Raw genomic sequence first — 60,948 nt, forward strand, 5'->3', positions numbered from 1 at the left:
GCCAGGAATCAGCTCCATACATCAGCTGTGGAACAGCCAACATGACAGGGTTAGAGCTGGCTACCGTTAGCTGCTCACTATCACTGATCTCCCAACGCCAAATATGCTCGAAAACGACAAACTCACTTTAGTTCAGGTGCTGGATGTGGCGATCAAATACACTGAGATATACTAAGGACAGAGGCTGAAGGTTTTGAAGGAGCGAAAAATTCTCCCGAATTTCCCTCTGGAAAGATGTGACACGAATCATTTCTTATGTATGAAGTTCCAAACTAAACAGTAACAGGCATATCGTCTCAGGATTCAATGTGGAATTAGGTCATTATCTGCAGCAATATGCTTTATCCAGCATTTTGGTGTGAGACGAGGCATAAATGCATAACTGTCTCTCAGTGGGGATGGCACAGAATTGACAATTCGACCAAGTTTGTGGAGTCTGATTCAATTCCGTTCCCAATCAAAAGCGCTTGAGATTCCATTTATGTTTATTACATTTCCTGTTTCTCACTTCATCACGTCGGAATTGAAACTGACAGGGTAATTATCATTTCATCCTAAATTGATCCCAATCCATGTGGGCTGGCTCCAAACACAGAGACACGAGAGGGGGAAAAAGAGAGATGGGGGAGAAAAAAAAGAAGCATTTTGGGACCATTTGGCGATGGTTCAGTCATCTGTAAGACGTATCGCTTGAAGGGTGGGGAGAGATGGAGGGAGAGAAGCAGGGAGGGAGAAAGAGGAAGGGGAGACATTTGGAGATTGCGTTGCGGGTGTTCCCTTGATGTCCCCCTGACAGGAACCAGATTGGAAGCCGCGCGGCGTCGGCGCTTTGGCTTTTTATTCGTCTGGCTCCGCCGGGTTTTTCCTGGCCTGAGCGGGCCCGGTTCTGAGACGCTGTGGCCCACTCGTGGAGCCAGCCTGTAGTTTAAGTGAGAATAACAAATGCAAGAAAAAATAATAGGTCTACAAAAAGAAAAATAGAGGAGCAGCACAATCCTACTATTGTTCATGGTAGCTAGGCAGAAAGCACAGTCAAGCCATGTCTTTGGGACATTTTACTGGCTCTAATAAAGAGTGTGTGGTCCCTGTTTTGGAGAAGTCTGCCAGACTGACAGATATGCTCTACAGTAGTATTGGATGGTTCCGTATCATGTATTTTGAGTTGTGTTACTTGGCACAGCTCAGACGAGACCTGTCATTCATCACGCTTTTGCTAGCTGAAAGTAGAGGTCCGAGCTGCTTATGATGGCATGGTTTGCAATATGTTGAATAAGTAATTGTGAAGTCGCTTATGGATGGTGGCAGACAGATTTCACGTCTATCTCAAAGAACTCACATATAAAAGTATGAAAAACTACAATTTTACTGGCACGTTTTAACTCAAAGCAATGGTATGTGAACAGAAAAACATTTATACATATCAGTGACACTGCAAGTTATTCATAGTAGAATATATTCTGAATCAAAGGTTTTATTGATTATGTGTCATGTGTTGCTTAGCAGTAGGGGGTATCCAGATTAACATCAACATCTTTGTGTGGTTATAAGGTCATGAATTTATTTCAGGGAACATATAAGCAATAAACTTTGAGTCTGTGCAGAGACCAAGTGGAAAAATAGATGAACATCTTTGTATCTGAATCCCTTTTTATGGAATATGTGCGTTTGATTACTGTGTCAAATAAAATGCAAAAACAGGAAGAGTGAGACGAGCAAAGCAATGCATTTGAGATTATTCTCCTTTCTTTAGACTTTTCCTGTTTAATGTTATTCAGCGTTAATTCCTGGGCTTGTAGCACGCACACATTCATGTCCCTGGCTTCTACTGTGTGGGGTATAGAAACACAGTTTGGTCTGTGCTTAATCAGTTCTGTTTTTAAGTGTTCTCTGCTCGGTTTTCCAGCACAGCCCTGTGAAAGAAAAACGTCTGGTCGTGGGTGGCTTAGCTGGGTCACTGAGCCCACAGAGTAGAGCATTTCATAAGAAAGAACCCACTTAATTCTGAACCATACATCGCATTAGCTGATTTACATGTGGACAGCTATCATTTTGTAAGGAGTTTGACAGTGATAAATGAGGTGTTTTACCTAATAGGTAATAAAAACAAATTACAGGTCTTAAGAGAAAGGATGTTCTTCATTTGGCTCTGTTTTCTGTCTCTTCGAGGGCAAGGGCCAGATTGTTTCCATATGATTGTAGCCTTCATTTGTTAAGGCTATAGACAGAGATTAATAGCAGCATTTTCTGATGACTGATCCATACTTCACCTTGGGGTTATTTAAAGAAAAAATGGTAAGAACAACTGGAGGTTAAGGATAAATGACTTTTTATCTGCACACTCAGAGCTTTATAAAAGTTAACTATTAACACTATACTGTATTTTTATGTCATTAAATATTATTTATCTCTTCCTGTGATTCTCAGTCTCCTTTAAAAAGGCTTTTATTCTGTTTACTCAAATAAAATTTTACTAATTACAGGAAAGTAAAACTACTATAAAAACTTGAAATGAACACACTACTGATATTTATATCCTTTCAGCTGTATGTTGAGAGCAATAAACATTTCTCCGATTAGCAGGGCCAAATAATATTATGGTGAAATAAAAGTCGTGATGTTTTCACTATAAGACTGTTAATTATGGAGGGTATAAATGCCTGAATGCAGTGATTATGTGGCTACTGCCCTTGTCCCTGATCCATTAAATACCCTAAATTCAAATTAATGAAGCCATAAACAATCTACTTATGGTCAATGGGGATTCACAGCATTTTCAGAGAGGGTGTAATGCTGAATGTGAAATGACAAATGACAGTCCAGAGACGAGAACAAATCAGTGCTCTGACCAGAGGTTTTTTTTCCAAAGAGAAAATATTAGCCCAAACAGTACTTAGTAGGTGAGGGTGTGTTATTCTTAACCTGTTTGAATCACTACTGGACTCTGCGGGTCCCACAGAGCTCGTATATAAGCTCTCTCAAGTTTCTTCAGCTAGGCGTGAAAAGGCTTCCCTTCTGGTGTAATGCAAGCCTGACAGAGGACAAGTCTGCCTCTATTCCCCGTCTCAGTGTAGTCACACACAGCCCAAAGGGATGAGGCAGACACATCCCCAGCCACACAGGCCATAGTTTTCCACAACTGAAAGGATTCTGACATTTTGAGTGCTGTTCAGTCAGGTGTGATTCATTACCTGACTGCACATCTACAGGTGGCAATAAACTTGCATGATTCATGGTGGGAGTTGTATGATAATAAAATCAAAATATATCTAAGTCTTTCATCAGTACCTCCACTCATGTACAGGTATGATATGTAATGAATACATTATATGTCTGCCATACTGCAAAATGGAAAATCCATATGTGCATGTTCAGTTAGAGAGGCCGGAGACATCGCTTTTTAACCTTGAAATTAGAGAGTTATGTTTTGTCACAATCCTGCAATCATCATATAAAGAAACAAAGACGATACTTTCCCTGTGAATTGAATTTTCCCGTTCCGTCGTGCTTGTAAATGATGCAGGCGTATGTAATGACTGCGTAGTCAGACCGAGGTAATTTTAAGTGCCACATCCAATCAGCACTATCACCACAAAGCATCACAGCTTGGAGCGCAGTCATTCTCTCTGCAGGGCCCTCAGCTGAGGTGATACTCAACCGCTGAAACACAGTAAAAGTTACCGATACAGAGCAAAAAGAAAGAGTGAGGAAAGAGAAGGGGGCAAGAGGGATCGGGGTTGGAGGGGGTGAAAGAGTCTGGGATCTTGTGGTAAGTGCCAGAGGGACACTTTTTGTTGGAACACAGGGTGTGCTGAGTGATGGGAGAACGGCTACAGCAGTGTTTAGAAACACCAGTCGGCCAGTCTATTGCCTAGGAGCCTGGGTGTCTGCGCTGAGCTCCCCCCCCCCACCGCTCTAAGTAGGATGGTACATGCAGCCTCACTGCATACCGCTCTGCGCGCCGCTAAAATTAGCCCCCCTGGAACCAGATGGAATTCTAAACAGAATAAACTTTTCTTGACTTGATTATATTGAGCCTTTCCAAGCTCCGACATTAAAAAGAAAGAGAGAAGGCAAAGAACGAGGGGGAACCTTAGAAGCTAATTGCCGTGGGTCTGGCGTGCACATTGGGCATTGTGTTGAGTCGAGACGCTGCAGTAATGCCGGAGCCTTTCCCCGGGCCGTGTCTCTCAAAGGGGGAACTGTCACATCTTCCATGCGTTTGTGGTGGGCTTGCAGCTCCACGCGGACTGCATGTGAAGCCGCTAATTAAAAGCAAGTGATCCGTAACTGTCTGGCTCACCAGGCCGTGCTCATCCATGTGGCCCCCATTGGCTCTCGTAGACCCCCTGGCCCATGACGAAGGCTCTTAGGCTTCTGCATGGGAGTGATTTTAAGAAAAAAAATACACGACTCCCTTGTAAAGCAACAATGGCAATATTACAGTGTATTTATAGAATTTAATCACAAGGATTTCACAAGTCACCAACTTTACCTATGTCGGGGTACATAAAACATTTTAATAGATGATCAAGTTTTGGGACATGAAATCTGGTACTAGTATTCACACTATGACAGAAAAATAGTTACATGTATAAATTTTTTTTTTATTTTTTTGATCAGATTACAATATCATTTTGAAGTTGTTGCTTAAGATTTCAGTCCTGGTTTATGTGGCTGTGGTTACAGTCGTAGCAACAAATGTGGTTTAATACTACAGTAAACACCTGCTGGGCAGCTACCTTGTCACAAACAGCAGAGCAACTGGTGTGTCAGTGACATTACAGTGCAGCCAAACAAATTTGTGTTGCTTTTATAAAGACGTCAGTCAAAAGTAACTGCAACTGCAATCTGATTTCCTACTGCAAGAATTGTGAGAAGTTTTCAACACAACAGCAGCGCGCAGTAAAGTTGGTTACTTTGTTGACTATGGCAGCTCCTTATTGTTCAATTAATACTTTACAAAATTTTAAATGATGCAGAAATGCAGACTATTATCTTATTTTGTTTACATGAACATTTACAAGACTTTACATTTCCTGTAACTGCTCAAGCTGGCTCGATAGTTGAAGCAGCAGGTTTGTATTAGTATTAACTTAATACAGTTATGATATATCGTTAGAACAGTGACAGTGAGACTGTTACCAATGAGAAAAAAATTAAATGCTCCTTGTATGCAATGTTTCCTGTCAATCCCCCAAACTTGTGAAGGGAATTTAAATCGAGTGCGAGGATGGCAGACCAGAGCTTAAAGTCTCCTGTGTGGTAAAATTACAGTTACTCAACTAAATACAAAGACAGGTGGATTGGATGAAAGTTTTGTTCAACTACGATCAGGTATGCCGGTGGCAGTACAGTGAGCTTGCACACTTGTTTCTGATGGCATTACCCGAATGTGACCATCACTAGTACAAGGAAAAAACAGCGGAGTGCAAACCCAGCCCCTGATGGAATATAAGCAGCTTCTCACCAACAAGTCAGACTGAGTAAAAGCAAACCACACACGCATTTTCACAGCAACAGGTCTGCAATCAAACCCCAATGTAGAGATTTTAAACACACTGATAGTAATTGAGCCTGTTACAAAGTTCACTGTCATCCACATTTCAGCCAGCTAATCTTATTTAAGAGAATATTTATTACTTTTAAACTAATTTAACTTTTTTATTAGTAGGTAGCCATTGTTCAAACCTGTATAGTACAGTAAACCACAAAAATAGCTTTTTTTCTGTTTTGCTTCCTTTTGCCCCATTATACCGAAAACATACCGTACCGTGACCTCAAAACCTGAGGTACGTGCAGAACCGTGACTTTTCTGTGCCGTGAGAACACTAACAGGATGTAAATACATTAAATGTCTCGTACTAAAAAAAATAATACTTTTAAAACACAGGATGTGATTTGATTAACAATTATAACTTAAAAGGAAAGCAGTCTTTCAATGAAAAACACTAATTTTTACACAATGTACAATTTTCTGCCAAACAGTGAACGCCCCAACACTCACAAGGCCTTTAAAAAAAGATGAGAGAAGATGTAGGGCAGACAATAGCCGTAACATAACAGAGATGTGTAAACAGAGGAACCTAAAGAGCACTTCGAACACAATACAAATTCCTTTAATGAAACAACCCATGGTTGGTAGACAAGATGGAATGGGACTTTGACTCCCTCCAAACAGTGACTTTGATTTCCAAGATTTGTTTGTTTCCACAAAATGACAGCTAAAACCTCAAGTCCTTCTCTAAACCAAAGTCTCACTACACTCCAAACTCGGGCCAGTGGTTGGCCACCTACAGAACAGCACAGATGAAGATGAGGGAAAAACCCCTTTGTATCAAAGGCTATCTTCTAGTGACTCCCTGGCTCGTGTTTATCGAGCGCTGATTTTAATGCTCCATTTTTATCATGGCGATTAACATTGTTTAGTAATCAGTCAAACCGAGACTTCCCTTTGTCCGCGCGAGTGTAAACACTTGTCTTCTCAAAACAACTTCATTTGGATAAAGAAAGGACAGAAATGTCTCTGTGAATGTGATGGTATATTTTTTGTATTGTTTGCTAAAACAGAAGCACATGATGCAATGCTAGTGTTTACGGGGGGAAAAACACAGTAATCGTTGTACGTTCGTACATTCATATGTGAGCCATGACACATATGACCACTATGAATTGGCCTTTTCTTTCTCCGAAACCCGTTCTGTCCCATCACAGTTTTTCCACCACTTGCTGGCTCAGCTCTTTGCCACAAATGTTATGTAAATTCTTTTTTTTCAATAACCTACATTTGCTTTGATTACTTTAATCATCTTTGAATTTGACAAGTTTTCAGAGTTTGTGGCAGTTTGGCTCAGGCCTACTTGGTGGCATGTGTGTGACTGAGGTGAGACACTGAGCACTGTTGTAGTAGCTCATTTGAGTCGGAGCTGAAGAGTTTCCTCGACAGTAGGAAGGAAAACCTTTGGGGAGAGGAGGGGGGGCTGGATGGAGGTAATGTGAAGGGAAGAGGGAGAGAGCGACCCAGACGGTGACTTGGCTGGGGTCAGGTGTAAACATATGCACAGCTGGCAGGCAGATGTGCTCAGACCAGAGCCAGTGACCATATCTTTGGTTCCTTCCTCTCCGCTCACCTGATGTTCGTCTAATTCAGCAAAGAGAAACAAAGGGTAAGCTGCAAAACAAAAAAAACCTCACATACATGTAAAACTGTGCGCAGACATTCTTAAAATACACACAAGGGGTCTTGCAGTGCAGACAGTAAGAAAAAACTTGAAGAGGGGGGTACAAAGAAATCAAAAGCTCTGGTTACTCCAGAAGTGGCCTCTGCTCCACTGTTGCTCAGCTAGTCAAGCAAGTGTGTGGTCGCTGAGCGAGAAAGTATAACATTTCCCATTTTCTACTTTACTGGAGTGGTCTGGGAGACTCATCGGATGAGATTTTAAAATGATCTTTCGGTGCACTGACATCTATGAACACACCGTGATTACATTCCTTTCACCCATTGCTTTCTTTTTTTTCTGCCTTTATTCAGGACGTGCCAGGCAAGAAAGGACGGACAATTTTGTGCATTTTTGTGGATTTTCTGAGACCCCTAATCAAACTTTCAAACAAATGATCTCATGGTGTAATGGACTGGAGAGATGCAAGCAACAACAAAACAAACTCTGCTCTACTGCTAGAGCAATAACCAAAAGTTTACACCCCGGCAAACAGTTTAAATATTTACCAACCTTAGTAAAACAGCCGGGGATTATCCTGTATTGTTATAACACTGAGAAAAGACTCTCATACTTTCCATATTTTCTGCTGATTCCATGAGGCTGAAAACAAGGAGAGGGATCAGATTAAAATCTCTTTGTACATAAACTACCCATTGACTCACTGTCTTCCTGTCGGAAGAAGCAATTAGCTCTACGAGACAAAGATCTCAGACATGTTAAATGGCTGAAAATAAATAAATGTGGGTATTGCCGTTAGACTTTAGGCCCTGTTTCAATTAGAGCAGAGGCCGTGGTCTGTGTCTCTCACTGAGCTGCTGGCTCCTTCAAGCTCTGCTTCTATGGGGACTTTTTAATTGCTATGTTTTAGCTGAGAGGGGAAATGTACTGTATTCATCTTGGCCTCCCACTATGCTTCACTCATGAAGGCCTGGGGTGATTTGTCTCTTTAACGCGGAACGCCGTGCAGTGAAGTACAGTGCTGCTCAGACAATGCATTCATTCTTCCCATCATGAATGGAGATTTTCTTCCACGGGTGTTTTTTTTTTTCCATCTTTTCAGTGGATTGATTTATGTGACATAATTTATTATGACCAGCTACCCGAGCTCCTTCAATTTCAGGAGGTAAAATGATCTAGAGATTTGCTAAAATCACAACACCTTCACTATAAAAGCTTCTGACAAAGTCTGCACTTGATATTCATCATTAGATTAGTGGTTGGCATCTGTTAAACCTTATATAACTGATAAAAGTAGTCTGTGGCTCTTATTTTAAGGATTGCATTCCTTTTCAAACATTCCACACAATCTGCTGAAGTTGGTTATACTTTCGATGGAGCGTAAGATTTCAAACTCCTCAGTCTCTTTTGCTTTTTCCATATGCAGCTGATGGCAGCCATGTCAACTATCAAAAAGCGGAGTCTGCTTTCAGAGATGACTGATGAGCGATGGTAGCCAGATCTGTGTGTGTGCTCTTTTGCAGCATCCAGACATGTGGGTCACAGAGAGAGACCAGATACACACCTCCTGATCTCTCCGCTGTCAGAACAACACTTTCTGTCAGCATATCTCCGTGCTGCTCTGACACTCTCTATCTTACCAGTCTATTCATTGTCCTCAGGCATGCCACATCAATCATTCTTGTTCTGAGCTCCACAACCCCAGATCTCTTTTTGTGTCTGCATTGCGCTGGGACGAGAATGTTTAAAGGTCCCTTTGTCCCTTTGTGACTGAGAGCAACGTGAATTTCCTCTCAGATGCGATAATCTGATGACGGTTACGCTATTTTCGGGGACGCCGCAGTCTCTTTTTTGTGTCTCTCAACACCCATAATAAGCAGCGTGTGCCTTCCACGGCGACGGTTATACCTTTTCACCCTTCCCTCTTTCTGTGCATTGCGTGATTACACGCAGACAGATGGTTTAAGTTTGAGCCCTGCCGCCGCACGCTAATATCAGACATGCTTTGAATTTATCTCACATCTTAATGGACGACAGGGTAGACAAGCAGTTTGCAAACTGCCGAGCCATTCCTCTCGCCCTCAGTTTATTACCGTATTTATTTGACTGGATTCAAGGAATGAGGCAAATCGCCCCCTGTGAGAAAGAGACAGTGAAAGTGAGAGGCCTAAGAGCTCCACCATGAATAGTTATGCATTTAACTGTTAAGACTGCGGTTATGAGAGCTGTCAAATGCTTGTCTGTCTGATAATAAACCACATTACAATTGATTTCAAACAACCAAACCATCCTATTTCCCCTTGGACAACTCAGGCCTCACCCTCAGGCACTGAAGCCTTCTGCCGCCTCTGGAAATATTGGATTAAAGCACTTCTTTCTCAAGGCTAATAAAGTCATTAATGATTTTCATCGCCCTGAGGCTTCTATTAAAGACCATCTTCACCCGTTGTCTTGACCCCAGCGGCCTCGGGAATACATTCAGACACTTGTGGTCATTTGTATTTTTATGTTAGGCCTCTGCAGTAGTAGTAGTATCACATTTCACTACAGTGGCCCACTCACTTACTGAAAGATAAACTCCTTTTGTTGATCTAAAGTGGTTTGCTTACGCTTCATCAATTGGTCGGTCGGTCAAGCAGCAGTGTTGGGAGGAGAGACGAGGGCGAACGGCTCAGCTGAAGTGGCAGCAGGAACAAAGACTGGTTTATGGCGTGTGGCCATCAGACAGGCTACATCAACACTGTTCGTCAGGACCCAAGAATAGTGCGGAGGGCTGAGTCAGCCTAGCAGCAGCTACCCACAGCAAGGGGAAGAGAGGGAGAAATGTGTGTGCTTGCGAGATGGCCAGATGCAAAGGGAACAGAGAGGAAAAACGGGGGAGAGAGAAAACAACCCAAGGATCTTGTTAAAACGAGATTGTTAAGGATCCCTGCAGTGGGATTTACTTTTTTGCCATTCACCATTTGACTCCATGACTCCACTCTTGACCTTGTAGCACACAAACACAAATGGGGAACTTGGCCTCCATAACCGCCCTGTTTACTGGAAATGTTGCTCACCAGGGACAATAAAGACTTATGATGCATACAAGACTCCTGCCGACCTTTGCTGTTGTGGCCTAATGTAACTCCCATACCCGCACATGCACGTGTACACCATATCATGAAAAAGAAAGAGAGAAAGCCGGTAAACAACATTCATATGCGCTTTATAACTAGACTGAAGGGGTGATTCATTTTAAGGTAAACCACAGACAAAGATGCAAACCTTTACTGTCCTTTAATGACGGTAGGAAAATTTGTCTTTGTCTCGGTTCAAGGGTTCAATAAAAACCCACATTAAGCATTCAGGGGAAGGGTTAGGGTTAGGTGTGTGCATATGGAAAGAGGTATACCTATTAAAGCATCCCCATGCAAACACATAATTTATGGAGCTACTGTTTATAGCAACAGGACCCGGCATTGTCATCGACCTCACACTTCGGGTGCTGTGCGGTGGAGGGACGAGCTGTTTATTTTGTTTATCACTTCTCTCTATCGATTGCATATGGAGTGTGTGTGTGTGCGCGCGCGTGCACGAGCATTTTCATTTGGAAGTGATCTCCTGTGTTTTTCCTGTTGCAGAGCACAGAAGCGTGTGGTGTGGAAGCTCAAAGCTCTCGCCCACATCAAGAGAAACCATCCGGCCTTACAGCCACAAGCCCTCCCTCTCCTCCCCCCCTCTCAGGCGTAATAACAGAGCCATCAAATAGCCATATTTATAATCTCCGAACGGGCCAATTTTAAAGTGGTCAACTCCAGAGGTATAAGAATTGTTGAGAGCAATTTGTGGTTTTCATTCTTAAAGAGGCACCATCCCAGTGGCAAATGAAATAAAGTCAGCATCCTTTTTTTTCCATTTGTCAATATGGAAGCTGGCTTCAATTACATCTTTGGCTTTATTCTGATATCACTTCAAAATGATTTATCTAAATTGGGTTGGGCAAAAATTATTTTATTATACTTCTGCTTTATGTTTGTGTAACACAGAAATTAGAACATTTATCATTTTCCAAAATGCAATGATGAGATTGTGCCAGCCTTGTACAGCTTGCTCTGATTAATAAGAAAGCAGTTACTGTACATTTTCAGAAGCAATTACTGTGTGCAGTATTTGTTATTCCTTATCGTGTAGGTTAAATTCATCAGTGTATTACTTCTTCTCAACACAGCGACGCATTTACAATGCTCATCCACATTGACCCACCAGTTTTCAGGGGTAGACGAGGGAAGCTGAATGCAAGTAAATAGCATCTGGTTTAGCAACATATTGTGAGCAGAACCAGCAGCAGAACAGCATACATGAATACATTTCATCTGGTTATTACTGTGCAGTTATGGAGCCAAGCGCTCCTGCCAGTTTCCAGCCTCCTGTCACTCGCCAGTATCTGACACTGATGAAAAATGCAGCGTGTTTCGATCACCACAACATTACCATTCTGTTTTCTCTATATGTTGAGATCAGATGGCTCCCAAGTGTTGATCTAGTATGATAAATGTAGTGCTGTGTAACATGTAATTCGCCCTTATGTTTTGAGTAGCCTGCATTTGCCTTTCTAACTCATTATAGTTGATTCATTTACAGCTCAAAGTTGTACTTATGGCTGTGTGTAGTGTAATAAACAGGGTTGGATTAACCCACTCAGAGGCCCCAGGAAAAAAATGACCAGTAGGTATTCAAGATATTTTCTGATTGGTGGTGATCATTTGATACACACAAACTTTAATATCATAAATATTAAAGATATAATTACAAATAAACGTGGAAGACACTCTAGGGCTCTCACTAATTCAGTTTAAAGTTTACAGTAGGTTTGTAGCAAAGCCCTGGGGCACTTTTACACTTTGCCTGGTTGGTAATCCTGGGCAACACACTCATAAACACACACATCTGCAGTTTCGAACTCCACTAAAATCCACATCTAAAAACCCAAATCCACTCAAGTGGAGAGTTACTTTTGACCCAATGGCCAATTATTCAATGATTTTCCCCTGACTTGAAAATGACGGAACTACTGAGTATTGTAACCATCCTCATCACGTTGTTTACTAATGCTGAATCCTTTCAGACCCCTGTGTGTTTTGACTGTGCGATATTCAATGCCAGACCCATAGCTATTAACTCCAGCTTCCTTTCATCTTTCTGTCCTTTCTTTTTGCTCTCTGCCCCTGAAGGGTTGTGCTCACGCATGACACCGTAATAATCAGCCATTCTGATATTCAAATGAGTACAGAAAAGCATTATTCGCACATGTGCAGTTGACGACCAGAATACATCAAGGGACAGCTGGCATGAAAATGGCCTCCAATTCTTTTTTAACTTTGTAAAAGTGGAGATTATAATGGATAGAAGGCATAAGGAAGAAATACTGGGGTACAAGAGGCCAAATAGAGGGAGCTTTGGAGCTGTTAAAACACAGCCAAATTACACTACTGTCTGAGCAGGAAGGAAACCAGGCTTTATACACTCCTCAATAACTTCCTGTTAAACATCCGCAAATCACAATCTCACAAAAGGATTACAAAAAGAGTATACCAGAGACCTAGTGTCATCTAAACACGAGTTGTGTATTTATGTGACTCCACTTGTAGGAAGCTGACCACCGCCAGGTTCCTTTGAGTGCGAGTGTGAGTACATGTGCTGGACGGGATGTGTGTGCCGTATAGAGGAGGATGTTATCAACATGGCAGTGATGAGAGATGAATGGCGTCCCATGGGGGCCGGCTCAAGCCCCTGCACATGTGCACAGCACTACCACCCACTAAAAATATGACTCCTGGATACTTTTCCGACTTCTAGCTCTGTCCATAAATCAGCAGCTGGACAGCGGGGCTTGGACTTGGCAGAGTATCAGACGTGCCTCCAGTGACTAGGCCTGTCCGTCATCCTGCCACTGCTGCCTCGAGTTGCTTAATTAATGTGGCAATTGAAGGCTGCATATCATAATGAACACACAGCCCCCTCTATCTGGGCCTTCCTGGGCTTGTTATTCTTGGTCCCCGTTAAGGATACGTCCCTGTGTATGTTCGGATATTTATAGGTAATGGATCTATTAAAATGCATGAGAACGAATTAAAAAACAAATAAATGCGAAGGTGCTCAAACGAGGCTGGAATGTTTGGAAAAGGGATTTTCGGTTTGATGTGTTTTCACAGCGTAGCTGTCGAATTTATCACTTTCACTTTTGTTGGTGTTACTCCGTCGCCTCATTTCATCATTAAGAACACACAGGCTGTTTTTGCTCCAGAGATTTTTCATTTTCATGAGCACTCTTACTCGCTACAGTGTAAAATATGCTGAGGAAGCTGCCTTAAAAGAGTTAAGTAAGCTGTCCAGCAGCCCCTTTCAAAGAGAAGAAATAAAAAGGTTCACCTTAACCTACCACGTGATGACAGAGAGCTACATGTAGTTCTTTTTCCACCATTGACCATGCAGAATTTCTAACCTTTATTGAGGGTTATAACTCCTGGAGCTCATTGCTCAGTGTTTCTCTAAGCAAAGGGAGAAACTGTATCATCATGACAGCCACAGGTAGAGGTTAATGCCTCGCCGTTTGTAACTCTTTGCTGTGCGTAATGCCACCTCCCTTGGTTATAAAGACTTCATAAATCACGTGCACCGATCCTCTGCGATTCTCAGACTGGAGACAAGCTGATTTACGGCTACAACTTCTAGCAGACTTCTCATCCTTTATCCTCCTTTATTGCCCCCCCTCTCTCTGTGCTGAAGTAACTACTCCCTTAACTCTCTTTTTCACTCTCTCCTCACCAGGTGTCTGGACTGTGACTTAGCGCCACAACTAGCCAACCAACACACCCACACACACACACACATATGCAGGAAAAGGATCTACTTCTAGGGAGGGCTAATAGGATGTGACATCATTTATGGCTGACTGGGGGTAATGTGTGACATGTCAACTCTCTTCGGTGGGATGTTTTTCAGTGATTTTTTCCCAAACCTGTCGCAGAGCGAGAGTGTAAAATAAAGCTGAATTACACAGCAATGCAGCTTCAATCTGCAGCAATACAATAAACTTAGAAGATCAGAGAGGGCGCGCTCTGTATGGGTTTTATCTCGCTGACAGTGGAGGATCTCCCTCGCCATAAATCATATATTTTGATCAGGTCGACTGTGGCCTGGGCTGGAAAAGTAGGCTTGTATATGCATTTGGCTTTCTTGTCTTTGAATTATGACCCAGGACTTTTGATGGCGAGGTAGCTGCATGCACATGATGCACTTTCCAGAGCAGCAGAAATAAATCAACATACTGTATAATAAGTCCCACACTTGAAGAGGTATTTAGGGGCTTTTAATCTGTAAATTTGAGGTACCTGCTGAGATTATATACCTCTCCAATACCAATACACCTAGTCCAGTAACCAGTCAAACACTTAGTATGTTTTCTTGTCCCCGACCATATGCTGTTCTCAAGCTTCATGGTTCTTGTTGTACTGGGAAGACCTTCAATGAGTTGACTTTGAACCCCAATCCAATTTCTCTATGCAACTCAAAACCATAAAGAGCAATTTTTAAAGAGGCTTTGTTTCGGTGATTGAAGAAAGGAAACAGTCTTTCTTGGATATGTTTGTACTCAAAATAGTGGATCCTTTGTTTTAAAAGGCTTTCATTTGTTATGGCTTCATGTCTCTATTTCTGCTGTGGAGTTGCGTAAAAATTCAGTCTTGCTTAGCCTTTGACTGTGCGTGCGAGTGTGCTTCTCTTTGTACGTTTGCGAGTCACTGAGGAAGCTAGGGTTTATGGTAGTCTTCAGTACTAGAGGAGAGAAAGGGGCAACCCCAATAATCTTGTTTGACAGCTGGGAGCAGGGGCAGCAAGGCAATGGTGTCCCACAATGCAACTGTAAAAACAAACAGCATGTGAGTGTGTGAAGCCGGGGTGGAAGGCGCTGTTCACCACATTGTGGAGCAACGTATGTATACACACTCACATACATACTCTATATTCACATGCAAAGTCCTAACAGGCCTTGCGTGTGTCAGACTTCCATTCAGTCCACTTCACACGTGTGTATTATGACAAGCACAACCTCCCTGTGGCCCGATTTCTCTCACTTTCTCTCTGTTGTATTTTCAGTGCAGACTGAGGGGTTCTAATCCTGTTAAGACCTGTCAGGAGTAATACAACGGCAGGTCAAACCACCACTGCTACCCTCTGCACCTCCACCCCAAGATCAGGGGTGTTGACACAGGAGAAAAGGGCGACTGTGTTTGCCTCTTTAGTGGTTACTGTCAAACCATTATGAACCATTCCTGACCGTACAGAGAGAGGAAGTATGAAGCACCAAGATGTCTATTTGTTCTGTATCACGAGGGCTTTATGTGGCATTGGAAACCACCGCTAATCCTGTAATGCAACATTTAAATCAACATTTGAATTAACGGATGACCTAGACATAATACAAACATGCAAGCAATCTATTTAGTTAAAAAATACATATCACATCACCAGTGGGATTTGTCTCAACCTGCTACCTCCTGCGTGTGCAATTAGAAGCTTAAGTATCACATACTGCAAAATGTTGCTCTTTTTTGTTTCTGTCTCAGGTGTGGCAGCAGGCTTTTCACCCGTGATATCCTCTGTGCAAACTTTGCAGAGCACACCAGCTCTGGGTTGCACCAGCTAAATAACTTCTAAGTTAGGTCAGAGTTTATCCGCTATTAACAATTTAAGGGGCTGCAGTGGCTGAAAAGGGTCCGATGTACTCAAGAGTTACAAATTAAATTTTACACCTAGCCCTTAGTCAGTGTGAAGTTCTCTGTAAAATAGTCAGTGTCAAATTGAAGAATGGGGAGAAGCTGTATTGCGTTGGCAACTTTATTCTACGAACAGAGGATTATTGACCTGCTGGCAGCAAACTTGCAACATGGTCATTTGTTTTCTGGTGATTAATGTTAGCTATTTTAACCTATTAGCCTCTTCACTATTGCCTAACAAAGTGTTCAAGGACAATTGGGCATAAGAGATGACATGGTAATAAATACTGGACTAAAAATAGTGCTTTTTATTGACTGGCCACAGGAAGTAAAAACGTCATTTCCTGCGACAAAATTGTAGTTAGTGTGGACTTAACACGAGAAAAGCCTAAATGAACCTTATGTCTTTGTGGTGCAGCCAAACATTGACACTTTAACTAGTTTTAGCATATCGTTTAGTGTGGACTTACTAACTTAAGAGAGAACTCACATATAGCTGATGCAACAGGCTGCAGTTTGCTTCATGTTGTATTATACTCGGGAGATATTATCAAACACCAAAACTATACTACTAACCCTAACCCTATACACATCAAACAACACCAACCACACACACACAGACACATCAGTTAATGAAACCAACTGTAAGCTGATATCGCTAACTTTCCTTTCACTGTCACCTTAAGTATGACACAACCTACTGTACATCCACTATACACTTGAGTGCGTTGTGTTTTATAATCACACATTGATTTCTTGATTTAAAAGGGCATTACAAATGACAAATTTCCATCTTTATTAAGCATAAGTATATGAAAATATCAAAAGCTGTAATCATTTTCCTTTACTTTTTCACAAAATCATTTCTGAATTCTGGTGGATTTTCAGACACATCCAACAACAAAGGGAATTTTGTAGGCTACATACCGAGTTTTATATTTTGGATTGTCTGTGTTTTTTTATGCATTTTCCATTGATCTCAAAGCTCTGTGGGCTCAAATTGATGAGTCTCTACTGCACAATGCATTAAAAATAAAGACTGTTTTCAACTTTGATTTCGCACTTGCCTCTCCAGCGCTTAGTTTAGTGGTCAAGCTTTACCGCAGTGTGCAGCAGTGGCCCTGTTTGGCCTAACTTAACAAACCTCATTATTAGACAAGGGAATCTCTTTATGACAGCTACTTCTGACTAATGGCTCACTCTTCAGAGTGGCTGGACACATAATGCTTTCAACAGCAGTGAGCCAGCACTGCCCAGTCTTGTGCTTGTGAGCTGTTGAACAGACACGAACACACAATGTGAGTGAATACATGCGTGCGTTCATGTATGAGGGTCTGCTCTGCCATTATTGGATCTGCAAGGCATAGTATTTTGACCCATGGGATGGGGGCTGACACCAACACGCGAGCTACGACGCACAAACGTACATTGTGGTTTCTCCTGCGGCCGCTCAGCTCATTTAGGCTCTGACCACCGCCAGCAGCCCCCTGCCTCGCTGGCTCTCCATCCCCAGGGATCGCACAGCGTCGCTGTGCACTCACATCCTCTGCTGTGGGCAGAGAGCCAGCAGCTGGGGCTGAGGCTGGGGGACATGTGAAGGGCAGAGGGAGAAATCTGAGAGGGGGGAAGAAAAAAGGTGGATGTGAAGAGCAAAGAGGAAAAGGTGGAGGGGAGGTTGGTGGGGGTCACCTATCACATAGTTTATCATATACAAAAGTTCCAAGTGTGCCTGTCATCCCGGAGGCTGAGGAAGGGCTGAGAGCTGAAGAGTAAACGTCTGTGTGCTGATGGAGATGAGGCGACGGTGACATAGGCTACACTACGACCATTGTAAGAAAGTTATGGAGCAGTTTGCCTATCTTTAGGGTGATCTCTCAGTGTAAACTAAACATATTAAACATGTATGCTATTAAAATGATATAATACAGTATAGTATAAAATAGAGATGTATTTTCCTGGTGAGTCTGTGGTGTGTTTATTTGCGCTGATCTATTTTAGCCACCATGAAATGTGCTTGTTTTCAAACTTCAGTCTGAAAACTATTATTCTAGCAAAAATGTCTGTGATTCAGCTTTGTCCACTATTGTTCTGGGCTCCCATCAAGGAAAAGAAAAAGCTGTGTCATCATGGGGGAGGTGGTGGAGTGGAGAGGGGGTAGTAAAGTGGGAAATCTGGCTGGTTCCCAGCCTTGCCCTCTAGGCCTGTTAATGCCTTCTTTTCCTGGACACACATCAGCACATTTAGGGTGTGAGAACAGAGTGAAAGGAGGAGGCAAAGAAGAGAGTGAGAAAGGGAGAGATTAAGAAAGGAAAGAGATTCAATGATAGAAATAAGGGCAGCCTGTGAGGAGATCAGAGAAAGAGGACTTTGCTCAGCAACAAGTCTGACTTCCCCAGCATCATTTTCTCAGTTTAGGCCCTGCCAGCTCCACATAAACACGGTGAACCTGTGGAAAGTTTCACTCCTCTCTGGAGGGTCCCCTTCTCTCCTCGCCCATTTTATTTCTGTCTATCTGGCCCTCGACTTTCTTGCCTTGTTTTAGGAAAATTCCGCTGGTGGTAATGGTGTGCGCCCCTGCAGCCCTAACGTCTTCCATGTGACCATCACTGAGGCAAATTTCCAGTTTGTGTTTGTTTTAGGCAAACAGATCAGTTGCCACTTCATCCATCTAGTTTACCTCTCTGTCCTGGAAGCTGACTTTCTACCAGACGCTCACGTGGGTGTACGGGCTCTGAAAGTTTGCCACACCTCAGCCCAAAAAACCCCCACCCCCACCCGAACCCGTCACCTCCCGCCCAGAGCAGCACTTTATTTTCAACATCTTGTGACAAAGTCTTTGATATCAGGCTTGAGGCCAAGTGGGAATGGGAGATGGAGACATGGAGACACATTTGCATAGGCTTGTTAAAAGTCCCCAATTAGGAAAAAGGCCTCACACATAGTGGCTTGGGCTTTGCCAGGGTGTAATCTCACATCAGAACAACACCGCCATCTGCAGGAGATCAGCAGTATTGAAGCCAATAATGAAATCTGCCACATCCGAGTGACACGAAAACAATAGAATCACTACAAAATGAGGAGTAATGTTATACTTTTTGATATGAGCAGACTCTAGGTCACTCATGACACCGCAGCGTAGGGAAAGCATAAATGTCTTGCTTTTTGGCCTCCTCAACTGCAGGTGGCGCTCTGATTCCATTCCCTGCTCATGACTGTGGTACGAGAGCTGGATGACCTTGTTTGTTTAGCCAACAGTGTTGACGCCCACCCACAGGTGCCAAAGGTATAGTGAGTACTGTGCCAGCTGTTTGCAAGCCACAGCAGCCCCCGCACTCCTTGGCTTCACCCTGCTTGACTGCCTGATCTCACAGGAAGAGAGGAAGTGGTTGAGTTACCCAGCAGCAAATTTGAGGTTTATAAAGGGAGAAAGCCGTAAAAAAAATCCAAGTGCAGTTTCCTTTAACTCAGCAGCTAGAAAATGTGAGGTACTCTGTCCTAATCAGTAATTTTTTTCTTTGTCATTAGTCAGTGTTAGGATTGCTCTCAACACTAAGTCAGAGATAATGGAGAAGAAACGTAAAACACTACCGTTTTAAGTGTTATGGTTCAGTGGCGAGCTTAAATAGAGCGACGAAAGGCAGGTGTTCCAATTTCATGGGAGCTTGATTGCCTTGTAAAGTTAGATTCATTACACTATTAATCTGTTGTTACCTGTGTCACACCGGGGAACCACCCACAGCGACCACAAGCAGTCAACACATGCTCATTGTGAGACCAATAACTGAAAAATGTTTCTCATGGATATCAGTCATCGCTCTGGCAAGCTGGCAAATAGTACACACATAGTCTAACTGCAGGGGGAAATACCTTTGCATTGCTCATGATAGCATAAAGCTGACTTTTACTTGAGATGTGAAATCAGGTAGGCATGTCTAGCATTTGGATTTCATGAAGGCTTACCTTAGCATGGTCCTGTCTTTGCCAAGAAGTAATGGGAAAGGGGGGGTAAGGTAGACAGAGCTGGCAGCTTTGCCTGGCTTGTTATTGGCATTACAACGAAGCTCAGTTCACACTCAGCTGTGGCATATTTGGAAAACTTCAAGCAAAGCGGCAAGAAGAGAGAAAAAAAAAAGAAGCTTTTAAATCAGTTCCACTCTCCAGTAAATTACAACCCTGCATTTTTAATTTCCTCTCTCCATACAATGTTATTCATTGGCATCCAAGCCAAACATGGGCCCCTGCAGCCTGCATAGCTCTGCAGGACAAACTGTCCTCTCATGCAGTCGCTACCTGTCAGGAGCACAGGGGCGTGACTGAAGAAATGCATTCCTTGATGTAGAGCTAAGAGGTGTGTGAGGTGGAAGAAAAAAATGAAAAAAGAACAAATAGAGACTAAACCACTGAGTGTAGATTTAACCTACAAAAACAGTTATGCACCCAGAACTTGTTTACATCATAAGTGGTTAGAGATTGTCTTAATCTGATCACTGATAGCAGTCACTGGCAATTATCTTAATATGTTTGTCCAAGTGAATACTGTGGTCAAGTGGTGTCTGCAGCTTCTAAGAAGATCCAGACGTGCAGCTGAATGAGACACCAAAGTCAAATGCAGGAGTCCAACAACTTACTGAAGATAAAAACTGCTGCTGTGTCGAATGCTGAATTCATAGACTTTGCATACCAATATTTCATGGCAATAATATCGCAATTACACGCTAAGAGGAGAATGTGCATACCCAAACATGCTTAGTCCATGCCTCAGGAAACTGTCTAAGCTCCCCTAACCACTAGAAAGAGACAGACTTGGCTGCTGAAATAACATTAAGAGCCTGTTACTATAATAGCAAAGCCTCATTTGTTAGCATTACATATCTAAATACCATCTGAAAACCATGGCTCATTCTGATTAAGCAAGGTCTTGTAACAGTGTAACATTTCAAACAGTTTTTATATCCACTGTAGTGTGTAGGGCCCCATTACCGTATATCTCTAACCAAGTGACCCTCCAGTCTGGACTTACATTTCATGTTGCAGTGAGCAGATGTGTTATCAAGTCTAAAAAGGATTTTGTTTAACTTTATCTGAGCCTGACCAGGCGTCAGAAGTTGTTGCATTAGCATTATGCAGGGACAATATCATTTCAAAAGCATTCTACCATTACAGTATATCTGCTTTTGTCATCAGGTCTGCATGCTGTTGGACTATTTGACAGAGATGTCGAACAGGTTTTAAACATGAAAGAGGATATGAGATCTCATTTAGTACGCCAAACTGCCAAGACTTGCCAAGGTTCTGCTAATTCAGCTGTTTTCTGTGCCACACAGGGCGATAGGATAAGGCACCTGGCTTTTGCTTAGACAGGCCAAGTATGTCTATGTAATCCAGAGAGACAGCGAGGGCAGGGCTCGAACTTCTCGTTAGATTTAGCCCAGAACACAACAACATAATCATGTCATTGCCCTTGGGCCATTCTGCCACATTGTTGTTGCGGGTGGGAGACACTGGATTTGATTTCAGCAGACTTAGCTGACCTCTGCTTCATGGCCCACCAGAACAGGGGAACTACAGCAGGCCGTCCTCCACGCTGGCACTCGGCCTAGCTAAACATTTTAACTTCCATAGACAAAAACAAAACCGTTTCGCCTTTCTTTCCCTCCATTTCTCCCAGTTCTAAAATATTTTTTTATAAAGCAATGAGAGGACATGTTTCTACTGACTTTTTGGTCTTGCAATTTTGTGCTGCTGTTGCAAAATTCTGCCAAAATTCCTCCACACACGCCCTCCATCTTTCTGCTCCAGTGTTGATTATTTTGCTTTTTGTCTTTTCTTTCCTCCTAAATGTGTTATTCATCCTGTTCCGTGTGTCTCCAGGCACACTTCAGAACTGGATATAAAATAAACAGACGTGTTTTCACCCCTGTCGCTAGGCCTTGACTGCATATACCTGTAACAATAAACAGCTGGGTTTCTGGGCTTGTTTATACTCATCTCTAGCCGTTTGAGGACAGAGGCACAACAGGAACAAGACTCCGTGTACGGATTTGCTAAGCAGACACCCACTACAAAGCATAGGGTTGGTGGACGCTACTAGACCATGATAGAGCGGAGGCTGCTGGCAGGTAGTGAACACTCTGTCTGGCATAGCCAGGGTTTACCTTGGAGTGACACCAACCATCTGCATGCTATAAGGACTAAATTGCCAGCTTGATGTCCAGCAAGCGAGACAAAACTGTTCCACATACATAACTGTGTGTGTGTGTGTGTGTGTGTACAAGAGACAGAGACAGGAATACAAAGACAGCCGTTGCTGTAAAGTAGCCATCTTATTCTGTACCCATAATTTTTTCTTTTTTCATTTGCTACCTTATTTTTATTTTTAAATGCTCTCTTCTTAGTGCTCCAAACAATATTTTTCAATTGATGAAATTACTATTTAGAATGAGAAAAGGATCGCTCATGGTGATGAACCAGCAGAGAATTATCTCTTCAACAAATTGATTGGTCAATGATTGGCTGAAGAGAACTCCAGCGTTACGTTCATTCATTATCTGCACTGTCAACACACGCGCACACATTTTCTTCTTCTGCTCTTCTTCTCATGCTTCTCCCATAAATTAATTAGCAAAGTGGTGGAATAATCCTCCACTGAACGAAGATGTAGCAGAAGGACAGATGGACTGATTCCACCACTACGCTAACGTAAAACGTAACGTAATGTGTTTTCTTCTTGTGCTCTCTGATATCAGTCACTCAGTCCACTGCCAGTCCTAAAACTAGTGGTGAATTACAGTATTGTGGCAAACTAGATACACTGAAATTATGGATTAAGAAGGCATTTTTCCTTGTGAGAGTGACATCTGTGATTGTCCAACCAATGGGAATTTGATTGGACAAGCAACCCACCAACTGACCACAGGATGTCAGCCCTACATGAGTCTAGCATTGCAGTGATGCTTTCAGTGGGTGATAGAAGCTGAACTAAAAAATCAGAACTTATGCTATAGGAAGCTACAGTGGGAGCTAAGTGGCACTAACCTGTTCCACATGATGTCTTGGTGTCTTGCACTTGGCTCAGGCTGCTCCACGTCCCCTCCTTTGTTCTGTTTCATCTGTATTGATAAAGCAGATATATCATTAAGTAAAACCGTATGCTAAAGACGGACATATGGCAAGGAAACATTAACGGAAGTGCAGCTACGAGCTGACAAAAGAGAGTTATAATAAGGTAACCTTGAGAATTGGCAATTTATGCTGTGTCTAGCTGTAGCAAATTCACCAAATCTAGTTGGGATTATAGGTTGGCCCACACACAACCATCATGGTTTAATCAGATATCCAGTGAAAGTTTCATAAATAATCTTCCCAGCGTCTCAAGGCACAACTCGCTGTACAGACGCCTTTAATTCAGCTGACAAGAAAATTAAAAGCCTTCATTACCCTAAAGTCATCTTGGGGGAACAAAATTTAACAACTCAGACAATCACTGTATGAATGTCGTTTGGCCAATCCCCAGTCAGCTCTGGGGTTCTGATTGGTTTTCCAGAAGGATGTGGGACCAAAGTGTAGCAGCTGCTTAAAATAAAGTGACAATTTTTAATGGGGTTTCAAACCTCAGTGAGTCACTGCATCCTGCCAAGCCCCTAGTGATGGCATACATCCAAACCCCGGTTTTATCGAACAGGACACGGAGGAGTGCGCTTGTTCCCTCAGCTCGGTGCCATTAGGAGGCCTGGATGCAGTCAACCATTTTCAAGAGTTGCGTTTCTCATCAGCAGGAGTTTTTTTTATATATGCCATACGTGTGCATATACCAATATACGTTTTTGAGGTAACTGCTCTCCTGACAAACGGCATCAGAAAAGGCTGTAAAGTCGGGTTAAACCAAATAGGGTCAAGTCAATTTGTGAGGTCTGAGCAAAGCTGTTTTCATGATTATAAAATCCTAATGAAAAACATGCTCTGAGGGTTTTTACTTGATTCCTGCCGAGAGTGCAATGTATGCAATATATCTTCATCTCTTTTGACTGTCTCTGTGCAGTCGGTTCAGTCTACACTCTATGATCAAGGGCAGCTGAAAGAGGTGTTCAGTCACACACACACACATACAGAGAGGAGGTGGGGGGACTCAGAGACTAACAGGAAATGCAATTACTGTCTGTCTGGGCACAGCATTCCTCAACAGTACGGCCAATTTCACAGCAATTTTAGCGAGTCAACAGGTCGTACGTAATCATAACGAGCACCTTAATGTTTTCACACGAAGCAGAGCACCCCTTTGTGGTTTTATCCACTGGCCATTTGATCCTTCTCATCATCTACAAGCTATTTAAACTGTACACAGGAGCTGCAGGCCTGTACAAGTCCCTAGAGGAGGCCCACCGCCTCCGTGTTTGTGGAATACTGTCATTTAAACACTGTGTCAACAGGGATCAGGTTCCTCACATGGTTTCTCCTTTGCTCAAAGGCTGGCAGCGTACAGTAGAAGTGGACAATGCGCTGACAGTATGCTGTCAGGGCCTCAGGTAGTGAGTAGATGTTTAACGCTGCAGGTCATTATGGCACCAAACTTTTCAAGCCGTGTCTGACAGGTAATGGTTAGACTTTCGTGGGGGATGGTGCTGCAAATAACATAAATAACAGCTTTAAAATGAATGGCTGCAGGGCAGATACTATACCTGGAAAGTGTTGTCTGCCACATCACTTGATCAAACAGACACCCAGAGCGAGTGAAATAAGATCTGGGATCAGTGGCTTAAAGGGTTTCTGAGACAAATGCAATAAAGCTCATGAAACTAGACTCATGAAAAAGACCTGTTGAAAGACACAGCCACACTTTTACTTCTTTTTTTTTTTTAACATCTATGCTATCTACAGCCGCGTGGAATGACGAGGAATGATAATGTAGGTTCACCACTTTGGTCCAGACCGAAGTACTTCATCAACTGTAGGAGGGACTGGGGGGGAGGGGTGATGTTGGTGGTATGTGTAAATTGATGTTTTCTTTATTGTACTTCTGTCCTGAAAATGCTTGATGTATTTATGTCTCTTCTACATCTCTTTTTATATGTTAAGCATATTGTGTTTCTGTCATGAAATCCATCCATCGTCAATCCTAGCTGTCATTGGGCCCAAGGTGGGGCACACCCTGGACTGACAATCACATGGCTGACACATAGAGACAGACAACCATTCACTAGGGGCCATTTAGAGTCACCAATTAACCTAACCTGCAGGAGCACCCAGTGGTAACCCACACAAGCACGGGGAGAACATGCAAACACCACACATAAAGGCCCCGGGTTCAAACTGCAAACCAGCCGGCCTACAGATGCAAACCTGCAACCTTCTTGCTGTGAGGCAACAACGCTAACCACCGCATATTAAAACTGCCCTGCCTCAACACACCTGATTCAAATGACCGGCTCATGCAGGGCACTGGTCTCCAGAACTATGAGTGGGAAACACGGATCTAACGCCACCTTCAGGTCAAACTTTCAGTCTGTGCAACACTTTAGTTTTGCAGGTATGTGTTCAAAAGCCAATGGTATTCCCATGATGGGTGTTACAATATACTGGTATTGACGATAACCATGATATTTAAAAAAAAATAAATACTGATGTCATGTTAAAGCACACACGAGTTTTCACTGTAAACACCTGAAATGATCACCTAGCTTGTAACTAGCTAGCTAGCTACAACCACCGTGTGGCTAATAACGTTAAATTAACGTTAAAAACATGTCAGAGGAGAAATAACAGACGAGGCGAGACACTATCATGACCTGAAAACAAGTTAGCTCGCTTGTGTTTGAGTGTTTTTGGATCCCATTAAACAGACGGTGTTGGTTAACTCCCCAGTTTGAAGGAAACGCTGACAGATGACACCAACCTGCTCACCGACCTTCTCCTCCGCCTCCTGACCTGGAGCCTCCACCACGGCACAGGGATTAGGGTGCAGTCAGTCTGTTAGCCCTGAAACGGCAAATGTTACATGAGGGTCGTAGTTGTGTTGTTGAAGCAAAGCTATCATGGCGTAGTGAAAGCAAAGCTGCCAACATTTCTCCAGTAAATAGGACGGGCCTTGGATACCACTTAGCAACTGGAGATATTTCTAGTCGCGCGCGGCTATTAGCCAGAAAGCTAACGCTATGCTAGCAAGATTCAAAGCCAATTGACAAACATTAAATGTAATGTGTCTCTATGTTGAGCAAGTCTAGCTAGCCAACCAGCCATGTCACTGGCCCCGAGTCAATCAAGATAATCAGAAAATCAAGATATTTACCAATAAATGAATGTTACAGCCTGAGGCAGCCAGTTGCATGTGGGACTTGAGATGTTTACTTATGTGTAGTTGATTTTCCCACTAGCAGTTGTAAGGATCGCCTCCAAAAGCCCAAGATCACCAGGTTATGTGAAAACTGTCCAAAGAAGTGATCAGAGAGAGTCAATGTGCTGCACAGGGTCAGGGCCTTCTACTTCCTCTGAACTGAAGGAGGCCACTCAGTGTTAAAGGTGCAAGCTAGCTGGTTATCATGTTGCAATAATTTGTGAATTGAGGCTTTGATTGCATCCCTGTTGCTATGGTGACTCATTCAATTCAAACTATGGTATAAGTCACAGTTTATCAGTGGTTAGGTGTCAGCCTGTGGTCTAACAAACCCTCTGTCCTCTGCTCCCTGCAATTGAGTTTGTTTCAGTTGACATTGTATCGATTGTATTGTATTGATTCACTATCCATCAATGTTTTTGTTCACTTTTATACAGTTATGGCTAAAGCGACAGGCTCTACCTCCCTACATTAGTATTTTGAGCACAATTCATTTGACAAAAACAGACAAAGTGCACAATAAATGAAGTAAAGATGGACTTGACTGATAGGAGCATTATTATTATTTCAAATTTTCTATAGATGTCATGCTAATATCATTAATATGAATTCGTTAGGCCACGATAACAGTGAGATTAAAATCTGAAATTGTGATGGCCTTAATTCCCATTATCCTAAGTGTTGAGGTTGGTGCCAAAAAGCAAATGTTAAACTAAGATGCTGAACAAGGTAAATATAGCAGCCCAAAATAAGCATTTGGCTGAAAGCACCACTTACTACAGCCTGACAGAGCTGCACGACTATAAATTGTCTTGCTGATTTAGCCGTCGTCGTAGACAAAAATTCCACAAATTCCACAAAAGAATCAATAATCTTATCAACCATATCAGATTTTCAGCCTCACTTTTTCTCCTGCTTTTAAAAATGTAGCTCTTTGGCCTTTTTTTTAATAAAAGCTGTTATGGCTTCACGCACACAGATGGAGTAAAAGCAGAAACATAACTGCACTGAGGGAGCACACACATGTTCGCAGACACACGCATGTTCACTGACACCACACAAGCAGTGGCTTTGAGTCCGGGTTGTCTATGCATACCTCTGTCAGTGCCAAAATGATTAAACAAATACCCCCTTTGTGCGCAGCAGTCTTGATTAAGCTGAGTTGTATGTACCTCTCTGAAAAAGAAATACAGGAAAGTGCTTTTGGTGGTGCCAAAATTCACTTGCCCTGTTAAAACATCGCTGCTGTCAAAGTTGTTTTTACTCTCTGACATGGAAACTAAATTTATCATGCCTCTCCTGAGCATTCAGGGTTTTTTTTTTTTTTTTAAACAGAATGAGTGTGATTATTTATGTAAAAAATAAACAGTGAAACTTTATCTGCATTAGTGGTCACAGAATGCTGACACCAATAAATTTCAGCAAGAGTTTTTTGTTACAGTGCCGCAATAGGAATGAAAATAGGATTGTTGTGGTTTACTTAATACACTGTAGGATCTTTAGCATGATACAAACCCAACATTAGTGTTTGGGGTCAGACAAATTGTACACCATTTAAGAAAATACAGAAAGGAAAGATTATCTTCGGTTTAGTATTATAATTTATCATTAATTATATAGTGCAATATGAAGATATGAGCATCTGATGTATCATCACTTGGTACACAGTGAGGTCCACAGCTCTAAACATCTTAATCATACAATCATGATCATACTACGTTTTAAACAGCTTTGCATGTGATTTCCTTCAATGTTTACCTTTTTGTCAGATTGATATGTCTGAATAAAAGAGCAGATTGAAGCAAAGTAGCATTTTATGATGCCTATAATCCATAGAAATCTGCAATATAAATAATTGTGCATAAGCATGTACCGTGTGTGAATGGAATAAATGAGATGAGCAACCCTGCTACCTAGTGGTGATATTCTGACTTGCAATATTTAAATGACATACATTTTGTTCTACTCTAATCTGTGGTGAAGTTTAGAACTGAAACAATTAGTCGATTAATCAATCAACAGAAAATTAAACAGCAACAATTTAGAGTATTTTTTTTAAAGCAAAAATCCAGAAATTCACTGGTTCCAGCTTCTCAAATCTGAAGATATGGTGGTTCCCTTTGTCTTCTGTGGTAGTAACCTGAATATCTTTGGCTTTTAGACTGTTGGTCAGACAAAACAAGATGTCACCCTGCTGTTTTTGGACATTTTTTTTTTTTGCTGAAGTTAGCTGAAAACTCTAACCAGGCTGAACCTTACAGGTCATACAGGCTCACACTTTGTATTGCTCAAAAGTGAGGGGGTGGGAGCTAGACCTCTGCATGTATGTATTTGTACTCTCACATTTTAAAGCTCCTACAAAACAGGAGCTGTCTGTTTGAAGCTTATTGCCCCACATCGCACTTGATCTACAGGCTTCAACATGTAGACATCCATATAAGCAGCATCTCCTCCTATTTATCACTGAAACATTCAGATAATGCTTTTCTCTAGCTTTCTGCCTCTGTTTGAGAAGGCAGGTCACTGAATAATGAATGATCTGCCTCAAGAATCCTTTTGATTTAATATTCATACAACTTTAACTCTCTATGCGGAGACATTGAATACATTATGCCCGGGCTCCTGGAGTACCTGCATTATTGAGATGAGGCTTCATTTAAAAACATTTTCTCTGCTGCTATTTAAATTTCAGCAGAGACAATTGGGCCTCATTGTACCTACCATGGCACTGTGACAGATGACACACTGTCTTAAATGTATCATTCATGAAAAATGATTGTAAGGAGAAGGTTTTACTGCTTTGCCTGTCCTCCTTGGGCTTCTTAATGGTTACATGGCAAGAGTGGGAAAAAAGTCCTTGCCTCATGGACATTGCCTTTCTTTTGAAGTGTGGCAGTTATTTTTTTACTTCTTCTTTTCAATAAGCAGATAGATACAAATTATTACAGAGTCCATCAAGGCCGAGCAGGGAGCACAACATACTGTAATGTGTGGGCGTGAGTCATGGGCTCTGCTGGAACACCAATGGACTTCTTGCACTCAAAAGATGAACAGAATAAAAATGAAATAGTGTTGGGTTGTAGATGTTTGCAAATCTCACTTTACTTGTTTGTCAGATTACAGACTGTTAGCACACGGTGTCCACCGTGTCGAGACAAAAACAAAAATTAACAATCACCATCATCCAAGCCATCAAAAAATAATAATTTACCAATTAATTTACATTCCATTAGGTCACTGAAATTTCCATCACTTATTATGTCTGAAGCTTGACCATCTTCCTAAAGTCTTCATCCTGTTATTTCCCTACAAGTCTGTCAGGAAACCCCACGTTTTTTTGGTTGCAGGAAACCAAAGTGATGGTCGTCCCTCATAGGGTCCCTATAGCTGCCAGTGCCTGTACTGCCATCCTGCAGTTTATATCACACCCTGTAACAAAAGCAAAAAGTCACACTATTCTCAGCCCTCCTACAAATCACACTGACTGCTACATTTTATTACACTCAGTGAATACACATCACCAACATTTGAAGTTGCCAGCGATCAAAAGGGCCACTACAGAATGTTATTTTGATTAAAGAGAGTGGTGTGAAATGAAATTACTACATGAAAAAAATAGAGTAAATTAAACAGCTAAAAAACAGTTTTAGTTGGATATTTCAGTCAGTGTCAGTCAGTGGATTTAGATGTTGCCAATGTAGAGCAGAGTTTGCATGCTATTGTCATTAATGCACCTTATGCAAAGCTTCCTTCCTTCATTGTAATGCGCAGCACTAGATGGCAATGTCACTGCATGAACTGCCTGAACTCTCTAGCAATGTGTAGAACTGTAAATCCATATGACGACACACGACTACAATCGACAGTGGACATTTGTCATATTTTTCATCTGTCACTAAGATCAATGTGGAGCTATTTATAGATCCACTGGTCTTTGAGATGGTCAAAATGATCAGCATAGAAGGGAGATATGTGGTAATGAGCACTCGTTCCCATTCCCATTCACGCCCTCTGTCATTCTTGTTATTGATTCCTCTTCTGAGAGCAAATGTGTGAAAAGAACAAACTCATCTGAGATTTAATTAGAGATTCTTCATACAACTGTCTGCTTTAGAATGACAGAACAGACTTTTACTTACAGCCTGCTCCTAATCCCATCCAATTTTCATTTTTATTTCCCTTTTCTACCATATGAGGACTCATTCATTGATCATTTTACAGCCCCGTATCCATCAAAAACTATACTCCATTGAGTTTTTCATTCTATATCACAACACAGGAGCAATAAAACAGACAATATGCAAAGGATACAAGGATATTGATATTAATACTATTATTATTGTGTCTCAAGAATATGAGTAGTCAGGTAAGTATAAACCAGCGCTGTATGTTTGGATGGAAGAACGATTCTCTTAATCCAGGTTTGGAGTTTAGGTTGCCATACCAACAGTGGTCACTAGTGCACAGTAGTTAAGATGATACCTGCTGGTCCTCCGCCAACATGATGCATCAGATGGTTTGTTGCACAGAGCAATCTGGTAAACCATCTGTAGAAACTGTTTGTTAAGCTTCAGACACGTTCAATAAAACCTGTCAGTTTAAGTGAGCGTTCAAGAGGGCAGGAAAACCACTGATAGGTAATGGGTTTGGGTCTTCGCAGTCTGTCCAGTGGATTCAACTTGGCTGCTTGCTGGGTGTATTTCTTCTGTGATACCATTTTACTTTAATATAACTGAAATCCTAGTACCAACATGTTACTTCTAAAAGTAATATATTATTGTAATAAAAGTAACACATTTCACCCAACACTGGGCATCATAGATGACAGATAAATGGGTCATTAGGTGCTCTGTTATTCAGCTGTAATGAATATAAACACGTTTCATTGAATCTTGGTATGAAAGTATGATTTTAGTGAGGACTAACACCCTCTATTCTTAACTTAATCCAACCGCTATGAACCGAGAGATAACAATGCAAACATCCGTGTGGAAGGATCAACCCCCCTGGTAATCTTCTAAAACGTTCAGTCTCTATATGGCTGAGTGTGTAATCTTATACATCAGACCACCAGTATGTCATCCAAATTGGCTCTCATCACCACAGCCCTTTTTCGGGGAAAACAATCCCTTGTCCCATGATGACGGCAACAGCATACACACATGCATACAACAAACTAATTAAAATCAATAATGAAAAGCTGAATAGGTGCTGTGTAATTGGATGCTGATTTCAGATTAGTTCCCCCACCATGTCCTGAAAAAGATCCTGATCAGACGGCTTTTATGGCTCCAAGCTACAAGCTGGCACCATACCCTCATGGACTGGCTGCTTGCACTGCTCATCTGCCAGTTTGTGAAACAAATCACTTGTGTTTATTGACACAGTATTGGTTTAAGATTATTTTAGGGTGCAAAGCCAAACCATCTTTACTTCCATGAAATTAACAGCTGTGGTATCACAGATGCTTATCAGCCATAGCACATAATGCAAAGGCAGAACAGTGGCAGTGAGCCGTGTGTGTGCTGATTGGCTTTGCAGAATCAAGGTAGCTATTAACTGAATAAATTAAAGGAATAGGTTGTAATGGGGCCCGGGCTCTTTGTAGGCTACTAATAGTTAGTTAGTTAGTTAGTTAGTTAGTGAACAATTAGTACTCAGGCCACACTGACCTGGCTGACATAAGTTAACTTAAGGTCAACTGCCAGATCACAGTGCTATTACTAGTTTGCATACTATTGGTAGAGGACCAAGAAGTAAAATATTTCATTGCTAATTTGTAGTAAAAGTAAAAACAGATGTCTGAACATCTCTGGCCACTGAGTGGGGTTATTAATGGATGGAAGTGCGCTGTTGTGATGTATAAGACGGGATCACAAGTATCGGTAGCTGTGAAGAATATGCATGGTCTAGTACTTCTAGCATAATTCTGATATCTCTCTTAATGATTATCAATTGTCGTAGTATATAAAGATATTAATTTGAGGCCATTACTGGGGCTGACCATAGTGCACCATGTTAACTTATTAAAAGTTGCTAATTGGCAGTGAATACTAAGTACATAAACCAAAATACTGGACACAAGTATTGGTTCTAAGTAGTCCGCAATGTACTCACTGCAGCCTCTGAGCCAAGATTCAAAATAGCTGCCCACAGATGCCATAACATTAGATATAATCAACACACGGTATTTGGTTAGTTACTCACTGTTTTATGCTCCAGATGGTTCAGGTAGTCCAAGGGTTGGTGTGTTACGCAAACAAACAGTCCCCAAAATAAACAGAAATCAAAATTAGTGGGGGAATAAACACATTCATCAAATAAAACTAACATCTAAATGGATAATTGAGGATCTAATGTGGTAATTAGAGACTGTTATACCCTGTCGTCTCCCACCATTTTCATTTCACCACACCTGCCTTGATTAAGAGGTTCCCAGGAGGAGGTTTGATGATGTGCTTGGTTTAGCACCACTAGGTGCCACCAAAACCTTTACATTCAAATAATTGAAAACAACAGGAAATAAATATGAGTGCTTGCCAGGTTTGGTTCTAACAGTGTCTGACTAGAACAAGCACTGAATGTGAAAGCGGGTGATTAATTAACTGCACTGCAGATACTTATTTGTATGGTCTGATGTAATATATGTTTGGAATATTTGTTTTTCACCAAGGTTAAATGTTGTGTTTTGTTATGTATGTGCTCAGTGTATGCATTGGCACTCAAGACTCAAAAGTCTCCAAAGTTGTTCTAACATATATATAAAATATACATATACACATGTTTGTATATACAAACAGGTACATACAAGGCACTCCCTCCTGTCACTCTGAACCTACGCCATTTGCAAGGCCTGATGAACAGTGTCTGCTTTTAACACATATATAAAAGTCGCACTTAACCATGTAGACGAACAGCCGTTCTTGGAAATGCGTATGAGCTTTGAACACTACCTGCTTTTGTACAGCTACTTAGATAAAGACTGTGAAAATGCCACACTCCTTTCTTTCACATTCTTCTGCACGCAGTTACGCCCTCAACCGTGCCTCTAAAGCATCACTTAAATTTGACAGCATTTTTATACGTCACAGGGACAGTCTGTGAACCCTGATGTTGTCACTGCCCTTTTCACACATCAAGAGGTGCAAAGATCATCCAGATAAATGTGGAAAAGGTGCCAGATAAAGACATGCTGCAGGCTATATTAAGTAGAGTTAAGGATACAGTCATCCCTGGAGTCAGTACAGCATACTTCAAAACTTCCTCAAAACATAACGTCAATTAATGTTTACGTGTGTACAGCTTTCCAATTTTGATGTTCCTACTTCTAAATTCAGAGGTCTGTATTAAATGTGACGCACATACAGACGCCTGTTTGGAGAATAAGAAACTAAACCTTCCTCATCTATGAAAAGTACATTGTAATCCGCCTCAACCCTTTTACGCTGAGGAGCATCCAAACATGAGAACACACACACATTATATTCAGGGACAGACAGTGGCCTGGTTTGCACCATAAATCCATCTGAGTAACATATTAATCCCAAATTATCTTCTCTTCAATTCAATCTTCAATCAAAAGCATAGTAGACAACAACGTCTCTGTCCTAAACAATGCTATCATGAGAACAACCTAATTTAATTTATAGCAACTTGGTGTCTTTTGCATCTTACTTTTACAAAGTAGTGATAACCGATGAATCACTTTTACAGTATTCTGCGAGAGCGTCAGGTAGCTCTGGCTTTTACAGATCCTGCCTCTGTGTGTGTGTGTATGTGTGTGTGTGTGTGTGTGTGTAAAAGCAGTGCTTTTTTTTTTTTTTTGAGGGATGAGCAAAATGTGTGATGAAATGATTGCTTGTAATCATAATGTGCATTAGCAGCCGTGTGTGTGCGCATGGTTGCAATAGTGTGTATGTAGAAGGGTGATTTGTTGATCATTTGAGCCATTATGCTAAACCCACCTTATTTTTCATACCTGTATATTAAATGTCAGATGTTGCGTCGCACAGAAACAGTACGGTAGCTGACAGAAGAGGTGAAAAACAATATGCTCAGTCTTTTAAACGTACATTTGGGACTAGAGTAGACCTGGTGTGTGAAAGGTGATTTTTTTTTTCCCTCTGGAAGTCATTTGTGCGTGCGTTTTTACCACTGACTGGACAAACATGGATGACAGATACATGTCCAAACTGTCACCCACTGTTGATTTTTGGGCAGGAATCTACCTGGTGATAATTGGTAAGTAAATTACTTGCTTATATTATAGCCACATCATGTTGACTGTCCTGGAAAGCTGAAATGTCTCCTAAGATTGTTATGTGAGCTTGCATAGATTCTGACTGCAAACATGAAGGGAAAAAAAACATAAATGACTAATGAGAAATAAGCACTTTATGAAGCCTCTTAGGGAAATTCTTGGCTTGTTTCCCCTCTATACTAGTGGTCAAAAGACACAGTCAGGGTGTCAAATCACCTGTTTCATTTTGTGCACAAAAGGCTTTCACATTTGACAGACACGAACTCAATGGTATGTGATGCTCTGAGAATGAGAATGGGTTCTTTGCACACAAGTCTCTGACTAAAAACATTTCCAAGCTAAAACATTCACAGCCCTGACATGTTCGTGTTGAAATGCAATCTGAGGAAACTCTATCAGCTAACGATGATGCTGACGACTTATGAATATTTAGTACATTAAAATTGCTGCTGCAACCTATCCTGATGCTAACTTCACTTGCCAGCTGCGGTGCAAACTACACTGCAAATCACAAGGTCATAATCTGTATTAACCCCCCCCCCCAACCCTCACTGTCACTGCAGTTCAAGATAACGTATCATTTGCCTACACTGGAGGAAACAAGTCACAAATGTTATATCATTACCTTTACTTACAGTTATTCTAATTGCAATTAGCCCTCAGGCAAATTTTCAATTGGTTGATGCCCACTGGCATAAATACTTTACATTCGTGTAAAGCTGCATGCATGTGTGGGTTGTGAATTTCAATGTAGATTTAATTTCATGTACAGTAGTCATACTAAGACATGTTATCCAGTATAAAAGACACATGCTGTGCAGATGCTGATTTAGAGAACTGAGTTATGCCACTTTTCATACAAGATACACAGGCAAGTGTAAATCTCACAATGCATGTACAGTTCCTTTTTTTAAAAATGTCAACTATGCTTGAAAATGACAAAACATGAATAAAAAAACTCTTATGTTATCAGTCAATGAACACTAGACCTTTCGTTGCTCTTTTGTGTGATCACTCTCAGATAACAGTGATGTTACATTCAATAAAACATATAATGTATTATCACAGTAGTTATTGTGATACACTTCACTAACAGTAGTCTCTCAGTACAGTAAATATAGACATAATAAAATCATGCTAGTTATTGTTCATCGTATTTTACCTTCAAGGTGACTTAACACTTCTACGTTAGTTTCTCCTGGCTGTGTGTCTGTTAGCATGAAGTGGTCATGTTTGTCCCTTTACTGTCCCAAAGGATTAGACTCAGATCAATTAAATCAATTGATGTAATTTCAAGGGTTTAAGGATCTAAAGAAGCAGACTCAAAATCCAATGAGAAGGGTTTGTTTTAAGTGCTTTGCAGTTTTTGGGTCACGTGTCCTCCACATGTCTATAAATTGTGTAAAATCATGTCTAAAACTTTGCTCAGCCACTTGTGAATAAAGACAGTTGTTGATGTTGATACATCATAGAACATGTATTCAATAGAGACAGCTCTTCCAGTTCAGTGCTAACAAAAGGGTCAATTCAGTTGTTAAGTCTTTTAAAAGTACTGCCTCCATCCCTGTTCTATAATGCTGTTCAATACTAGATAATGCTGCTTTAGCAAAGTGCGTGTGTGTGTGTGATTCAGGTGCACTTAGTACCTACTCCAAAGTAGGTATCAGTTGTTCTCGGCTGGTGATATCTGCTCATAGTCCTGCATTTACAGATGTGACATTACACATTATGACGTTATTGACTGACTTTACGTCTTGAAGTGTACGGAAGCCATTTCAATTCTGTATTCAACTGGGAGTAATAGTAACAGTTATTAAAAGAAATGTCAATGTTTCGTTGTAGACATTGTCCATTATTACTGCTGCAGATCATCTGCTGCCGCCACTTTTTACTAATGTTAGTCGTGTATTTTTGGAATTGAACTGAATCGTAAGGTCTCTTAATTAAACAGTTTGGTGTCGACCTGCTCTTTATGGAAAGCGTCTTGAGATAACACTGTTGAATGACATGGCACTATATGAATAAAGACTGATTGATTGATTGAGATTAACATTGTAACAAATGTTAATGTAAAATCACTTTATGTTAACACACTGTGAAAATGAATCATATTTCCATCGTCAGACTGATTAATTCTCCAGAGCAAGACACACACAGAGAAGTAAAGTCATGGCACAAAGCTTATGTAATTTAAGTACTGCAATTTGAAATTGTTACATTATATTCGCTGTAAATTTCTTTTTCTACTAACAATATTAGCTCATTTGCACTCACAGCACTAGTACCGTTTCCAACATGCAGCCAAGTCATAATATGTAACATTGTCTGTAAATGCAGGACCCTGAGCAGCACATCTGGTACGGACAACATCCCCACTGCACGTCTTGCTGTCCATCTCTAATGCCTTGAGACAAGCTAATTGATCCCGACCCTTCCTGCACAGTGTGTCGCAGCCATAGAGCCATAGAGAATCAGTCAGAGTTTACATAAACTGACGATTCTGTGAGATTGTTCACTGCACAATTTGTTGCATCATCCTGACATAGTGGTAGAAGCCAAATAAAGGAGTGATTTTAAAATCTTACTCCTCTCAGGTTGCCAGTTATGTTAATGGTGTGTGTAAAATGCAGGACCGCCTAGTGGTGAGATTCAGATTGCAACCAACTGAATACCCCTCACCTCACCCCTGCCTTGAATTGCTTTTAAGAACAGCAGTAATTCCAGTATTTCACTGGAATACACACAGCACACCTGTAGTTTATGCCAGTGCTGTTTTTATGAGGGTTAATGTTTTGACCAAATGTAAAAGCTGAAAATGCACAATGCTTTTTATTTGCATTGAAAATGTTTAATATTTTCAAAGTTTGATTCTGAAGTAATCCAAAAGTAATCCACAAGTATTCATATTTGATTACTTCTTTTGGTAATTCAATGGATTATGTTACTTATTACATAGATTGCAGAGTAATTTGTATTCAACTGACTACATTTCAGCAACATTCAGTATATGTTGTATGTCAAGGTAAGTGCACAAAAGAAAAATATTTTGTGGAGAGGTGATAACGGCCAGCAATGCAAGTTGCAAAAAATATTCTGCAAAACCTGCAAAGCAGAATTTCTCCTGTCCAAAGAACTAGGGGTACATAAATAGCATTCAGGGTATCCATTCAAATCCCATCATGTCTTCCCACTGTCTTTGCAGATGAATGTTTCTAGCAGTCAATAGTCAAGCTTTTCATCAATTCGTATGTCAGTGTGTTGGCTTTGGCTCATAAGATGATACATTCAGTTATTCTTCTTGAGAAATGCAGCCAATCCAGGCAGCAAACAACAGTACTGTCCTGTAAATGGATGAATGTTTTCAGATTTGATGAAAAACACATTCCGTGAGCTGCAAGAATAAAAGATTCTGTCGTCAAGGTCAAAGCATTTTTTTCTTGAACAAATTCAATAAACATCTGCTAATAGAACCATGAGCACTGATATCTCATGATATTACAACGATGCCAGAAAGTTAATGAATAAGGTATGAATGCAGATGGCTTGTGTCAAGGTTGCTGTGGGTCATAATTCCATTAGTACTACGCAAGGGCAAAACCCTCATATGCTTTTTCCCAGATTAAAATGACTATTTAAAAAATGAACACATGTCAGCACAATGTTGCAAGTTGTGTCAATCAAATATCCATAAGCTTATGTAAGACAGAGATATTATGTAAAGCGGGTTGGATGCAGAACACATAACCCAATCTCTCTAATGGAGTTGACAATAGCAGTGTTTTTGTACTTAAATGTTCAATATTTTTATATTTATGATATTTTTTTCAAATATGTAATCTGTCACATATTATTGGCTACCTGCTTTTTGATTTTTGACGTTGGTTATCTGCTTTCTGTAAATTTGAGGAACCCAATAATCAAATCAGATCTTTGCATTACACATTATGACTACAACATTACAAATTCCCGTTTTGAGTTCATATGATCCCTTATTTATCTATCTATCGTGGCATTAGTAAAAAGCAGTCTAATCATATGAACTCAGCGTCCACCCTGGTCCATAGAGAAACTAGCATTGGCTAAATCTGTAAGGCAGTTTTACTCAACAGGTAACCATTAACTGGGTTTGGGATCTGTTTTCTATATAAATAAATATGAGGCTACAGCCAGTAGCCAGTTAGCTTCGGAAAATGGTAAAACAGCTAGCCAGACTCTTACAAAGGTCACTAAATACTTCCCAGCACTTTTAAAACTCACTAATGAACACATTACATTTTTCCCCCCAAATCATATCATCAATCATCAATAAAGCTGAGCTAAGTAGGTGCTGGCTGTAGTCCTGCAGATATGAAATGCTATCAGTCTTGTGATCTATCTCTGCAATAATGTATTCATTTAATGGTGTTGTTATAATGTCAGAATTAACACTATGATCAAGAGTAGACATTGAGAAAATTGAGTATTTTTTTGTTGGTAATTTTTTTGCCGGGGCTTGAAAATTGTAGAACTGAAGTAGCTGCATAATGTACCAGTTGTGGCATGGGCCTAGCAGCGGAAACGGTAAAGAGCAGAACACACATGATCACAGACAGCTTTGAATGTGATGTGAGAACCAATCAGACTGTATGCCTGAGGGAGGAGAACACCCCACAGTGATTGAGGTCAGAAGAATGGCAACGATTGTTCACTTTACTGGATGAATGTCACGTACTGAAACAGCTGCCTAGTGCAACAGCTCTGTGAAGAACTTCATATCAGAGTACACATCACATTACACCTCAAATAGGAGAATTACAGCAGCATAAAACCACATTTTTCGTCTGTCTGCCAAGAATTAACAAGTAAGCATGTGATGATCACTCATGCCCCAATGAATCTACATCTTTGTTGTGAGAGGATGAGCACAGTATCAGAATAAGCAAATCTCTCCAGAGGGATACTGTTAATGTTTTGTTTCTCTATCCTTTTCGTATTCTTGCCTGCAGCTGTCCTGTCTATCTTGGGGAATGCAGCAGTCCTGGTCAGTGCAGCACATCGCCTCACCCTGCTTAAAGCTCCCGAGCTGCTGACACTGAACTTGGCGGTAACCGACATCGGCATGGCGCTCAGCATGTATCCTCTGTCCATTGCTTCGGCTTTTAACCATGCCTGGATTGGAGGAGACACATCTTGCCTGTACTACGGCCTGATGGGCATGATCTTCAGCATAACCAGCATCATGACACTGGCTGTGATGGGAATGGTTAGGTACCTGGTAACAGGAAGTCCACCCAAGAAAGGTAGTATTACATTACCTGTCAGATGGGTAGTTTATCAGATGGGATTCATAGGAGGTCAGAGCACTTCAGCAGTTCCTAATGAATACCACTTTCCAAAATTAAATCAGTGTTTAAATTAAGCAGTCAATCTCTTCAAATGTCATTGGGATTACCAAAAGCTTAACATCAAATGACAAAGAAAGACTTTCAATTCAATCAGATTCAGGAATATTGCCATAAACCTTTCTCAGCATCCATCTTGAACCTTACTGGTGTATTGACAATTATTCATTACTAATCATGCCTGATTGATCTTTACACCCATGATTTATTGATCTGAATCAACTGACTGACTCACACTCGAATTTTTGTTGAAATCGTTGTTACCTCGCTTTTAAGGAAGGTGCAGTCTTCTTTCATCCCTCCACTCAAAGAGCGCTTCGTTCTTGTCAGGCAGTTGGTTTTAATATGATCCCTCGCAAGCAGCACACGCAGCATGGATGAATAAAACTGGTGTCAAAGATGTGCATAGATACAGTGTTTTTGACCCAGGAGAATCACCACACAAAAACTTGTTCAGATGAGTTCAGTCAAGTCACTTTGAAAGTCTTCAAGCTTCAGTCTGTTTGTGGGCATACAGACCTTGTTAAAATGCCAGTTATGCAGCAGCCTGGAGGAGCTGTATGTGAGAACACAAATGTCCCAATCAGTCGGAGCGGACATTAAACAAGCTTTACCCTGCCTGTTCCCTTGTGCAAAGTCCATGTAATGTCCAACTGAGCTCATGTGCGAATAGACGCAATAAGTCAAATGTTTCTATCATGTGACCGAGAGAAAACAGACAATTACAAACATTTGTACTCTTTTCCTCACTGTTTTTTTGATATTGCTGACACATGCAAGTACATGGAGTATTGATATAACAGTCATCAATACAGATGAATCCGTAGCCTCGTTCTCTGTCTTCGATGTGATGTAAACAAAACAGTTCTCTTTAAAGCGCTAAGCTACATGTTAGCAGCAACCAAAATCCAAACCACAATGACATGTACATAATTCATTCATAAATTGTTACAAGTGCGGTTAATACACAGATAGGAGTCTTGTTTTGGGTGTCATTAATAGGGTTTTACAAAATATTGAACTCAGTACCGTGAAGGAACTACATAAGCTGTATTGCAAAAAAAAAAGTGTCTATGTAAATTACAATAGTGCCATATAGCTGGCATACTGAACTGGATTTGCTGAATGTGTTTGTGTGCAGGTATCAAGTTCCAGAGGAGAACCATCAGTATCTTGATCAGTGGGATCTGGCTGTATGCCAGCCTGTGGGCCTTGTTTCCTCTGCTGGGCTGGGGCAGCTACGGGCCAGAGCCGTTTGGCCTTGCCTGCTCAATTGACTGGACCGGCTACGGGGAGTCCCTGAACCACTCCACCTTCATCATGACTCTGTCCGTACTCTGCACATTCCTCCCCTGCCTGGTCATCCTCTTTACTTACTTTGGTATTGCTTGGAAGCTGCACAGGGCCTATCAGTCTATCCAGAGCAATGATTTTCAATATGGCAATGTGGAGAAGAAAATCACTCTTGTAAGTATGATCAATGACGTATTGACTCCCTCCAGATGTCTTTCACTGATTGGAATATTAACTCGTATACACCAGGGGTTCTCAATGTTTTGATGACGGAGTTTAGTGAGCCAGCATGAGACTGAAGGCCGCACAGGACAAATGCACACATAAAACGAAAAACAATAATTTATTAATTAAAAACTAATATGTCAATGATCTTCCCCAGCAGCAACACACAGGATGTGATTCCCACACTCACAAGGCGCCACTAGTTGCCATGCAACCAGTAGCTTTCTACAAGTTGTCATCCTTGACCAGACACTGCTGGGGGGCAGTATGATGCAGTGGCTGAATGGCTGCTGAAAGTCAAAGTACTGAAATAGGCCGCATTTCATGTCACACTCAACACAAAAATTCTTTGAGAATCACTGTTATACGCACACTCTAAGCACCAAATAACAGAGGAATAAAAGGAAGTCTTTCAATTTTTTTTTTTTTTTAGATATACATGTATAAACTGTATATTTATTCTATAAACTAGAACTACACATTCCTACAGGCATGTAAATTCATTTCCTCTATCACTCAAAACTCAGCAGTAGCCGTTTATGCCGTGTTTATGTGGAGGCATATTTTAACAATAGTGTTTACAAACCTGAATCTGTACACATCACCTCACCCAAGGTGGAATCATTTGTCATTAACTGTGGCGACTTTCAGGTTATACATAACATCGATCTAGCTAGTGCACAGTGGACCATCATCTTGCCTCCTGATTCCCCCTCATCCACTCACTTGAAGCAGCTTTTGAAACACAACCAAAAAAATTAGTTTTAAATCAAAGCTGTGCATCGGAGGCCCCTTTGGAGAGGGCACTCAAAAGATGCTGCTGGCATTATATTTTGTTTTCCTCCATGCCACTTAAGACAAGAGCCGCTTAAAGAGCCCCTCGACTCTGTGTAGATTCGGGTGGAGGAATCGTGGATGGGAGGCCAGCACCTGTTTCTGTGCTGCTGTGCACCAACATGTGCTAGTCCATTACAAGCCAAGAATGAAGGGGATTTGATAAAGAGTGATCTCTGAGGATTGCAGACAACTTGCAGAATAACTTGTGCGTGCGTCTATGCATATTCATGACTGTGTCTCTGCAGTTCTTAAGTCTTATTTTCAAATTTTTTTTAAACTAACTACATGGACCTTTTTTGTAAACCGATTCTAAATGCAGGATTAAAGCCGCCTACTTATGAAATCAATAATAAACATCGATTTAAAAAATGTTCTGTTAACAAAAGAAGCCAAAGGTTGTAAGTCTTTTGGTATTGATTGTATGTAATGTATATTGATGGTCTATCTATAGCCAGGCAGCAGGAGATGTGATGTGTGAATTTTGAGGAGGGAAAAAAGGGGGAATGACAAAGATCTGAAGGGAACGTTTTTCCCTCATCTGTGCACAAGATTGTGTGCATGAGGTCAGCAAATGGTCACCACTTACAATTAAAACGGAAAAAATGGATTTCTGATTTGTTTGTGTAGCACCAAATGCTTGCAGACTTGTTTTTGTATGTATGCATGTTTTTACATGTAACATGCATTTTCACTTTGTTTTCCTACATGAATGCATTTTCCTACTTATCAAATAGGCTCCACTTCATTATGAATCCATCAGCTAGAGCTGGATGCAACATGTTCCATTGATCAGAGATATGGATTCATCAGTCCTGTCTGAAAGTCCGGAGGTCCACCGTTTAACTTACAGAAAATATTAATATAGAAATCTATTTCGCTCTATCGCCTTTTTCCCCCCCAGACCACTTAAGATTAATTGAATCTATTACATGTTCAGTGAATTTGCTGTTTCTCTCTTATCTTAGGACACAGCAGACAGTACTGTGTTTGTTTTTCTTAAGTGGCTAACCGCTTACACTGTTGTTGTTTTTGTTGTGATGATACAATGATCTCCTCTGATATGTCTGACCATCACTTGTGCTGTAAGGCTTAGTTGTTACCACCGATTAACATACTGTAGAGGTTTTGATTACCACTCACCATAAAACCCTTTCCAGCAGTCTGATATTGTGCTGATGCTGTTTTGTAACTTTAGTTCAATAGTTTAAAGGAATCATTTGGTGATAGGCCCTTCTGCTTTCTTGCCAATTCCCTTCTCTTTCTAATCTTCGTGCTAAGCTAAGTTAGCTGCTGCTGGTGGAAGCGTCATATTCAGCATACAGAGACGATGAGAGTGGTATTGGTCTTCTAATCCAAGTCTCAGCAAGAAAGTGAGAAAATGTACACCAAAATGTCAAAATTCTCAGTAATTTCTCAAAACAGCAGGTGGGTGGTCTGTCTTTTCACTCTTTCTCCCCTCCTCTCCCTCTCCTCTCTTACCAACCCCTCTCGATGAACTCAGATCTTCCATGCACCCCTCTATTTTATTCTCTTTTTTCTCATCCCCTGCTCTTTTCTATTTCAGATGGCTGTGATGATTAGTTCAGGTTTCCTCATTGCGTGGGCCCCCTACGTGGCTGTCAGCTTCTGGAGCATGCTTCACTCCCAGGAGCAGAGCTCCATCACTCCATTCCTCACTCTGTTACCATGCCTCTTCGCTAAGAGCTCCACCGTATACAACCCTTTCATATATTTCATCTTCCAGCGTACGTCCTGGCACGAGCTCCTGCGCCTCCGGAGACTGATGCTCTGTTGCTCTCATCAGGCCAGATCACCTGCTGAAGGAGGGAAACTCGGGGGCAAAATGGTCAAAAGGTCTGACTGCACAATTTTTGAGGATTGCACTGATGAAACCCACGTTGGTCTGAGGTGAGCTGCTGGCAGACAGTCCAGGAGTGAGATGATGTCTTTGGGCTAATACTGCATCTGATGAAGTGCACATTCTTAACTGACCCCTTTAACTGACCGGATTGAATGGATCAAATTCTAATGGTGACTTATTTCGCAGGGATTGTCACTCAAAAATGTATCTGCTGATTTACAGGCGTTTTTTCCACAATGTGAGTCTCTGGATAACAGTCTTTTTGGGCCCAATGGCATCACGTGATGATGCCAGATGCCACTGTTGTATTTCCACAGTTTTACCACTAAGGAAAATTGGCTTCAAAACCCAGCGCACTTCCTGGTGGCTTGGTTGAAACAGCTAACTTGTCCTGTCTAAACATGTCAAAAGACTGCATTGATTAAAACATTAGATCTTATTTGTTTACTCTGTATAAAAACTTAAGCTTAAAAACACAGTTGCAGTTTTTAAAGTGGTTTTTTAAGTCTTGGTGCTAAGCTAACTAGCTATATATTCAATGTCCGTTACTGTCTCAGTTTCACACTGGGTGCCCTGAGTCTCAACTAATATCTTTAAAACAATAGGAAGTCAGTGCAGGAGCTCCAGGAGGTTTACTCCTTCCTTCATAAAATACCCCACTGCGTTCATAATGTGCACTCAGTAAAATAATAGTCCCCCATCCATAAAAATGCCTGTTACACGCATTAGCGCATACACGTGCGTGTGCAGGAACATGCAGTACACTTAGTCGCCCTAATGTCACGCACAGATCTGACAGTAGTTCCAGTCCTCTCATCTAACTCTCACCAAAAAGTCAAAATCAATTTCTAAAAATCTGATGGATGAAATTGAAACAAAACTCAAGCAGTTTTCACCACAGGGAGAACAAGAAACAGAAGAAAGTTGAGAGATTGAACTACTGATCGACTACAGCAACTACTTGTCCAAACTGGCAGAAAAATACTAAAGTTCATGAAGTTACAACAGTTAACCTATTGTCTATCTGTTGTTTGTGCAAACCATACAACTGTTGAAAACCTGAACCACTGTAGCTCTTACATATACAGTTTTCCTATACGTTTAATGCTGGCATCACAGCATACAAACAATGCAGCACAGATGGCACATTATTCTGCAGGGATAATACCCACAGTTTTGCGCATATAAGGAAAGATTTTGTTTTTCTATTGGATTATGCTAATTAGAGTGTGCAGTTGGCAATGCGTATGATAACATGAAGATAGCCAGAAGGGAAGGAATGGTTTGAATAATGTGAACAGCATTGTCTGTCTGCTCCACAGAAAGAATCAGAGAGGAATTGAAGCTTAGATGAAGAATGATTGATTGGTATTTACTTTGTGTCGTGCACAAAAGTACATTATGGAATGAACTGAAAGGCTAGAACACACATCTGTTAAACAAGAGATGCACTTGTGTTTACTTGTGTGTGTGTGTGAATGACAGTGCTTTTTTATTCAATATTCCACAGCTTGTGTACAATAACTGAGATTATTATTGGTCATAATTTGATTGGAACCGCTGTTTTTTCCTCTTACTGTTAGATAGCTATGCATGTCATTAATGGGGGGTTTTATTATCTAAAGGAAAATAGTTTTTTGATTGAAGCTACTTACTGAAACAAAAAGGTAAGTCATGGCGACAAACACATGATTTAAAATAGACAGAAGTAGACGCACTGATGGGGCACATTTACAGACCTTTGCCTTAAAGTCAGAGTTGACGGTGTTGGAGAAAGTAGCAGGAGTAGCTGGATTTTAAAAGGACACTGACCACAGCCATTAAGATAACTAAATATTAACATTGACATACATCTAAAAACATGTAGAAAATACAACACTGAGCTTTGGCTTTGCTGCCTGATAATTTGTAGAGTCCTCACAATTGGCTTTAACTATACAAAGTAAACATAAACCAATGTATAAAAAAACCAACCACATATAAAAACATATACAATATTAAAAAACTGAGGCTGTGAGTGGATCAGCTGAGGCTGTGATTATATTGGCGGATTATCGAGCATCTTCTCTACTGACAAACTCGAGCTCCTGTAAACAGGAGATAACAATACTGTCATTAATTTTATCAGCTGCATCAAATTAGCTCCCCCAGGTTTCCTTTTATACATTTTCAAATTCACTATTCATACCGTGGCTTGGCTGAATACTTGATGGCTTAAATGTGTGTAAAATAAAATTATATCAACTAAAAAGTAAATATTGTGTTTTTCTCAGTTTGAGTGTGTAGATTTAGCCTTTTTCTATTGACATTATATGTGATCGTTTGTTGGAGAAGGCATCGGTGATGTCATTGTTGTGGTTGTTGCCTCTGTCCTAACTGTAGAGGGCAGCAACATTTGGTCTTAATGGAGAAGAAAACTGCAACATTGAAGTAAGTTTCCACATATTCATAAAAGGGTTTGAAATTTTAGCTAACAAGATAATAAATATGTCCAACACATGCCTTAAGGATCAACATGTGTTCCTGTGTAAACAAAACTGCTTTTGTTTACAGCGAAAACTGCACAGGGTATATAATGCCACTAGCTCACATTCTTTGAAGACTTCTGGGAAAATTGCTTGGTGTTCAGCTCATGGATTGTGTATTTCTGAATCATTCATCCTCCAGCTCAGTTGGTGTGTGCTTTGTGCTGGGTAGCCGGCTGTAAACCAACACCTCTCACTGTCTCTTCGGCTCGGTGGCGTGTGCAGAACGACCACAAATAAACATCTGGCTAAGACACTCTCTGAGTCTAAACTGGCTCTTACGCAGAGCTGAGTGTGCACTCGTTCTTCTTTAAAGGCCATTCAGAAAGAGAAGGACGGTGCAATGTGTTTTAAATTTGATGGATTTGCATTGAAGCGCGCGCTGATCTGCACTTTGGTAAAATCTGTCACCTTCTCACACTTACCAAAATAGTTGTGATGTTTTTCGATCACAAATAAGAAAAGTTATTCAGTTTCAGCAACTTTCAGTTATTTTACTCATTCAGCATACAGTGTCATGAGGTGGGTTTTTACAGTATTTGAAACCTGAAGCTTTTAGATGACAACTGTGGTCAGAAAATGCCAAAATGTCAGTGTTTTGTTTGGCTCATTTCTGTCAAAGTTGAATTCGAGAGGTACTGCACAATTTAATGTGTTTTTTTCACTGCAAACTAAATAATATGAATGTACTTTAATGAAACACACCAATCCTGACATTGAAAATCTGTATTTCATGGGCTGAAAATGGCTCAACATTGTCATCGAGTCGACCAGATGGGATCTACGACATCTTGAACTTTATTTTTTTATTTAAAAAAAAAAAAAAAAGTGTTCTTGCCCATCTCTGTGAAACTGTGCTCATTTTAAAATTTGTATTGATCAAGACTCACCATTTACAGGCGTTTCTTCTGTTTGGGCAGAATGCCTTGAAATCCTGTCCACATTGTAGAGAAAACAATTCATCAGTCTCCACTAACTTTGTGTTGCATGAAGGCGTCTCTTTGTCTCTTTCATCTGCTGGCAAACAACAGAAAAATGTCTGAAAGCTGCTTTGTGGTAGAAAGCACTACCAACAGTGTAGAAAAGAACCCTGAACATAGTTTTTATGAGCTGCTGAAATGAAAAACGTGGCTTTTAGGAGACAAAAGTGGATAACGTTACAGGCAATAACACACTGTGAGACATCACTGACCTCACTAATCTGAGACAGATCATCATAATCTAAAAATAATCAAAAATCTCACTATGAATATAAGGTGCGTATATTAATACAATGTGACAGACGTTTTGACTAATATCATGACATCTGTTGTGAGCGAGCGAGTTAAAGTTAGTTTTGTTTTTTTGGCTCTTCAGCAGACATGGACAATGATAACGTTCATCACTTCTGGCCATTCAGTGGGATCATTTTTGAAGAAGTGTAAAAACCTGAAGCCTAATGTTTTTAGCTAGCTACAGACATTTTCTTAGTGTTACACCATTGTGGCACTACATCAGCCTTTTGTCAGCCTTCTGCCTGACAAACTACACTCCAATAACAGAGAAAAAACATTTACTAACCCTTTTTCAAATCAATTCTCTAGCCACAGACCAGCCTTTTAAACTTTTACAGCCTTGTATTATCACGCTGTCCCTTTTCACACACTCACGTACACCTATCAGGAAAAATTTATTTTACACATGCTCTTTCCTGCTCCCGTCTGTTCATCACGAACATCATTTCTCAGTCAGTGAGTCTCCACTTCTGGCCAACATCTTGTCTTGCTCAACTGAATGCTGGGAAGCCAATGCTACTGATCATTATAGGCAACAAACAGGGCCGATCGCAGGATTTTAGAAATACTGAAGTTCAAGTCTCCTAATGATACTTCCTTTTATTCTGTTGACTGTCTCCACTAGGACCAAAAAAATCTGATGGAATGGACTTATCTATGTGGTTTAAAGGTAGTCAAATATGGATATATATCATCCTAAATATAGGAATTGACCTATGAACATTTTGTATTCCTAGACTGTAAAGCCCCCCCTCCTCCATCAGGCCCCTCAAATTCCTAGAAGAGTACAAAGAACGTGACGTGTCAAAATAAAATGAAATTGAGGGAGAGAAGTCAAAGAATTGCATGAATTAGTCATTTGCCCTGATACCTACTTTGCAAACCTGTAACTGAGCCTAGAGTATTAAATATTACATGTCCTAGACTTAGACACAGCCTTTACATACCCATGACGGAGCCTCTCTCTGGCAATTGCCCTCTGGCCCTATAGAAGATTAAACAGCATGTATGAAATATACAGTAAAACACGATTACCCACACAGCACTGGGATCATGCATATTGTGAGATAGCAGCAGTATAATCCATAAATATTGTTGAATGTATTAAATTATGTTCCATTGAAAGCCTATTTTTCATGTTTTTGACATAAAGTATAAGATGACTTTGGTGATTATACACTGACTGAATATACCCACAAGCCCTCACGATCCTCCTCTCCACTTTTTCACTCACTTGAGTGAGCTACTAAGTCTTGCGTGCAGCCACAAAGGAGCAGTGGAGACTCCGGATGGAAGCCCTGCCCTTATAGGAGATCTCCCTGGCGACGCACCTTAAGAACAGGCAACACGCTCCAGGAGAAGCAGAAGAGGACACAGGCGCGCTGTGATGCGACCTGATGACCTCTTGCGCCTCTGCTCTCTACTTGAGGACAGGTGGATCTGACACCAGGACGCATCAACAGCGGCGTATTTTGTCTTTTCTTTAACCTCTTCTCCGTGATCTTTTCTATCTTTCTTCTCTGTTACTGATCACGGTCCCAATGGATGTCTACACGTCCACGTTGTCACCGGCGCTGGACATCGGCACGGGGTGTTATTTGCTGGTTGTAGGTAAGTTTACAGTAAATGACATAAGGTCTCGTAGCTCTCAGGAGCCTTTCATCCTCGCTTGGTTTAGTTTTGTAGGAGTGAAAAACACAGCTATGCTTGACTAATTTCATCGCCAGGATTTGGAGACTTAAAACAGAAGAAGCGCCAAAATAAAACAAACTAATTTTAACCCCATTTTTACGCACGGACTCATTTTTACGCACGGACTAAGATAAAATAGGCTGATGGGTAAGACCTGGGTTAAACTGTCAGGTGTTTTCTTTTATGGTTTCTCCCCCATCCAAGTGTTTCAGACACACTTAGACACAGAAATGTTTGTCAGGTTCTTTAAAGGTGCCATACTGCTTAAACATACATCTATTAATCTGATCATTTCATTGTTAAAGGAAGCCATTAGCAGGTTCATGTAACGTGTGTGTGTGTGTGTGTGTGTGTGTGTGTGTGTGTGTGTGTGTGAAATCTGTTGAGGAGCTCACACAGTAGGGTCCCCACACCATTACATCACAAGACTTGGTTTTCATTTGATATGGTGCACATGATTATGGTTAAAGTCTGTGTCCAGATAATAAGTGTGAGTCAATGCAATGTCCTCTAAAGTGCCAAAACAAATGAGTCTTCCCTCTAACTAGTGTGGCATCATGCAGTATCTATATATAGTGCTATAAGTGAGTTTAAGTATTGCAATTAAAAGATACATTGATACCCTCCACATGGGCTATAAAGAAGACTGGTGAGCAATTAGTCCAGTGGATGTTGTTCTCTGAATGCACATCTACAGCAGGATGTCTCAGCCTGCTGATATAGACATAATTCCCATGCTGTGAGTTATTTGAACTGTACACATAAAGTATGTATGCATGTGTGTTAGTGTGTGTGTGTGTGTGTGTGTGTGTGTGTATATGTATGTATTTTTGTATGTGTCTTACAGTGTTTGCAATATCACAGATCTGACTGTAAAGTCGGTCCTAATCTTGTGCAGCTCTGCGCTACATGCATAATGATTCCCTCCACAGGAGCGCTCTCATCTCACACAGCCACTAAGATCTGGTAGTAATTGGCCAGGATGACAGACACTGCAGTGGATACATGCACAGAGCGTAATGAAAGATGGATGATAACAGTTTTGTGTGTGAGTTGGCTATCAAAGGTTAAAAATCCATAATGTGATAAAACTTCTAATGGACAATAGGAGTGTCACATTCACACGTTGGTCTACAGTTCACCCCTGTTCATTTCTGCTATCCACTGGGGGGAGCATGTGGCTTTTTCTGACTCTTTAGTTTATTTTACATTCTAATGAATCAGACATTATTTGAAAATGTAAATGTTGACTGATTCAACACAAAAACTATTTTATAGAGGATTTTAAAGAACTCACTTCTCGGTGCCCTCTGTCACTCTTTTTTTCCCCTCATTGCTTTGTGATGTAACACCCATAATGACATAAGACAGAGAGTGCAGCAAAGAAACAACAGGACAAAGGTGTTATGTGATCTTAAGACAAGGTGTTTGTAGGTATATAGTATGATATATGGGAGGAAAAAAGGCAAGAAAGAGATGAATTTGGTGTTCTGTGACCTGTGGTGGTTTGGTATATCACTGTGTGTGTGAGCGAAGGTGTAAAAGGAAAGATTAATGTGTAATACAAGCAAAAATGACAACAACAAAAAAAAAGGAACATTTTCATCTAAGAATATCAACATTGCAGCATGTTATTTCTGTGTTAATAGCATTATGTGGAAATCCGTACATTATATATTCTCAGTATTTCATAGTAGTGACGATTAGATGAGGCATACATTAGTTATTTCACACTTTATTAGAGCCGTGCCCATCTGTTACGGTGACCTCATTTTTATCCAAGGAAATTGCTCTGAGGATTATTGGCTCATAATTCAGTTGCTGTAAATGGAAAATGGTGTTTTCATTGATATCAAAATAAGTGGCTTTTCTTTAACATAATGTCATTCATAAGATATGGACAGAATTAGCTCAGCAGTGACATAGAGGGAGTCGAGGGCTTGTCCTCTTCTATACCCTTATTTGTTTCTTGTGATGAGATCTCAAGCCAGTTCAAGCACAATTGTGGGGCATGCCAGGAGGGGGTTAAAGGAGAAGAGAGGGGAGGGGGGTTGGGTTTCATTCATTACATACCTCATCTCCTTTCAATTCTCTGGCTCCCACCAACAGTGAATGTATGACACTTACTCTCTCATTAGCAGCAAAATAGAGTTGGTGATCAGTGCAAACATGGCAGCTCAGGCTCACGTTACTAGGCAAGCCTCTTCAGATCCTTTCAGGTCCAAATTATACAGAAGTCATGCGTCTCGTGATGTCGAGCACCTTTTTGCTATTCAGAGGAATAAAGCATCACACCCATCATATCTCCTTTGTCACGAAGTCACATAAACATGCAAAAGCATAAAGATTAATAAGATTCCTGCACACGGATGCTCACCGCGCCCCATATGTCACACTCTAAAGAGCCTTTCCAAGCCCTTTCTGTATTTATAACATTACTGCTTTCACACATTTATATATTTGTATAGATCAATTCTACTTTCAGAGAAAGATGGTGGTTGGAGTCAGTAAAAGGAGGGTTCACAGGGTTAAGCAATGTGCACAACACTTTATCTATACCTATTTACCTTTCAATACCCCATTCTTTACTCTTCACCCCACCCCTATTGCTTGCTCCATTCATCACATCTCTCACAAAATCCCTTCTAGTCAATATTGCACCAGTAGACGACTATTATGTCCTGTTTGGATTAGGATGAAGATGGCATCCTCATCTGCCTCACCTACCTACCAATTTTACAGTGTAAAATGACTGTTATTCAACCTTTTCCCAGGCTGTTGCGTCACCACATCCCATTTCCTCTTGCCCATACATTACACACAGTAGTGCCTGTTCCTTCATTACACACCTCATTATCATGCTTGGGTTTGGCTTCAGTGTTCATAAAATTACTTTTGCATTCAGATTCTGCGTGCTCTCTGCCTCACTTCCTGTGTGTCTGGCAGGAGCACACGATGTCAAACATGGTTAATGTTCGGCAAATTACCACTGTCTGTATGTGGCCTCTGAGACCGAGTGGTAACAAATTAGTTTACCCTAAATGTATTTGGGGTCGCTGCTTGGGAAGCAGGTGGCGATTAGTAGGTACATAACGTAGTGTCAATTTCAAGGGAGTGCACACTTAGCTGTCCAAGACTCACTTTCCTTATAGAAGCAGGGGAAGTCACTAGAGGTGTCCCTATTGACTCTTTTTGGTTTTGTGTGGTGAGAGACAACAGGCTGCACTTTAATTATCATGCTGATTATATTTATAGGAAATTGGATGAGTGACTTTGCATTTATTTGGTCCCACAGCTGCTCCTGAAGATAGCGGCTGTTCGATATACTTTTAGTCAGTCAAAGCAAAGGAAGTTACATACTGAAGTAGTCTGTCTATCGCTGATACAGAAAAGTGCATTTAACTTTAAATGCATCTGCAACATAAAGATTCTATCAGATTAAAGATGGGTTGAGTTATCAATAAACAGATCTGTCACTTGATTGTTTAGAGTTCTTTTTGCACTTTAGTGAGATATAACTTAAGCTGAAGATTTAATTCTGTCCTCAAAGAAAGGACATGCTTGATTGTTACACTAAAGAGAAGCTGTTAGAAGTTTCTATACAACAAACCCTCCAATTAAGCTAAGAAAATGGGTGCTAATGATTTTAACAGCCTGCTAAACTGAAATGGCAGTTTGTCAACAAGATGTCTGAGTGAATCTCTGCCTGCAGAAGTAAAATAGCCCGGAACAATTTTAGCAAAATAAGAGTATTCTTTATCTTTTTTTTCCCCAAATGTCATTTTTTAATCTCTTGTAAACCAACTTTAATGCTTTGCCATTATTTGTTGCTTTTTCTGTTTTTGCCAAACGTATTAAAAAGGTATTTAAAAAAGAGAGTGTGAGGGACAGGTTAGCTCTAATTAGAGGTGGTGAGCCCTAAGCTGTGCAGGTCAAGACTCAGTGTTCTGACACCAGTGATTCTCGTCATCACTATTTGATGTCTGTTAATCTGTTACAACCAATCTGAACCAGGTTTAGCAAAAATAAAAAAAAAATATAAAATTAGTATGAATGCCACTTCAGTTTCTGTGGAAGCGTACCACTTCAGAGGCTTTTTAATTAGCATGTGCCGTGTTTTGTGTGTATGTGTGGCTTCATAGCGTCATGGGCTTCCCCAGTTGTTTCATTGCTTTGGGAGAGGTTAATTGGAAAAGCAATGTCTAATTAAAAAAAATGTCATTCAGCAAGTAAAACATGCAGCCTTTACTGTGCCTGTGTGAGCAGCAGAGAAAGCTAAGTGGCTGGTGCTCAGTCACATATAAAGCTTCTCTCTCAGACAGACGTGCTTTTTGAGAAGAGGTGTAAGCCCCCGGGGTTATGATCCATAGAGTACATTACTGATAGTCATGCGAACTGAGGCGAAAGCACCCATAACATTTTAAAGATTTAACAGGGGCACTGAATTTACTCTGCCCTATCTTCCTCATCTTAGTCAGATGCTGAGGCATTTACCTCGTTGTAATTTGGTTTAATCCGTATCCTTAAAAGGAAACATTCCCTTCTAAAGCCATTTTTCCAATACTGACTGTAACCTCTGCTGACTAAAAACTTGTGCACCTTTCAGTCCTATATGTCCTGCTGTTATTACACACACACACTGTCCTTATATAAGGGGTAAATCATATAGTGTCATTTTGAGGTTTGTTCACTTATTGAAGTTCCAGTTTTAGCTCTCAGTGTGAAGCTACAGCCAAGCACTAGTTAGCACAGCATCAAGACTGGAAACGGGGAATCAACTAGCCTGGCTCTGTCCAAAGGGAATCAATGCATTCCAGCACCTCTAAAGCTAAAGTTATATCTAATCGTACAAAGTGGAAAAACAAGGGGGTCAAGGGAAGGACTCTTTGTGGACACTGTGGAGTCTCCACTGACTCCAGGAGGCTGGTTGCACACAGGAATAGTGTGGCACATACCTCCCTTACATAACTGGTTAGTTAGTGAGCTTTTGCGGTGCTGGCAGGTTAACCTGTAACATCTATTCTGCACCATAAAGTGACTGAGTTACTGAATAGTTGCCAATTTTCTTTGCTCCTTGGCAACGTCCCCAACCTTCAGCCAGTGTTTGCTCTACACTTTCACCCACCCGCACACACACACACACACACACACACCACACACTCATCCAATGATCTGTACCCTCTTTACACACATCATGGTTATGTCAAGTTAATGTGTATTCCTTCTGTGTTTAGTCTGTCTTTCAGTTCAGGAGGAGCACATGCTATTTTATTTTGGATGCATCAAGTTAAGTCGTGTCCAAAATAAACAGGGGACAGGGGGTGGGGCAATCCTCAATGTATGTCCTAAACAAGCTAGATAGTGTCCCTCGCCTGCCCCTGGCATGTCAGCAGTCTTTCCTATGAGGGGGAATTATCGATGTTACAGTAATTGTGCAGGAAAAAACATAAATCCATTCTATTGCAGTGTATAACAGTGCAACAGAAACTTCTAAACTGTAGTTAAAGCCTTGTGTTATTTTATGCTAATTTGTCCCTTGAGGTTTGCCTGTAGCAGCAGCATTACCCAACACAGAACAACCTCTGCTATCTGATAACACTAACAACAAAGAAAACAGGAGCACACCTACATCGCGCCTCCAATCAATTCAGCTCTATGAATCCAACTGACAAATCAATCAATCAGCTTGGATTCCTGCACACGTAGTTTTCATTGTTGTGAAAGTGGAACATTATTGTTAACTCAAACTACTTTGTCTCCTTCTTTTCCTCCCCTCTCTACCTCCTCCTCCTCCCATGTGTCTCAGCTGTTCTCTCCATTGTGGGAAACCTTCTGGTCATCATTACAGCAGTCAAAAAGTCATCAAGGATGAAACCAGTGGAGCTGCTGAGCGTGAACCTGGCAGTGACAGACCTGGGAGCAGCTGTTACCATGTACCCCTTGGCTGTGGCCTCTGCCTGGAGCCACCGCTGGCTGGGGGGAGACGCCACCTGTATTTATTACGGCCTGGTGGGGTTCTTCTTTGGCGTCGCCAGCATCATGAACCTGACTATCTTGGCCATAGTGCGCTTCATTGTGTCCCTCAATTTGCATTCTCCCAGTGAGTAATTCAGGCCCTGAAAAAACACTAGTAAAAATACCACCTAGTATTTTAGGATGCATCATTTCAAGAGCATAATCACAATGCAAATGTTATGCTATGTTCACATTTTCTATGTTCCTGTCACGGTGAAGGTAAAGGATCATTCTAGCGATGAACCCCTTTAGTGCCACAACATAATTTTGCTTCTCCTAAGAGTGATTTTTACACCATCCACTACAAGGTTTTTAGCAGCACCATTCAAACTTTACTTAACATTTCCGATGTTAACACACGTCTCTGAATGACTTATTTTCTACCTCGTCATCAGATGTTTCTATGTTGTATCATTACATTGTTTAAAGCAGTAGTTTGACATCTTGGGGAATGCACGTATTCACAGAATTAGATGAGGAGATCAATACCATACAGTCAGGTAGCTTGGCTTAACATAAAGACTGTCACCTCTGGACAGAGCCAGGCTACCTGTGTCCCCTTGTTTCCAGTCTTTATGCTAATTAAAGTAACTGGTGATACAGATTATTTCAATTCAGCCATATTACCATCCATGCTCTCTCGTTTTCCTCCTGTCCTCCTTTTTTCCTACTGACAAGCATGACGGGGGCTCTGTGTCTGGGGTAAATAGAGTTTGATAGTGCAGGCAGGAGATATACGAATCAACAGCATGGAAAGGTTTAAACTCTGGACTGTAAGCTTACCAAGAAGTGGTATCAGGTGGGTGCAGCCATGTTGAACAGTCCAATCATATAGAGAGAAAAAAATACAGATGAATGGAGTGAATGTTTCAGGTCATGTCACCAGGCAAAACAGCAATGACCAGTCAGGCAGGAGGTAGTAAGAGCCCTGTGAGGGTGTACTTTAAAAAACATAGTATGAAAATATAAAGAGTCATAAAGAAAAAGAAAGAATTTCTTAATAATAAATAAATGCACCCACGTGCTTGTACATAATCTAAATATAGAAAACACATGTATACAAATATACGGAGAAAACAACCAGATGGGCTGACTTACATAAACATCCCAGGCTTGGCTTGATTTAAAATGATTTTATGGCTTCCACTATCAGAACTGCATCCATAGCAATGGTCTGTTAAACACGGCAACAATCTGCTATACAGAAGTAACAGACCGTAGAATACCGCAATTCAGAATCAAGTACTTAAACAAAGTACTAAGCTGTGCAATACAATTCATTCCCACACATTTTATGGTGCAAACTACTTTCTCCTCTTGCAATAACAAGCCCTATATAGGCCACAATGTCCAGGCATGTCACACAGTCATTAGTATACTGTATGGTTCATAAGAACCTGTGCAATAATTTGCAGTAGAGCAGTTCCTCAGAACGCATGTGATTTGGCTTTCTTATATATTCGTCCTATCAGGTCTAACATCCTTATGTAATTTTGGGAAAATCACAAATATACCTTCTCTCTTTTGTATAAAACAGAAGCTGTTCCACATTAACTGCTTTATCAAAGGACCCCATCTCTATGAGCAAAGTTTGCACAATAAAAGAAACAAAAACTTTCTTTTTGTCTTTGCAGAGGAGAGAATCGGCTGGAAGAGGGTGAAGATCCTGTGCCTGTGGATCTGGCTGTACGCTCTAATCTGGGCTTTGTTCCCCATTCTGGGCTGGGGACAGTACGGCCCGGAGCCCTTCGGCTTGTCCTGCTCTCTCGCCTGGGGACAGATGAAACAAAAGGGCTTTTCATTCGTCATTTCCATGTTCTCGTTCAACCTTGCTGCACCTTCTGTCATTATCACCTGCTGCTATTTTGGTATCGCCATCAACCTCTTTTTTACCTACAAAAACTCAATGAACAACAGCAACCGGGTGCCCAACATTATCAAGCTCCATCGAAGGCTGTTCGTGGTAAGTGGCTCTTTGTGCCGAGGAAGCTCTATTCTCACTGAACTGAATGGTTCTTGATTATAAGCACAGTGGTCTGTCAATTAAGAATAAGTAACCCAGCGGGAACTTGTGTAAGTACCACTTAGTTATTGTCGGTGTGGCTGCACAGTAAAGAGCAGCAGTTGGTTAGGTGTAAGTTATTTTGTTTTTTATAAATACTAGATTTATAAATACCTTGGACACATACATGTATACAATAAATCCTTGGATGAAAACAACTAACTGGACAAAATATCTGTCAGGTGTTTTACTGTACATGAGTGTGTATGCACTGATATATTCTGCTCTGAAGAAATTACTTTTGCAACATGCAAACCATCAGTATGTCAAAGAGGACTATAAAGAGTTCATTTAGAGTTATATTCACAATATGGAAGTGGCTTTCAGAATGCACTTTACACACCCCTGTATTGTATAGCCCTTTGTACAGGTATATTTAGGCAGGCCAATTGAGCTCATATACCAATTAAATTGTTTCTCATTTTTAAGATTTCAGGGTTTTTATTTCAGACTTTTACTGATGCTGTCCCCCTGTCCCTTTGCAGATCGCTGTGCTGGTCAGTGTAGGCTTCATCGGCTGCTGGATGCCCTACGGCCTGGTGAGCCTGTGGTCTATTTTCCGTGACAGTGAGCTCATCCCTCCTGAAATCAGTCTCTTGCCATGCATGTTTGCCAAGAGCTCCACCGTATACAATCCTATGATCTATTACATCTTCAGCCAGAGCTTCAAAAGGGAGGTAAAGCAGCTAATGTGGTGGTGCCACGTCTCCAACAGCATCAACGACAACAGCATTTATATGGTCAGCACTGGAATCAAACCCACAGAGGCTCGGTCTTCTCTGCAGCAGATCACACAGGATGGGACAGTAACTGTAAGCTGATTATTTTTTTTTGCTGCTTACTGTGGACAATTGAGTGGTCTGTTAAGGTGTCACCTCAGAAACATTGTCAGGATAGATAGTACTATTTTAACATAACAAGCAGGGTAATGCCGGCCTCTTTTGTGTGAGGCCTGGATGAACGAGCGGGCGTGTTTGCACATTATGATAAATGCTGTGAAAGTTACTGGTGACTAAAACCAGAAATGGAGGTCTACTAAAGGGGTGTCAAACTCTTTAGTTCAACTTTAATGTCATCTAAAGTGGGCCAGTAAAATAATAGCCTATAAATACTGACAACACCAAATTTTTCCCTTTGTTTTAGTGCAAAAAAGTGACTTTTAAAAGCCATTCGGCCGGATCGGACCCTCTGGCGGGCCGTATGTTTGACACCCCTGGTCTACTCCCTATTCAGTAACAGCAAGATGGGAAAGAAGCAAAAGCGACAAGTGGCAGCCACACAGGATCACAGCAAGACTGTAAACAGGGAGGAAACAACTGACATTTTTACGCTGAAGTCCTTTTTACCTTTGAATGGAGCCAAGCTAGCTGTTTCACCGTTTACATGCTTTGTGCTAAGCTAAGCTACCTGGTGGTAGCTTCATATCAAACAGACAGACATGGGAGAGGTATCAATCCCATCATCTAACTCCTTAAGCAAAAGTACATTAATGCCAAATCTTTCCTTGACAGTTTTTGAACACCAGTGGAATGAGTTCAGTCCCCTTGTGACCTTGGAAACATCCGTTGACAAAACACCCTCCACCCAAGGTCCGCTAACTCGCTTGTTCGGGAGCATCAACCGCATCACAAAGTCCTCATTAGCGGATTGAGCTTGCTCAATCACCATGAACCCTGAAACCTTTAAATCAACTTGATGATGCGTCCTGTAGGTGCTGAAAGTGCAAGATCAAATAAGCAAGTGGGCCTGCTTTGTCAACAGTGACTTCTAGGGCACAAAGAGATAAGCCATCAGAGGTTGTGTTCGTGAGATAAATGTATTATTGTTTTTGGGCTTTCATTGATTGGAAAAATAAGAACCTGAGATAAAGCTTTATCCTTTTGCATCCTTAATGTGTAATGTTTTGAACACTCAGAACTATGTCAATAAAAACTGTTTTAGAATCTTTGTTGCTGATTTTCATGTCAGCAGGTTGTTAAAAACAGCGTGGTCCACATTTAAGTGGAAATCCCCCTTGGAGGTCAGCTCGCTGCAGTCACTGCCACAGTACAACAGCTTATTATTGTATATAATTCAGCCTGAAGAAGGATTTGTGATGGTTATTAGTTCAAGTCACTATAAGACACCTCAGAGAACTGTTCTTGTCCTGCTTTAATTATGTGGATTCTAGCAGTTATCCTTTTTTATGGCAGCTTGTAATTACTGTTGACAGTTTTGAATTATTTCTACTTGTGAATGTAAAGCCATGAGTGATGAGCATATTTGTGAGCACAATCCGTTGGGCATGTTTGAGAATAAACACTGACTGAATACAACAAGGTTGTGGACAATGAATGCATTATGGTACTATGACTCACATTAATGTAAGATAAGATCTATTTTTCTCTTATTTGTATTAGAGATTGCCTTCTCAGGTTTGAGAGAATTTAAATAACTGAATTAATGGTGATGCATTATTTTCATGGATGTAGATAGGAACTCCACGGTGTGATGTACTTTGCCTGCAGTGGTTAGGGTTAGGGTTAGAGTGATATAATGTGAGCGATGTATCACATCATGCGCTGTTGAGTTGTCCAACTAAAAACTATAAAGAATAAAAAGTGACAGAGCCACACAGAAGAAGCTGTCCCCATGCCCTTACTTTTACCCACAGCCCGAAGGTATGTTTACTTCAGAAAGTTAGGTTAATGCCAACAGAAAGCGACGTTACATTAACAATAGTCTGCCCTGGCTGTGGTTAAAAGGAAACACTGATTCTCACTTATCCCATTTATGTTTCTTAATCTCAAATTCAAGACAGCCAGCGCTCAGGGTGCATAAATCTTCCAACGATTAATCCTCATCCACATCCAATCATCTAAAATGTCACAGTGGAAATATGCATACAATTTAAATAATAAAATGTCCATGCTATCAGTATGAGCACTTGTAGCTTAAGTATGACATCTTCTGTAGAATAAATTAAGTTTGTCCACATCCCTTCTTCACGTGTGAAGAGGGATGTGCCACATCAACCGCTGGAGACTCGCAACAAGAATACTGTCAGCCATTTTGACTCTCAGCCATGAAACAAACATCACGCTGAGGTTGAAAAACACCACAGCCACTGCCTACCTGAAGAGACAGGATGGTTTGGGGTCAGCGGACCATCACGGGAAAGCATCGTAGACCTGTATCCGGGTGAAATGGTAGGCTACCTTTCCTCCCTGATCCATAGATTGATGATCTAGTGACCTAGTGACCTAGTGTCCACATTGGCCATGGA

The 60,948-nt window shown here is 41.0% G+C and overlaps 2 protein-coding genes across 2 annotated transcripts; both read left to right on the forward strand.

Moving 5' to 3' along the window:
• Nucleotides 1–34,426: 34,426 nt before the first annotated feature.
• On the forward strand, nucleotides 34,427–44,166 carry opn8a (opsin 8, group member a). Its single transcript, XM_070849868.1, has 4 exons — nucleotides 34,427–34,499; nucleotides 39,504–39,797; nucleotides 41,041–41,366; nucleotides 43,819–44,166. The coding sequence occupies exons 1-4, from the start codon at nucleotides 34,427–34,429 to the stop codon at nucleotides 44,164–44,166; spliced, it is 1,041 nt and encodes a 346-aa protein (XP_070705969.1).
• A 5,289-nt stretch (nucleotides 44,167–49,455) lies between these two features.
• On the forward strand, nucleotides 49,456–58,504 carry opn8b (opsin 8, group member b). The gene is made up of 4 exons (XM_070849869.1): nucleotides 49,456–49,525; nucleotides 55,413–55,706; nucleotides 57,256–57,584; nucleotides 58,169–58,504. The coding sequence occupies exons 1-4, from the start codon at nucleotides 49,456–49,458 to the stop codon at nucleotides 58,502–58,504; spliced, it is 1,029 nt and encodes a 342-aa protein (XP_070705970.1).
• The last annotated feature ends 2,444 nt before the right edge of the window (nucleotides 58,505–60,948 follow it).

Source organism: Pempheris klunzingeri, chromosome 18 (assembly GCF_042242105.1).
Source record: "Pempheris klunzingeri isolate RE-2024b chromosome 18, fPemKlu1.hap1, whole genome shotgun sequence".
NCBI classification, from domain to species: Eukaryota; Metazoa; Chordata; class Actinopteri; order Acropomatiformes; family Pempheridae; genus Pempheris; species Pempheris klunzingeri.

What these genes read in the sequence shown, in the direction of transcription:
- opn8a (XM_070849868.1), top strand. Translation starts at nt 34,427, where the DNA reads ATGGATGACAGATACATGTCCAAACTGTCACCCACTGTTGATTTTTGG. An exon ending in AATCTACCTGGTGATAATTG is followed by an intron (nt 34,500 to 39,503) that starts GTAAGTAAATTA and finishes TCTTGCCTGCAG; the next exon opens with CTGTCCTGTCTATCTTGGGG. An exon ending in TGGAGAAGAAAATCACTCTT is followed by an intron (nt 41,367 to 43,818) that starts GTAAGTATGATC and finishes TTTCTATTTCAG; the next exon opens with ATGGCTGTGATGATTAGTTC.
- opn8b (XM_070849869.1), top strand. Translation starts at nt 49,456, where the DNA reads ATGGATGTCTACACGTCCACGTTGTCACCGGCGCTGGACATCGGCACG. An exon ending in GTGTTATTTGCTGGTTGTAG is followed by an intron (nt 49,526 to 55,412) that starts GTAAGTTTACAG and finishes CATGTGTCTCAG; the next exon opens with CTGTTCTCTCCATTGTGGGA. An exon ending in CCTCAATTTGCATTCTCCCA is followed by an intron (nt 55,707 to 57,255) that starts GTGAGTAATTCA and finishes TTGTCTTTGCAG; the next exon opens with AGGAGAGAATCGGCTGGAAG.